Genomic DNA, 53,996 nt, shown 5'->3' with positions numbered 1-53,996 from the left:
AGAAACTGGGAGGTGCGTACGCACATTTCCAGTAAGTTAGTGTCAGCACTGGGCGCCCGCAGCCACGTGAGAAATACTTGGTTGAACAAGGGGATTGCAGGCTCTTGCCCAACAACCTGTGGTTCTGGTCTGTGTCTAATTCCTCATACCTTTTCCTCTTTCTGCCACTTCATTTTAAGGCGAAGCACGCCCTTTTACTGTGATAAAAGGCAGTTCCACAATTCATCATAGCATCCTTTCTATCACTAGTCTTCCTTTGCCAAAGAAATAAATACTTACTGTTGCCACAGGAGGCAAAATAATACATGTTGTGAATCATGGAGGAGAGCTGCTATAGGAGGTCACAAAATAAAGCCCCAGTTCTCAGAAGTGTGCTTCACAAATACGGATCACGCTATGTGGCTTACGTGCTTACCAGGCAAAAGTCTGAAGTTTCCTGTTAAGGTAGGGGAAGGTAGCAGAACAAATGTATCACTAAATAGTAAGTTTAGTTTGAAGGCATTTCAATGAGAATTTAAGTATCAGGGCATGCTGGTAGTTCTAGCATCTTTTAGGTTAATTTATTAATGTTTAGGTGTATGTATTGAAAATGAAATCTAGAGTGGCCCTAAGGATTTCCCTCTGCTTTTCAGTGGAGCTTGTGGAAGACTAAAGGCAGTGTCTTAGGAGGAATCATGATAGAAGAAACTCAATAGCTGGAGATTGTTTTTCCTCATGATGGATGGTAATTTTGACTATAAAGTGGATCTTACACTGTCGGTTTTGCAGATTCTGTACAAGGGCATGCATGTTTTAGAACTGCAAGACTATTAATCACTATTGTAACATAAAGTTACTACTTCAGGATGAAGTTAACATTATAAGTGCGTAAAAGTGTATGTCTGTCTATTGGGATAGAAGGATGTATTAGTTTCCTAAGTTCCTAAATGACTTTCTTGAATTTAGCACTTGCATTTTCTAATTTTCTTTCTCTGTCACTTTTCAGTAATGAATTTCACCTGTATTTTCTCACTATGTTAATATTTCAAATGGTTTTGGAATAAATGAGCAGTAGATGACAAGATTGAACACTTCTACTCATTTCAGATTTCACTGGTTTGTTGTTACTCTGAGTGTCATCATCTTCCTAATGGGTTTCAGAAGAGATACTTGCATTTTAATAAGTAGATAAATATAAAGAAAAGATGGGAGGGAACAACTACATTTGGCTACTTTTAACAAAACACAGAAGATTTTGATTTAACAAAACACATAACATTTGAGGAATATATGCATCTTCTTCCAGTGATTGCACTGGTAAATTTGAGTGGTAAATATCAGGGCTAATGGCATGCAATTGATGGTAATATGCTTATTTTGCTGTTTAACATATGCTTTATCTATCTTTATGGTATACAGGCAGAACTGGAGAACTCAAACTATGCTGGTGGCCAGCTTATACTGTTGCTTAATTGAAGAGATACTCTTGAATAAGGGTCTCTAATTTACGGCAGTTATTACATGTTAACCAAACATACATCTGGTTCTGTATTCATTAGAGTAATAGGTAGGTTATATTCAAGGAGTTAAACTGTTATATTCTGAAACAAGAATGAATGTTTGGTAGAAGCAAGGTCTTACCTTAGGATTTTATCTCATCCTAAGGATGGATAGCAAAATCTTTCCAGCTAAGGGCAGACAATGGTGAAGTTTGTATGTAACAACATTGTAAGGTGTCATTTGGAAACCAGATGTGAATACTTTTGTCTGTATTGACAGAAATGGAGAAAGAATCATAGAGTACCACCATAAGGCTCATCGGCATAACAGTGGAGAATATGAATTGTCCATATTCTGTCGCTTACTACCTGTCCTATCTTTCCCTTCCTTTTTTGGATGATCTCTTTTCACTTGAAGCTGAGAAATGAAATACGATGTACAGAATAAGCTTTAAAATGAAAAAATAATTTTTAAGATTATTTCCTCTGCTTCCTGAATCACTGAAATGTTAAATCATGAATGCGTTATGGTCTGCTAACCCAGAAAGGTAGGTTGTAGTGTGGCTGTTCTGTATTTAGATCTCAGCTAAGATGGAACTTCTGACTAACATTATACAGAAATAAAGAGAGACTGTTTTATGTCTTTGCCAGGACAATAACCCAAGTGTTTGGGCATTCACTACCAAAGTTGCTGCTCTGTTTTAATTAAAAAAAAAAAGACTCCACCCACTATTTCCATGTCCACTATTTAACCCAATTACAACAGTGCTGGAGCAGAAGAGAGAGATTATTTTTCCATTCCCATTAAATGGAAATTAAAATAAGACAAAAAGTACTTTTATAAACCAGCCTTGATAAGAACTTGACAACTAAATTGGTATAGCTAAATGGAAAAAATTAATCAGAATAATGCATATAGACTTAGATCATTATTAAGGTCAGAGAGGAAGATGTTTGAATTTCAGTGTAAAACTTGCTCAAAAGAAGGACTTATTTTCATGTAAATTTGATGAAAACAGAAAGTTGGTAAAAAGATTGATTTTTTTTTCCCCTGCTTAATCTATTGCAAAGCATGAAAACACATAGTTCAGTAATAATTAAATAATGGGGAAATTACAGTAATGTTGTATGTGGAAAATACATCTGGAGAAAAGCAAATGCCATTTCATAAGCTGTCAGTAGATGGCACAAACATTTATATAAAAAATTTGGGCGTTCCTAAGTATTGTTACACAGGAGGATAGAGTTACAGGAAGTTTTCTTTTTGTCTTTTCCTGAGTACATTTTCTGCTTTTTCAGAGAGCAGGGATTTCGGGTGAGAAACTTTTCATTTTATTGATTTTATGCAGTTGCTAGTTAGCTAAAACTGTTTTATATTCTGCATCTTATTTGAAAATGAGCCATGTTTTCCATAGAGAGTTATTAGCAAGGGTATTATGTACTTTCATGTGTATGGGTAAGGAATAAGAGTAAAGTTGCTTATGTTCAGTAAATTTATCCAAAAAGCTGTCCAAATAGCAGTCTCTTTGTATTAGCACTTTGTATACGCCCATAGTTAAGGGGGGCACAGTGATTTAATGGAAATAGTTTTTCTACAGTTCAGAAATGGGTCTAACTTGGTGATATGTTTCATCCATGTGAAAGACATATTTTTGAGTTTTGTATTATGCTGATAACTTGCGAAGTGTGTGCCTTAATACTGAACCATCATAGCTCAATGCATTCTGTAAATTTCTTATACGAAAGTTTAGTCAGTTTATACCAAGTTTATATTGGAAAAACTCTTAAAACCTCAATTTTGATCTATTCTCTTGCTCTTTAAACAACAGGACAATTTCTTGCTATGCTTTTGGTTTGCTTACCCTACTGGATTGCTTCTCTGTGTATATCTTGATAATGCTCTTTTTGTCAAGTTTGAAGACTTGGGGATACTTCTGAATTAAAAGGGGTATGACTATAAAGGATAATTTCTCCAGTGTTAGCCCCTAAAGCTCAGGTCATGTGTTATAACAGTTGTTAATTTTGTTGCATCATAGGGTGTTCTGAAGAAAGTTTGAAGGTACTCGTAAATAATTTGACTGAATGCCAGGATATAGGAATGAGAAAGAAAATTAAGCACATATGGAAGAATCATATCCTTCTTTCACCAGGTCCCTGGATATTGCTGAAATTTTGTCCTAAGAAGAAAAACTGATTTGAAGGTAGATTTTTTTTTTTCAGATTTCTCTTGAAGCTACATATTTTGTTTGATTATATACACATTAGTAGTGTTGCTCAAACAATCGGAAGAACAGGATAGAGGATGCTGATTATCTTTTGTTCTCTGCACATGCCCAAATGCCTTTTGAGGGCTATGATGGTAAAACTGCATATAATTTTTCCAAATGAAAATCTGGAAAAAGGCTGGAAAAGTTTTGCCATGTTGCCCCACTATTTCTAGATGATTTCCAAGCCTAGTTAACTCAGTGGACTGTGTTTTCTGTTTTACTGTTGAGATTTCGTAATATAGGTTGTGTAAGATCAAGGAGAATGTACATTTTAGACCCTGTAATGTAATTCTAAGAAAGCTCGTGGAATGGTTAATGGTACAGAGGATGGAGTCCTCGAGGTTGTAGATTTAGTCCAACAAGTGACAGCTATTACTGTCTCATTGTAGAGTCACTAGAAATCATGTTTCAGTCCAGGTTTTATAGTTACAAGTCCATTTAAAAAAAAGTCTCTGAGTCTAGTTCATATCCTTCAAGAGAGAATCTGACAAGAGGATGACCATACCGACCTCAAATACCGTACTTTCTGATCAAAGTATATGATACAGTTGTGGGAAGCCTTCATAATACATTGGATCACAGCAGTAATTCTGTAGGTAAGCAGCAAATTTTAGTCACCTACGATATGAGACATGTTTTGTAAGAAACAGACTCATTATATATTAAATACAGCATATTTAGCAAATCGAAATTTCAGTGGTGTTCTCTTAATAAAGAATGCCTCTCATGAATGATAATAGGTGCCTTCATTGCTTTTTGAGTCAAAGGGAGAGATGAAAAATTGGAACTTTCAAAAAAAACAATCTCTGTGATGGCTCCTGCATAGCCACTTAATGATACAATCTGGTTTTTGTTTTTATTTGTTTGTTTTGCTACAGGATTAGAACAAAGATGGACAGATAAGAAAAATATTGAGCATCTCTCCTGGTTTCGTCAGGGATAGAGTTAATTTCCTTCCTAGTAGCTGGTACAGTGCTGTGTTTTGGATTTAGGATGAGAACAAAGTTGATAACGCACCGATGTTTTAGTCCTTGACACTAATCAAGGACTTTTTAGTTTCCCATGCTCTACCGACTGAGAAGGCTGCAGGTGCACAAGAAGCTGTGAGGGGACACAGCCGGGACAGCTGACCCCAACTGACCACAGGAATATTCCATGCCATATGACGTCATGCTCAGCATATAAAACTGGGGGAAGAAGAAGGAAGGGGGGGACGTTTGGAGTGATGGCGTTTGTCTTCCCAAGTAACCGTTACGCGTGACGGAGCCCTGCTTTCCTGGAGATGGCTGAACACCTGCCTGCCGATGGGAAGGCGTGAATGAATTCCTTGTTTTGCTTTGCTTGCGTGCATGGCTTTTGCTTTACTTCTTAAACTGTCTTTATCTCAACCCACAAATTTTCTCTTTTACCCTTCTGATTCTCTCCCCCATCCCACTGGGGAGGAGTGAGCGAGCGGCTGTGTGGGGCTTAGTTGACAGCTGAGGTTAAACCACGACAGCATCTCCAAGGAACTGGAAACCAATATAACAGAAAATATGAGATCTCTCAGAAACTTTTTTCTTTACAAATGTCTGTTTGCATTAACTTTTTTGAACTATATCAGCCTGTCTATGGCAAATGAACTCTTTAAATCTGTTTCTAACGATTTTCCGGAAGATGGTTCTGACAAAAAAATCAAGAGCCTGCCACTCCTGTATACAAATAGTCATCAGTCCAAAGCTAATTTTGACTGGGTTGTGATACAAAATACTACAGAAAGCCTGTCATTGTCAGAAATCACAAATGACAATGTAAAAAAATTAGTAGCTTTATTATCTAATTTCAGACAAGGCTCCAGGTTACAAAATCTGACACTGACAAATATGTCAGTGGACTGGAATGCTCTTACTGAAGTTTTTCAGACTGTATGGCACTCATCCATTGAATACTTCAGTATTAGCAGTCTAACACAATTGTCGGACATCAAAAGCTGTGACTTTGACTATTCAGGTACCTCTATGAAAGCATTGACAATAAAGAAAGTTTTAATCACAGATCTGTACTTCTCACAGGATGACCTATACAAAATATTTGCAGACATGAATATCGCAGCCTTGACAATAGCTGAATCAGAGATGTTACATATGCTGTGTCCTTTGTCTAACAGTCCCTTTAAATACTTAAATTTTTCAAAGAATGATTTAACAGATCTTCTTTTTCAAAATTGTGACAAATTAATTCAACTGGAGACATTAATCTTGCAGAAGAATAAATTTGAGAGCCTTTCCAAGGTAAGCTTCATGACCAGCCGTATGAAATTGCTGAAATATTTGGACATGAGCAACAACTTGCTGAGTCACGATGCAGCTGACGTGCAATGCCGGTGGGCTGAGTCTCTGACAGAGTTGGACCTGTCCTCAAATCAGTTGACGGATTCCGTGTTTGAGTGCTTGCCAGTCAACATCAAAAAACTCAACCTACAAAACAATCAGATCACCAGTGTCGCCAAGGGGATGGCTGAGCTGAAATCGCTGGAGGAGCTGAACCTGGCATCGAACAGGCTGGCTGACCTGCCGGGGTGCAGTGGCTTTATGTCCCTGGAGTTCCTGAACACAGAGATGAATTTGATCCTCACCCCATCTGCCGACTTCTTCCAGAGCTGCCCAAGGGTCAAGGAGCTACAAGCCGGGCACAACCCGTTCAAGTGTTCCTGTGAACTGCAAGACTTTATTCGTCTGGCGAGGCAGTCTGGGGGGAAGCTGTTTGAATGGCCGGCGGCATACGTGTGCGAGTACCCGGAAGACTTGCGAGGAACGCAGCTGAAGGACTTCCACTTGACTGAACTGGCTTGCAACACGACGCTCTTGCTCGTGACAGCTCTGCTGCTGACGCTGGTGCTGGTGGCTGTCGTGGCCTTTCTGTGCATCTACCTGGATGTGCCGTGGTACGTGCAGATGACGTGGCAGTGGACGCAGACAAAGCGGAGAGCTTGGCACAACCACCCCGAAGAGCAGGAGACCGTTCTGCAGTTTCATGCGTTCATTTCCTACAGCGAGCGCGATTCATTGTGGGTGAAGAACGAGCTGATCCCGAACCTGGAGAAGGGGGAGGGCTGCGTACAACTGTGCCAGCACGAGAGAAACTTTATCCCTGGCAAGAGCATTGTGGAGAACATCATTAACTGCATTGAGAAGAGCTACAAGTCGATCTTTGTGTTGTCTCCCAACTTTGTGCAGAGCGAGTGGTGTCACTATGAGCTGTACTTTGCCCATCACAAATTATTCAGTGAGAATTCCAACAGCTTAATCCTCATTTTACTGGAGCCGATCCCTCCGCATATTGTCCCCGCGAGGTATCATAAGCTGAAGGCTCTCATGGCAAAGCGAACCTACCTGGAGTGGCCGAAGGAGAGGAGCAAGCGTGCCCTTTTCTGGGCTAACCTGAGGGCAGCTATTAGTATTAACCTGCCAATGGCTGATGGACAGTGGTGTGGGGAAACGGATTAAGAATCTTTCTAATGGTTTTTCTTCTGTTTTTTTTCTTGGTGAAGCAATAAATACTTTATGATTTCTATTGGTTGTCAATGTATTTAACTTTTTGTTACAGAGTCTTGTTTCTACATAGTTGTCTATGCTGCATCCTAACTGTAGGCAAAATTCAACTCACCTTACTGGAAGTCTTTTGAGGTTGATACAGAGGCAGCAAATCACAAATGAGTTTGGATGTGGATTTTGAAATACAGCTTGAAATACTGTAGTGAATTTTTCTCAGCAGAATAAAATCTGGAGCAGTTGGTATAGTCATGTGGAAGAGTGCTTGAGTTGCTGGAGAGTTTGCAGAGCTGCATTAATCACAAGACTTAGGCAGCTTGGTCACGGAACCTCTTTTGCTAAAATTAGTTTGCAGGAAAGAAAATTACGCATCCTGAGAAGACGTCTAGAAGTCCAGAGCTTGAGATGGTTCCTGGGTAGTGTTCTCAGATTCAGTGAAGCTTAAAGGGATAGGACCCAGATACAGGACTCTCTGAACATCCAGCACAGGTGGACAAAAATGGCCATGCCACAAAAGAGGACTGAGTGAGGAAGAAAGGTTTTGGGTTTTTTTCTTAAAAAAAAGAAAATAATAATAAAAAGGAAGGACGAGCTACTTCACCTTTTGGCGCTTACGGTTTGGCACTGCTGCAAGGGAGAAGCAGTGAATTGACAGTCAGAGCTCTAATTCCCATCCTCTGACAGAGTCCTGGTACCACTTTGATCCTGAGAGATACCCTGACAGGAGTGACTGAGGGGGTATCTGCAGTAACATAACTGCCTTCATTATCATTGGCTATATCTTGAGAAACTCTTGACTTCTCTACATCCTGCTTTTTTTTTTAGCTTCCTACTTTTTTTTTTCCTCACCCATATATCTTACTTTATGCTTATTATTAAAAGAATCTGTCCTTTTCAGCCAAAACAGTATCTTTTGCAGCGCAGCACGAGTTCTGATCAGAAAGGCAATAACCAGTCAGAGGCTGAAAAAATACGCCAGGTCTTGGGACAGCAGGTAAGACCCCCTATTCACAGAGTCAGAAAGACAAGCTACCTTTACAATATTGGCTGGCCTTTATAGAAATACAGCAGGCCCCGTTACCTGTACTTGTGCTGTTTTGCCTTCAAGAAAACATGGCTGGGCTCCGACAAATATTCACAACTGCTGAAGATGATCACAGCAAACTTCCTCTTTGCCCCCAGAAGGGCAGGTGTTTGCCGTCTGGAACACCAGACTTAAATGGCCAGCAAGCAGGAAGTTTTCCTTTCAAAAATGCGTTTCAACATGAAGATGAGGGAAGAAGGGATGTTAAGAGGAAATCCTCATTTAGTATAGAATGTTTGCATTTTATCTCATTCTTGTCTTCCATTATTATTAAAAAAAGATTTTAATTTTGATTTTTTTTTGCTTGAGGTCTAAGCAGGCTGAGGTCTCTTGACTTGAAGTCTTGAACTGTCAGTGGCTGTTTAATGATTTGTAGGGGAAAGGTCAAATTTAACACCTTTAGCTCTCTCATCCCACTTAGCCTCAAAATTAATATAACACACCTATTACCAAATTGCAGGCATTTAATTCAGGACTGCAGAAAGAAATCTTTTTCCTCCTTCCCCTCCAACTAATGCTTCGGTATATGACTCATTTAACCCTTAGAAAACTGAAGATGAACAGACTTAACTTGGTTTGCCTATCCCTTTCACACAACCAGGGATGGCTGGATACTTATACAGTGGCTTGCTTGAAAATTTTCTTTGAAAGCCTCAGAGTTTTAGGTCAGCAGCCCTTGAAACTTCTGTAATACAGTTAACATCCCCTGTTGTGTGTGAAGCTTTAAGAACTCATATGACTTCTTCTGTTGGCTGGAGGACAGAGAAACCGTCTGAAAGAGAGTGCACCAGGAACTCTTCCTGTTACTCACGTGGGAGCACACATCTGTTGCCAGAAATTATTTCAGGAGTGGAAGGTTTTAGCAGGGTTTAGACCATGTCAGCCACTTTACCTGCACATTTTGGAAAGTAGCTACCACCTCTAGAAAGTAGCTATCAGCTCACATCACCCTGGTGATGTGAGTCTGCAACCGGTTCTGCACTGGAAGCTGTAACTGCTAATGCACTCCAGGTATCAGGAGAAGGGAGTATGTAAATATATTCTGATGTCAGATACTGTATCAGAGCAGATTCCTGGCATTTGACTAGTCATCTTGGTGACTAGCAGGAATGCTATTTTTACATACCTAATAATAACAACATGGAAAACTGATAACATGGGGGTTAAACACCCTCCAAAACCTAGAAAATATGCAGAATGAAGTGAAAGTGTAAATGTGTTTATGTGTATTTCAGTAGTGTGTAGTATAAAGGAAACTGAACTGCGACAGCCTGGGAGTCCTGATGCAATGTGGGTTGCCCTGCTGAGAGCTCAGCTCTTTTTTAGCTTTGGAAATGTTACAAAGCATCAGCACTGAAGCTCAACTGCAGAGGGTTAGAGCAGGGAAAGGCACTTGAGGGAAAAGAATGGGACTCCATGGGAAATGAGGCATTCTGCTGAGGGGAAAGGTTCAAAACCTCTGTGAAACCCATGTTTTTACTCAGGGCTTCAGTTTGGCTGTTTTTTCTTTCAGAAACATTTACTGAGATTGACTATAATGCTCATTTGTAGTCACTGTTCAGTCAAGAGGAAGCAGTATTGATAAACCAATAAATGAGAAAGTTCTGTATTCTGCAGGGTGGCTCTGTGTTACCAGTTCGATTTCTGCAGCTTTGATCCTTGTGTCTATTTATGTCCAAGCAAAATAGGCTTGGTCATAAATGCGATACAATCTCTGCTCATTTTGACTTGTGGTGGCATTTAGCCCTTGTTTCACCTACCTGACCCACAGGGTTAAGTTGTGACAATGAGAGTTGCAGCTGAAGATAAGGTCCTCGTTATGACCACACTGGCTTTGCAACTTTTAATAATTGTATTAACTTTTTATGAGTGCTTGGATGAGTCCCTCTGCTCTGGCTGTGTTTTAACTCGGTGTTTTGCACATGTAAGTTCCCTTCTGCAGTTCCAGTTGGAGAGATTCTTCACACCTTTGGGCATAGTGCTGGCCCTAAAATAGCTTCTGGTACCCAGCCAAGTGTAGCTGCAGTTCCTCTCTGGGTGAGTAATCGCAACATACTGGCAGAAGTGTGAAATGTACCTTGAGGAAAGGCTGTTTGTGAAGATAGGTGCTCATTGATAGAATCAGCTACAAAAACCCCCAGCAATATGAACTTCAGAAATGGAACAAGGTATCTGCGTGAGCATACACACATGCTGACTATGGAAAGGATGGTATTTAGCTGGTACATTTCAGGATGCGTGAACAGAAATACACTGCTTTTTAGTTTTTGTGTATCATGCAAAACGACTTAATCAGTAAACTGAAACCAGCCCCAAACACAGCTTTGCTAAACTGGTTAGTAAAAATAACATTATGCAATGTTCCTAAGGATGTTACAGAGGTATTCATGAGTATCAGTTTTATTTTAACTAGTTGCAGATTTTTCTTTATGACAAACTGTTTATTTTTATAAAGTCTCATAAAGAAGGGTGGTAAGGAAATGAAACATACTACAACTAAAGGTGTAGATGCTTTTGCTCTTTACAGCTCTGTGTGCACTGGAGTCAGTTCTGATGAAAGCTGATGGTGTATTTGATTTTGCCCATGCAACAAAGCTTTTTCAGGGATTATATGGACCTGTGTGGACCTGTGAAGGCCAAGTGCAAGGTCCTGCACCTGGGTCGGGGCAACCCCCGGTATCAATACAGGCTGGGGGATGAAGGGATTGAGAGCAGCCCTGCCGGGAAGGACTTGGGGGTACTGGTGGATGAAAAGCTGGACATGAGCCAGCAATGTGCTCTCACAGCCCAGAAGGCCAATCATATCCTGGGCTGCATCAACAGAAGCGTGGCCAGCAGTTCGAGGGAGGTGATTCTGCCCCTCTACTCTGCTCTGGTGAGACCCCACCTGGAGTACTGCGTCCAGCTCTGGAGCCCTCAGCAGAAGAAAGACACGGACCTGTTGGAGCGGGTCCAGAGGAGGGTCACAAAAATGACCAGAGGGATGGAACACGTCTCCTCTGAAGAAAGGCTGAGAGAGTTGGGGTTGTTCAGGCTGGAGAAGAGAAGGCTTTGGGGAGACCTTATTGCAGCCTATCAGTACTTAAAGGGGGCTTATGAAAAAGATGACGGCAGACTTTTGAGCAGGGCCTGTTGCGACAGGGCAAGGGGGAATGGCTTTAAACTAAAGGGGGGTAGATATAGACTAGACAGAAGGAAGAGAGTTTTTATGCTGAGGGTGGTGAAACACTGGCACAGGTTGCCCAGAGAGGTGGTGGATGCCCCATCCCTGGAAACATTCAAGGTGGGGTTGGATGGGGCTCTGAGCAACCTGATTTAGCTGAAGATGTCCCTGCCCACGGCAGGGGGGTTGGACTAGATGACCTTTAGAGGTCCCTTCCAACCCAAACTATTCTATGATTCTATATTGGAAGTAAAACTGCCACTGGTTTGCATAATTTAGTTCTCAATTTGATTGTGATATTATTGTTCTGTCAACAAGTGCCTTAGTCTATTCATTTTCATGGATTAATGCCCAGCAACAGGAAATTCTCCTTTAACTTGAAGACAAGACAGTGTCAGCTGACAAGCAGACTCTTGCTGCTTATTGCGAAACGTTCATGATCCCTGGTCTTGTCTTGGGTCAAAGATGTCTCAGAGTTTTCTGTAATGTGTTACTCAGATTCACTGCACCGAGGAAGGGAGAATGGTTTCAGTTCAGCTTCAGTTCAGACTATCTTACTCATCAATCTCAAAATGAAAAACAGACATTTTCTTTCAGCCAAGCAAAGGGTTAAATTCTTCTTTACAAAATTAAAAAGGTAATTGCAAAAGAAAAGTTTAAAAAGGAATCTAATGCAAGCTTGAAATATAGCTGGCACCACTGTCTAGAATAAATTTTCATACTTCTCAGCTTTCTTTAGCTGAATCCCTTCTTGCCTCCAGCTCTCCTCCAAGGTGCTGTTTTATGGGGTGGAGTAAGCTGTAGACTGAGTCCAGAATAGGCCAAGGTGCCCCCTCTCCCCTAGTTTGCTCATACCTGAAGAATTCATTACATACTTCATGAATTTGGTCTTAAAATTCATTAAGATTAAATAAATCTTAATTCATTTATTCATCTCTGCTTCTTTCTTCCTTGCTAATTAATCTTACTGAAGCATGTTGTATTAGTTCGGAGGCTTATGGCAGTGAGGTGTTGGTTTTGATTATTTACATCTGCCTTTGCAATGCACTCACGCTCTGCTCTGTTGATTTGCCCGCTAGGCTCATGTCCCTGTTCAAGACGTTAATTGAATGGCTGCTTTATTGGATTCCTCCATCCCCAGATTGCTCTATATTGCTGTGTTCTTCATGGCTTCTTTACAGCTTTCATATCATAGCAAATATTCTCTATAGTTCATTTTTTATAATTTTTTGAAGAAAGCTACAATGTGGGGCATCCCTGATAGCCACAGGCGGCATCTCTAGTGTAAAGATGACTGACCTGTAAAGGCTTTGAACGGTGCCAGTTTGCCCCTGTTACTAGCTTTTGAGATCTAAGCTTTTGCCATCTGTCAGTGTGCTACATTAATTAGTCTGCTTGCTGAGGAAAATAACTCAGTGGGGTAGAGCTCTGCAAGAGATTTTGATGTGAAGAGAAGTTGGTGGTGAGGGTTCTGCTTCCTCTTTTCTGTGTGTGCAAAAGAGGAGATGCAGTTGACGGATTTCTAGAACATCTGTGTAACCATCAGAAGCAGGCATGAAATTAGAAATGCGGAATTATTTAAACAGTCTTGCCTTCGTGAATATTCTGTACCACAGAAAGGTTTATTTCCTCCTAAACCATACAGTTATGTAAATATTACAGAAGTAAATGTATTTCGAGTCTGGACTGTTAAAAATTTACTTTCATTGTGCTCTTAATACCTGCATTGTAGGGAAATTTGATTAATTCTTAGAATTATATAGCCTATATAAGAAAACCCTGTTCTTTCTACTTCCTGAGGTAGTAATTATTAAGGAATTAGCATCTCATGTGAGATTCCCCAGCTTGAAGATTACATATGTTTGAAATTCTGTTTTGAGGATGTTAACCAAGTATGCAGAGATCTTTTGCTGGTTCTTCAATCAGAGGTGAATTCCACGCACAAAAGGTGGGTTATATTTGCTCCATTATTTAACATTTTCTTTTCTTTTTGTTATCTGTATATTGGACTCCATCAGATCTCAGGTGCTGGTGTTTCTTCACTGTTGGAAGATATTCTTGCATTTTGAAATTTCAGTGAAAATGCTCGTCTGTATGTTGAATTTCAACAAAGAAGAAAGGGAAAAAATGTTTGGTATGGCAATTTTCATTCTCAGCCAACTCTAATTTAATACCATAATAAAATAGTGCTGGAGGGGTAAGTGTTGATCCTTAATATTGCTTTGCTACACATACCTGCTTTATTCTTTGACTGTGACACTCTTCAGTGCTATACAGCATGGATCATCCCTTCTTGTAGTGTATAGCATAGCATGAACAGTAAATGAAAACTCATCTGGTATTGGAGCACGGACCATTTTTTCTTTCTCTCTTCAGAACATTTCTTGCTTTGTTTCTGATGTCCCTTTTGCCCAGGGGGAAGTTCCTCCAGATAGTTCCAGATCAAAGTTTATTTGATTCAAGAGGTTCTTTACCAGCCTGGACTCTGAAGAACAGGGTTAGCTGCTCTTTGAAGGAAGCTGGGTCAGATTTCCTTGTCTTGTGAGTGATATTTTACTTTGACCAACCATCCCAGCTTCATTTCTATTCTGTACTCAGATACCCTAGCACAACTTTTCGAAGACAGAATTTGACCTCTCAATTGGATTCTACTGAGGTAGAAATTTACACTTTACTGATTATTCTTTTATTGCTTTTGGTGATGTTAATTACACATACTTTTGCTTTACCTGTTTGAAAGAAAACTTGATTAAGCTTGGTAGGAGACTTGAAGGGGAAGGGATGAGTTTTGATATCAGTCAATCAAATTATTGGGGATGAACACACGTTATAACCTAGAACTGAAAAAATAGGCATTTGATTTTTATTTAACAAAAGATTATACAGGGGCAGAATTTTAAAATTTTGGGTTTTTTTCAAACAAAATCGGCACAGGAAAAAAACTGGGGCTTTTTGTCTCCTGAAACAGTTTACGAGTTGCTCATTCTTCAGGATGTCTGTCTGTTTTGTTAAGTGCTTGATGACGAGAGTAATGCCCAGGTCATGCTTTTTCATGATAGGACTGATGCCTCTCCAAATCTAGGAGATGTAGGCTATTGATAGACATGACCATAACCATATATTAATTCTACTGGACCATTTTCCGTATCCACAAAATCTTTCCATCCCTGGGCTTTTTGATCCTTAAAACTAGACTCATTGTCCCTCACCGTTTCTAGAGAGGTTCTTTGTCAAGTTGCAACTGTGGGGTAGTTTGGAAAATGTAGGAAATTTCCTAGGACACCTAGGAAATCCTGAGGTCTTTGGAAGTGTCAAGTGTTTTCTTTCAGATTTTGTGTACCACTGCTTCATACGTAGTGTCTGATTATGCTGTGGTTTTTCTGTTAGTACACTTCTGGACAGACTGGCATTACAATATTCATGAGACAGTATAGTTCTTCCTCAAGCTCCTTGGCTTACTGGGAAAATGGACCCCTATGTCTTTGTCCTATAGCAAAGACAAAGCTGATCAGCTTCTCTGATTGCCTGACCCTGAGGGGGTGCATGGCTGTGTCCTGGGTCTTTGGGGTGTGAAAAGGAATATCCTTTGGCTTTTCTGACTGAAGAGGCTGCTTTTGCACCGGTTCCTGTGACGGTCCATGGGGCTTTTGGAGTCCTGTCCCCAAATGTGTCTGGACATGGGGTGTAGGGAAAGAGCAGATGGGAGGCTTGTTGTATTCTCCTTTACTCCTAAATGCATTGATGTCTGTTTGTTCCGGTTTTGAATTTTTGAAGATTGTTGAGAAATTTGTATTTCTTAACATCTTTGTGTTTTTTTAACTTACCACTGATTGTATTCCTCCCATTATAAAGGAATTAGTTTCTACTTAACTGAGAAAATCAGTAATTGGAATTAAAGAATGGGATGAGGAGGATTGATAAGAACTTAGAACAAGAGTATGTAAAAATAAAATTTTTATTACATAAATTTTGTATTGAATTTTATTTTAGCAATAAAAAGCAAATTCAGCAGTTCAACAATTTCAGCAAATTCCATGTGTTTTCTTTTCCTAGGGCTGGACTCATCACTGAGACATATTAGACAGCAACCAAAGATATGCTTCTATGTTTTTGTAAGAAACCAAGATAAACCTGGAAGGCATAATGGGACCCCTTCCAAATATCTATCCAAATGTCTTTGCTTGTGTCTTTACATTCACACTATGGAATAATATCCAGCCAACTGTGGAAAATGAATTTATTTCAAATTATTCAAGCAGTTTGCTAACTAATGTTCCAAAAAACATTCCAGTCCATACTCATGTGTTAGATTTATCACATAATAGGATCTCTGGACTTAGTATCTCAGAATTTATTTCTCTTTCTGACCTTCAAGTATTAAATCTTTCTCATAATCTAATTACGGAGCTTGACTTCAGTGTCTTCATTTTTAATGAAGATTTAGAATACTTAGATTTATCTCATAATAACATTTTGAAAGTTTACTGTCAAACTCTTGCATATCTTAGACATTTAGATCTTTCTTTCAATAAGTTTACTGCCCTGCCCATCTGTCAGGAATTCGGGAACATGTTTCAGTTGGAGTACTTAGGATTAAGTGCCACGATGATACGAAGGTCAGACTTCAGGTATATCATACGTTTGCAGCTACACACTGTCTTCCTAACCTTAGAAGACTTTTCTCTGTATGAGCCTCGGAGTCTGACAGCCTTGAATACAAGGAGCCTCCATATTGTTTTTGCAGCAAACCAAAACTTCAGTTTTTCCCTCTTGTATGATGGAATGAGCACTTCAGAAAGCTTAAAAATAGTTAACTTAAGATATAACTTGAGCAACAAAGATTTCCCCTCTCCTCCTTTAACGCTTCTGAAGAAAATCAAGACAACAGCTCTGATGCTTGACACTGTGGACTTACAATGGGCTATCATTTTGCAAATTTTCCTGTTTATTTGGTGTTCACCTGTGGAGCATTTGACTGTGAGAAATTTGACTTTTCGGGGACCACTGGGGGAGCTGACTGAGTATGAATTTCTACCCTTATTAAGCTCTCTGGAACAACTGATATCTTTGGGTGGCTCCATGAAAGTGCTAACTTTGGAGCACGTTCGTAATAAAGTTTTTTATTTCAACCAGGAGATTCTATACCGACAGTTTTCAGAGATGAATATTGCCAGTTTGACAATATATGATGCATATATGCCACACATGCTTTGCCCCAATAGAACAAGCTCATTTCAGTATTTAAATTTTTCTCACAATGCCCTGACAGATGAATTGTTCCAGAATTGTGGTACTCTGACAGATCTGAAATTACTTATTTTGGAGAGGAATAAATTTGAGAGCCTTTCCAAGGTAAGCTTCATGACCAGCCGTATGAAATTGCTGAAATATTTGGACATGAGCAACAACTTGCTGAGTCACGATGCAGCTGACGTGCAATGCCGGTGGGCTGAGTCTCTGACAGAGTTGGACCTGTCCTCAAATCAGTTGACGGATTCCGTGTTTGAGTGCTTGCCAGTCAACATCAAAAAACTCAACCTACAAAACAATCAGATCACCAGTGTCGCCAAGGGGATGGCTGAGCTGAAATCGCTGGAGGAGCTGAACCTGGCATCGAACAGGCTGGCTGACCTGCCGGGGTGCAGTGGCTTTATGTCCCTGGAGTTCCTGAACACAGAGATGAATTTGATCCTCACCCCATCTGCCGACTTCTTCCAGAGCTGCCCAAGGGTCAAGGAGCTACAAGCCGGGCACAACCCGTTCAAGTGTTCCTGTGAACTGCAAGACTTTATCCGTCTGGAGAGGCAGTCTGGGGGGAAGCTGGCTGGCTGGCCGGCGGCATACGTGTGCGAGTACCCGGAAGACTTGCGAGGAACGCAGCTGAAGGACTTCCACCTGACTGAACTGGCTTGCAACACGACGCTCTTGCTCGTGACAGCTCTGCTGCTGACGCTGGTGCTGGTGGCTGTCGTGGCCTTTCTGTGCATCTACCTGGATGTGCCGTGGTACGTGCAGATGACGTGGCAGTGGACGCAGACGAAGCGGAGAGCTTGGCACAACCACCCCGAAGAGCAGGAGACCGTTCTGCAGTTTCATGCGTTCATTTCCTACAGCGAGCGCGATTCATTGTGGGTGAAGAACGAGCTGATCCCGAACCTGGAGAAGGGGGAGGGCTGCGTACAACTGTGCCAGCACGAGAGAAACTTTATCCCTGGCAAGAGCATTGTGGAGAACATCATTAACTGCATTGAGAAGAGCTACAAGTCGATCTTTGTGTTGTCTCCCAACTTTGTGCAGAGCGAGTGGTGTCACTATGAGCTGTACTTTGCCCATCACAAATTATTCAGTGAGAATTCCAACAGCTTAATCCTCATTTTACTGGAGCCGATCCCTCCGCATATTGTCCCCGCGAGGTATCACAAGCTGAAGGCTCTCATGGCAAAGCGAACCTACCTGGAGTGGCCGAAGGAGAGGAGCAAGCGTGCCCTTTTCTGGGCTAACCTGAGGGCAGCTATTAGCATTAACCTGCCAATATCCTTTGAAGAAAATGAGGAGCAGAGTGATGTTACTTCTACTAGTAGTGTAAGTGAGTATGTGAATAGCTGACTTGAGTGTCTTGCATTAAATTATGTTAATCAAACTTCTATAGTTTTTTAGAGAATTCCTTGTTTATAGTAAAATGTGATACATACAGAAATTGCTATTTCTTATTCTAGTCATGAAAGTAGTCAGAAGTCTCCTGTATTTGCCCATCATCAACAAAGGGAAGAAGAGAGAAATATTCATATTGATTACTCTGATTTTTCTAGGCTTGGGTTGCCTTTATTTTGGACTTTTCCCATTGATTCTAGCCATATTTGAAAGCAATAAAGGTTGTAGTTGGTTCAATGTCACCAGGACTGCCAAGGCATGCATTTAGTCTTTGTTCTGACACGGATGTTGTGTGGTTAAGGTGGAAGGGATCTGCTTCCTTGGATTTAATTAAATAAAGAAGAAGAAAACTCTTGTTTAAGTCCTTTCCTGTACTTTGGTGTAGTAGATGTCAAAGGTACAGTATCCCGACACCTTCAGACCTCGCTGGGACTTCTTATGAGTCTGTTTTCCCTTCCTGAAAGTCTTTCCCTTCATCACAGACAGAGACTTTTCTCGGTAAGAGCTCAAAGTTGGAGCCGTTAATCCCTGTTTAATATTCTTCCTTTGCTGTACTAAACTTGTACTAAACTAGTACTTGTACTACACTTGCCTAGATTTACCTACCAAGTCATGATTTCATAGAATTTGCTATTCGTTATCTTCAAAATAATAGTTAATAACTGAACTTATGAAATTTTTATAGTATTATAATATTGCTGCTTTCTGCTATGATCATATCAAGCTATATTAGGTTGCTTGTTTTTCCTATTTTCTAAAATGTAGTTATATATTTCAGGAAAATATTTTTCTTATTATGAACTCATAAGACAAATGAGATGCCTCAATCTATCACTGTTTCATTACAAAAATTTCCCTCAGTTGTGCCGCTGTAATTCTTCTGTTAAATTATAAAATATATTTTATTGCTATCTCTCTGCAGCAGCTAATAAGTAACCTACATGATAATGTATTCTTATAGGTATTTAGAATATGTTTTACCTGATAATAACGGGAAACTCCCTCGTATTTATAGAAAATTGGCAATGTTGCAAATGAACAGTAGGAAACAGAATTTGCACAACCATTGAGAAAGAGTGGTATTACCAGAACTGTCACTGAATTAGGTCATTTATGAAGTATTTAAACTCAGAAACTTGATGTTTGGAGGTAAATCCCCTTTTATCTCACGACTTTCACTGAACTGTTACCTTGCCCTTTTAGTAGCAGGTGCTGAGGGTCATCATGCAGGTTAAAAAGGAGCAATTTTCATTGGGAAGTAACTTCTCTGCTAAAATCAAACTGATTAAACTAATGGCATTTGTTGATAGGAGACATCTAATCATTTGCTGTGCTTGGATTTAATTTGACAAGCTAATAAACCTCTCATTTTTTATCTGTTACTAAATTTTCTGGTTGTGCTGGTTTTGCCTGGGATAGAGTTAATTTTCTTCATAGTAGCTAGTACGGAACTATGTGGATTTGTGCTGGAAACAGTGTTGATAACACAGGGATGTTTTAGTTACTGCTGAGCAGTGCTTACACGGAGTCAAGGCCTTTTCTGCCTCTCACACCACCCCACCAGCGAGCAGGCTGGGGGTGCACAAGAAGTTGGGAGGGGACACAGCCGGGACAGCTGACCCCAACTGACCACAGGGATATTCCATGCCGTATGATGTCATGCTCAGCATATAAAGCTGGGGGAAGAAGAAGGAAGGGGGGGACGTTCGGAGTGATGGCGTTTGTCTTCCCAAGTAACCGTTACGCGTGACGGAGCCCTGCTTTCCTGGAGGTGGCTGAACACCTGCCTGCCGATGGGAAGGCGTGAATGAATTCCTTGTTTTGCTTTGCTTGTGTGTACGGCTTTTGCTTTACCTATTAAACTGTCTTTACCTCAACCCAAGAGTTTTCTCACTTTTACCCTTCTGATTCTCTTCCCCATCCCACCGGGGGGGAGTGAGTGAGTGGCTGGGTGGTGCTTAGTTGCCGGCTGGGGTTAAACCACGACACTGGTGTAATTTCATTGGTGATGAGGAGTTGTGTAATTATACTTACCGCTTAATGGAAATGCAAAGCCCTCTGATCACAACCGTGAGCAGCACGTGAGGTGAGCAAGCCAGTAAGAGGATGTGATCCTTGACACTCACCAAGGCGGCTGACCAAGCGCCTGCCAGGCGTGTGTGGTGGTAGCCAGATGAAGCAGTGGACGGGCAGCTACAAGACAGCTTCCTGGTGTCCAGAGGTGCTGAGACGCCGCTGTACACCCACCTGCCAGCTCAGGTTAACTGGGTATTGCAGTAGGATGCTAGGTGCCTGGCTCTAAATGTAGACCTTTGGAAAGAAGGGCTAGAAGTCTCTATTAAGTCTTAATTTCAGGTGAAGGGGAGTTGGCTACTGACTTGTTTAATAATACATAGCTGAGATCTCCCTCTTCCCAAAGCCAGGACCAAGCTTTCTTTGTGTACCTTAAAAAGGGCTGCTAAACTCTCAGTACTTCAGTGGGAGCTGGTGGATGCAGCATGCTTGAAAAGCAGGTTATTTATGATGAGGAGAGATGTCCAAAGACACAGAGGAGCTTAGTGCTCTGCAGGAGGTCAAGTCAGGAAGGCTTTACCCTACCCTGAGAGTCACTCGTGCTTCATGGCAACCCAACATGGCAGCCAGGGGCATTGGGCACAGCGGGGTGCTGCCGAAAGTGCATCACAAACCTCGTGTGCCAGCCAGCCAGTTATGGCAGGCTGCGAGGCGCTTTCCACAGAAGTAGTGATGTTAAACCTGGGGCTGCAGCCTGAATGCACCGCTGGAGCTGTGATGTTTCCTTCTTAACAGGTTTTTCCCAACCATACAGCATCCCTCTGAGTGCAGGTTCTTTACTTCCTCTGGAACATCGCTGTCTGCTCTTAGGCAGTTGCCTGGCTAAGCTTTAGTGGCTTCTTTATTTCAGCTACAGCCAGAGTTACATCTGTCTGTAATTTAAGGCTTGTGTGCTATACGGCTCTCAGGTACTTAAGGAACTGTTCAGTCGCAGAGGCCGGTGCACATTAAGCTGGTTAGGAGTTCTGTCGCCTTTACCTCTCCAGGGCTCCTCTGCGCTTTACAGCAGAGAACGCTACCAGACAACCTGTGCCCCTCCTTCCCGAAAGACCTCCCCCTCCCAAGCGTTACAGTCTAAGGACATGATTAGCATTCAGACTTAGCGGTAACGTTTTAATGGGCACATATTGTGTCCTGTTTACTAGACGAGAAAAGAGGAAGTAAAATTTCTCAAATCAGGCTTTCCGGTCTTTGTAAATGTAATGCATCAGCACACTGGGTTTTATGTCCTAAATAATGTACAGGGTCTGGGCCGTGGAAGAGTCCCTCACCTTTAAGACTGTTCTGAAGCCTAAGTTGTAGGTAGGTGTGAAAGGAATAATTTGGTTTCTGAAGTCTGCCGAGTATATTGCTTTTGGATATTAACCCTGTAAAACCCCTTTATACTCTGTCCTTCCTACCTCACAAATCTTTCATGCACATGCCAAGTATTTAAATTATTTACATACTGTACCTTACCCTATAGCCACTTAAAATACACTTCTTAAACACGACTTCCTTTGATAAAGCAGATTCAGGTTTTGGTTTTTTTTTTTAAGTTAGCATTTGACAGTGTTTCTCATCACTTCTCTGTTGGAACTTCCATTTTCTTTTCCCTGAAACTCTGTTTCTGTTCAGAGGGTACATAAAGTATTGATTATTTTTTGTTTTGGCCCAATGTAGCAAATTCTTTTCTTCACAGGCTTTTATGAGGCAATGCGCTATTGAAGATTTTTTTTTTAAAATGTGTTCATAGAGGTGTTTCTTGAGGAGAAGTTTTCAAGACTTAAAGGACACGAGTATCTGGTTGAACTCTTGAAATACTGTCATGCTGATGTCCATATTTATAAAAATGATGTCAGGTGCTGCTCTCACTGAGCTCACAGGCCTGGAAGCACACATGAAAGCAACATCATTGTGTATTGACTTTGTCAGTGTTTGGCCAGTCCAGAGTTTTAATCGTAGAGAATATGTTAAATGTGGTTTTATGGCCAAAAATTGCAGTAGAGAAACAAAGATCAGTCTTGAATCCTTGAGCAGATTTCTGTGCATGACAGGGTCTGACTCAGTGATAGAAGGGAACAGTTTCATTTCTTAACTGTGAGAAAAGAAATATTTTCTTAAATTACAATCCTGTAAACTTGAATTTTGCCATTTTCTCAGATTAAGGGTGACACCCAGCGGCCAATTAAATTATCACTGAGTATTTCCTGAAAATGATCGCTCATGCTAGAATACATACGATGCATTTTGCCTCTTAGGAAAACTGAAATAAATAATCACATTGGCCCAGCAAATGCAGGAGCCTCTGGCATGTGTGTGTGGTCTCGAGAAGACAGCTCAGGATAAGCCCTTCCTCGTGGCAGCTCCTGTGCCAGATCAGTGGCTGTGACTCAGTCCCCTGCACCGTCAGTCCCTCCTGCCGAGTAGGCTGTGGAGTGCAGATACCGACTGGTTCGCTAACAAATGAACCTTATAAATCAACAGCATGATGTAAGCACTGACTCTTGCTTTATAATGAGCAATCCTTATTTTCAAGCAGGACGCCAAGATACACAAGCCGGTCATTTTTGCACATTTTGCTTGCTGTTTGCAGGGTTTTATTTTTATGCCTCATTTCTGCTGTACCTGCTTTCCCTTCTGTACGTCACCATGGCATAGCGTAGGTGCTCAACAGGCTGATCTGCTGTGTCCCAGGCAGCAATAGACCAACATCCCGATGCAATTACCTCAGCAGGAATGGAAAGTAAGAGATGCATAGTGAATTCAACCGGGCTCACTCTTTTTAGGCATCTGAAAAGGTGTGAAGAAATAAAAAACATTCTTCGTCAGCTCTACACATCATCATCTCTCAGCAAAGCCTGCGAGCGTGCCCAGAGGTGAGCAGGATTCGTGCCCATCGATGTGTTGGCAGTCTGCATCTGCACTGTCTGCTCTGGCACCCTGGCCTGGGAAAGGGCTGTGGGGAAGAGCATGGCTAAAGGAGCGGGCCCAGACAGCTGTTTTGCGAGTGATAACAAATGCAGGCTCGGATGTTTGGTGCTCCAGACTTGCCAATGGACTAATCAGAATGCCCTAATTAGAAGCGAGTAAACTATTTTTGTGAGTTTGCCTCGAAGTGCACTGCTGGGCACAGCTCCTCCACAGCACAGGAGCTAGAAGTAGTGCAGGTGCTTACAGGCAGCGCCTGCAATGCCTGCCCTGCCTGCTCCTGCCCTGCCTGCTCCCGCCTGCCTGCCTCTGCCCTCGCTCGTGTGCGGGGCAGGTACGGATGGGAGGTGTGCACGGGCACTGCAGAAGGGCCATCCGAAAACCCAGGGGCTCCTGCGAGCTGCCTGGAGCCAGCAGGGACCCCTGGGCATACCCCTGACCCCTGTACCTGTGCCACTGCTCTTTGTCGCACAGCATATGACGACGTGACCACAGACAATATTCTGAGGGTTTTATTAACAAGTATAATCCATATGCATTGTATACTAAATATAGTATGAGGACTGTACAGTACAAATTTATGTTCACAGTTTGACATGACAAAATGTCATTACTGAATTCCCATTGGACTACCAAAGTAGAAACAGTGAAAGTACATTAAACATTCACATCTTTAGTAAGAAAAGATTACCAAAATGTCTCCATATTTGCAAGTTATAGTAATACACGCTAGAAACCTTTAATTACCCATTCAGTCTTATTAGCTTATAAAATATATTACATTTTATTAAAAAAATTCTGCATAGTTTATACAAGTATTAAATATAATATACCTGCTATATTTGCAGGTGAGAGATGCTAAGCAGAAAGATTATTTTGACCCTCTAATATTTAAAGTACATTGGAAAAAGTGCTATTATCTGTAAAATATAATGAAAACTGGTGTAGCCCTCTTAAGATATGTAAAATGCTTTGTAATTTTTTATAGAAAGGATTTGTATTCATCTACATGTTGCTAACCTTGAGAGAGACAACAACGTATTTGGACAAGTTGTGGCATTGGAAATACCACTGCAGAACAGCAGTGTATATTTAAATAAAACCACACACAGCAATACCTGCTTAGCTTTTTGTGATTGTCTTAGAAACTAGTAATTCATTATAATCAAATGGCTTAAACAGGCACATTTTAGTAAATCAGTATTACCTGTTACACACTGCACAGTGCAATACTGCTAGTGAAAAAGTTTTTTTTTTAAATATACACGTTCTGCAGGATTAGGGTTTGGTATCTTTATGTCTAAACTGGCTTCTCTTTAGGGCAAAGATGGAAGGACTGGCTTTTTAAAAGTATTTAGCTGTGTATATTTAAAAATTACAAGATACCCCTCAAATCAAAGTTTGCTAAAATGAGTCAATGAGTCAGTTAAGATGTAAATTCACATTTTCAGCTGAAAGATGTAAGCATATTTGTTTGTGACTTTTTTGACATTCCACAAGACACCACAGACGTAAGTGAAAAATCCTATAAACAAGGCATTTGCATGAAATAATCTCAAGTATTTATATTTAATATTTAGATTTCTGTTGTCCTAAATCACAAGGCACATGGATAAAGATATTTAAAAGTTTTATTGCATCTTCACTGTATTTGTCCCCACCATTAGCATAAATATTTTCAGGAAAAAGGTACATAGGCTAATGAATGAACACGGTAAATAACCTAGATTAAATTCTCCAAAGTAACCCTTAGTTACAAAGAAATTCTGCTTTTAGGGTATTTGATTTTAGATTTCTAGTTTTTTTAAAAAAAAGAAAATATTAAAGAAAACATTTTGTGAAAGCCTTGAAAGAGAAACAGAGCATTGGAAAATGTTCCTTAAACATCCCAAATTTTATGCATTTGCATTTGTTAAGCTAAAATGGGATCAGTTGCCATTAAGCTGCTTATTTTTATAGGATCTCATCTGCTTTTTTCCCTAGAATATAATGGAGAATTGTTTTCATCCCAGGACACTAAGTATCTGTAGACTTGCGACTGATGCCACAGGGGTTTCACGCAGCCTCTCAGTCAGTGACGTGTCTGCATTTATGGAACTGCCATTAAAACCTAGAGCCTAATGAAGGAGGCCCATTCCGACCCCACGATACTGCTACTGCTGAAAATAAAAAAAAATCCAACAAAAATCCTCATTCTAGAACAGCTGCTCGTTAACATCATCCTCTTCCCTGCAAGTTCCTCAATGTTAGGAACAACCCGGCCAAATCAAAAAAAGACCAGTTCATCTCCCAGGTTTTTCAGCTCCGTAGATAAGCAATGAGGGTCAGTTACAAGATCTATCTGGCGTAACTTCCCTCAGCCCTAGCGAAGCGGTGAGGATGTAACAGAGCATACGGATCTTCCTCACAAAAGCTTTGCAGCAACGTTCCCAGCCCCACTCTGCAAATCCCCGTTCTCCCCTTTGCAGAGCACACGTTCAGGGCTCTATTCCTTAAATGAAATTGCCGGTTCCATATTCCCACATGTAAGATTTGTTACACAACTGGAACAGTACTTTGCATTTCACAGCAATCGCTGTAGGAGCATTTTCCTCCAAGAGGTACAGATCCTCTCCTTCTCTAATTCTATGGGTATGCGGATGTCAGCAGAACAGCTGGTAAACTCTGTCACCAAGGGAAGGCTTTTTGCACTCAAACTCTCCCATCTGCAAGATTATTTCAGTTTGCCGTTGGACTCCATGGGATGTAGAAGCACAGCCTACCTGCTCCATAAGCTCAAATATACCCACCTGCAGATGGACACTCCACCTGCCTCCTCCTGGACAGTTTTATGAAACTCCTCCTCCCCTCACCCCTCCATTTTCCAGTGGGTTTTCCCCAAAGAAATGAAAACCCGACTTCAGTATGTTTAATTTGCAGGGAATTGTGTTTACCTCACGTAGGGGAACGAAGAAAAACGCACCGGTGCGTGAGAGCCTAGAGAAATACAGCCTGTTTCCTTGCAGTGCCATAAAGTCTGCCAGCTAATAAAGACAGAAACCTTCCTTTCAGCGAGCTTCCAGAGACAGGAACATTTCTAGGGTCAACTGCAGGTTGCTTGAATTCAGTTTATTTTATCTATGGAGTTGTGTATGCTAACTGACATGGGAGTTAAGCCTTGCTGATGTGGTATTTTAATGCAATAGACACGTCCACAGGAAAGCTTCGTCTACCTACCGTTGAGAGACTACCAGAGTCACAAATCAGAGTTATCAAATGGATGATTTGGCGTAATTATCCACAACAGACATGTGACTCAATTTATCATCAGAAGTGCTTCGTATCTGATGCCATCTTCTCATAAAAATATTGTGGATTAATAATTTTAAATACTGTAGTGTATTAAAGTGGCACTCACTCGCAACAATACAGTTCGGAGCATTTTTAACATAACAATTGCTATTTTCTGAGGCACAGCAAAGAGAAGAACTATTTAGAGGAAATGTAGGGGAGTGATTACAGAGGGATACTCTGTATCCCTGACACGAGGTGTGGTGGGTTTCTGTGAATATCATTTAATGCCATGTCATAGGAGAGTACCGTGCGTGTTCCATCCATACACTTGCACAGAAACCAGACATACAGTGTCACACAAGGTCTTCATTTAACAAATCCACCAGGGCATTATGCAATAAAAACAAGGATATATACTACACTATAATACAGAGGAGAGCTGACATTGGTTTAGATGCACAATATTACGTGTAGACCAATTCCTGCGAATTTTTCTTCTTGACTGGGGTAAATGATACTGTGACTCAATCTTTCTGTAAAGTAATTATATTGCTTAGATTTGTTTCTACAGTGCTATTCACTGTTTGGGCAGAGGGGATTTCTGAATCAGGTGCCTTTCTAAAACTGTTGTATTAACCATCAAGACGGGTGGGAGAGTCCATTCATTGCATTGTTGAGCATAAACTGAGAGTGTATCCCTTACAGGGCACATAAATAAAAGTCTCTGGCAAGGACTAGCATTTTGGATATTCAGTAACATTTACTACTTTATCAGTATATGCTGGGTTGATTATATGAAGAAACCAACAAAAGCTGTTAGTTTACAAATTCCCTTATTCACAATGGAATACATTAAACATACTGTCTGCAGAAAGGGTTTGCTTAGCATCCCCAGGAGAAAAAAAAAAAGTGTTCACATTCTTTAGGTCTGACCCGTGGCAAAGACATAGAAGGGTTAGATAACATCTGTTACTGACCATATGTAAGCTTTTAATGGTATAAACTCAGAGATTCAGACCAGCTGAATCCAAATTAAAATGCATGTGTGAGGAAAAAAAAAAAAAGTGTGACAGGAGTCGGGGACAGAAGACATTCAGACTAGCATGTGGCGTTTTCTGTGAAGAGCCAGATGGTCCGAACGTGAAAAGCTACGGTCACAGTCTGGGCACTGAAAAGGTTTGATTCCTGTATGCTTGCGGAAATGCCGCGTTAGTTCATCAGAACGAGCAAACTTCCACGTGCATCCCTCCCAAGTGCATTTGTACGGTTTTTCACCTGGAAAAAGAAACACAGAAGTGGGGATTTAAGACACAAACACATCAGTTAAATATTTGACAGATTTATCCTCTTGCCTTGTCAAATTTCAGCAAGTACTTTAATGCTTACTCAAAAAGCCTCCAAACAGCACTGGGCTAGAACTAGCACTCCGTGCTAGAAACTGTGTAGTCGAAGCTAACAGATCAAAAAATTGTTTCCTGCCACAACTTTTTTTTTTATTGTCTCTCTGTTCCTCCCTCTGCCATATTAGCACTTGTTTTGTCTCATCAAGCCCATAAGTGTGAAGGTTTAAGCATTTGTTCAAGTATTTTCAAAACCAGGACCTCATATTCTAGATTAGCTGGGGGAAAGGACTGGTGTTACCACTCAGCACAGCAGGCAGAAATCTTCTTGTGACCTCCTGAAGTTACTGCAGTCTAAACAACTGGCACCACTGTCACAAGTAGCTCAGCTTAAAATCTCTCTCAATCATTACTTTCTAATATGTGATCTTCCTTCTCCTGCCCAACAGGTACAGGGCTGGCTTGTGTAGAGATGTAAGACAGACATGAACTGGGCTCCATTTTACCTAAAAGCATCCCCTATCTTTGTAAAAATCTTGGATGTACATATTATTCATTCAGCATGCCAAGATGAACATTTCTGCAGAGAACAGAGATGGGGCTATGTTTATTGGAACACCCACTCAGAGAAGAGCACTGCCGGACCACTGGTTAGCATGTCCACATGAAGCAGATGTGTTTGTATTTGGCACACAGTCCAGACTTTTGCAAATGGGCTACTCCCATGGAAGTCTCAGTCAAATTTAACAGTGATGTAAGAGGTGAGGTAGTGCAATTTGAACTGATCTGGTGTTTACAGGGTGTGCAGACTGAGTAATCTGCAAGCAACTGGACAGAAAATGAGCAAAGAGCCAGTGAATGTAAAGCATACCAGCATACACCGTGATCCTGCTTTGGCTTACAGTCTTTTGTCGTGGGTTTTTCCTGCTACATCCTCTGTCTTTTGCTCTGCCTATAATTATATTCAGAACAATGCCAGATCTAACTTCTGTCATTTTGTTATTTACACCTGTGGTCATCCGGCTATTAGCACAAACTAAAAGTTTAGTCTACTATTTTACCATAGACTCGATGAAAGAAAAGCATAGCAATGCTCAAACCTGTATGGGTTCTTCTGTGAGCTTTCAGATGGGAGCTTTTAGTGTAGACTTTGTTGCAGCCTTCATAATCACATCGATGTATTCTGCGTTTTCTTTGCGTGTCCGGAGATTCCACAGGTAAAGGTCTCTTTCCTGGCTGAACTATAACTGAAGGGTGATTCCTGCAAAGTCAAATTGAATGGCAAAAATGAAAAACATTTAGCACAGCAAACCTCAGCTAATAGGATTCACGACAGAGCCCTTTATTCACTACCACTCTGTCTCTTGGAAGAAAGAACAACATTACATGCATGTTGAAAAATTCAAGAGGGTTTAGCAAATTTCGTGTATTCTAGCAGTAATATTTTTAAATGTTTACTCACTTTGTGGCATGATGTAGCCATTTTTACTACTCCCTAGCTTCTTTTAAACTTACAAAGGAAAAACCCCCTTCAAATTCCTGTTTTTCAGTCAAAGCCAGATTTCTCAAACTGTGAGTTCATAGTGAACTTTTCTTGGATTTGTTCACAATTTTTCTTCTTCCTTCAAATGTAACTAATTTGCTTGTAATTGGAAACAGCTATTCCATATTATTAAAGAAATTGTATCTTTAGGGTTTCGAAGCAGAACTCAATCTTTATTGTTCCAGCCACTCCTTTAGAGAGCAATTAAGAATTTCCTGTTTGGTGCTGGCAGGAGGGTGCGGCCTCCCTATACCACTGACGTCAATTCCTAAAAGTAGAGTTTAGCCTGTGTGGCACACCCACAGGATGTCTGAAGTTGTCCCTCCACTTTCATAAACATCATTTTTTGCTTTTGAAGCCCACAGGTACAGTGCAGGTAAGACACGTACTAACTACATATGGACTTCTGTAACAAACAAAAACATAAACATTCACGTGTGTGAAAACACATAGAGCTGCTTAAAAGGTGGCACTGACTGTGGATATTTAGGTATGAACAACACCCCTACTGCAGAATTGGGGACAACCTTGATTCTTTCTTCCACGTCCTTCCTTCCACTTCCTTAGAAAAGGAAGTAAGTATGTTCATCAAAAAGGTTAAGTGGTGTTATAAATCTTGCAACCTCACAAAGTTGCATTTTTCAACCCATTAGCAGATCTATATCACTGCTTTTAATATATTTTTTAGATTTTAACTGAAACTTAGTATGTAATGTGCAGGTATTAGCATTCCTTGTTGCAAAACCAGCTCCTCCGTGTGACAGAAATAAGCTTTCTAGAACTCCTGCCTTTTCTCAGTTACTGTATTTCACACTTCTTTACTGATCAAATTACGTTTTATAACACTAGGTTATATTAGTTACTTAAACCAAGTTCCTTTAGGGCCTAATTTTCAGAAACACTGAATACCTACTTCTCTCAGCGAAATAAAAGTGCATGTGCTAAAGGTCCTTCGGTTAAAACCACATAAAAAAAAGACTTATCAGGCACAGCAACGAAAATCTTGTGCGTGGTTTAACAAGAAAAAAAGTTTCTACTACTCTCCACAGCAGCAGGATGGGAATTACCAATGTGGGAAAAGTTTAATTCTGTTATTAATTGTTTTATTAGAGTTACAAGCTTGAAACTGGGAACCAAATTCTCTTTCTTGGGTGTTTCTGTGACTGTTGAGTGATGTACTCTTCAAGTACACATTAAATCTAGCTAAAAATATTGTAATGGCAGGAAACCCCAGATGGTGATGTTAGACACAGATGTACACCCTCTCAAACAAGAAAGGCAGGCTTTTAGCTTCCAACGAAATGCTTCTCTAAAGCAATGCTCAGTTTTAACGCTGTTGCATACTAGTCTTTTTGGAGAAGCTCTGGCTTAGGACAGCAAGCAAACTTGGTTTAAATTCCTATGTGTGGAGGCTAGTCCTGGACATGGTAACATCTGGAAAAAGAGAGAAAAAGGATATTGGCTGTACACCGTTTGTGATGGTTTTCAATCTAAGATCGTGTAAATAAAGCACTGAGAATTCGTCTCTGTCTCATTTTCCCTTTAGAGGAAAGGAGGCCGGCAAGACTACAGAATGTTATCAATAATCAGATAGGGTGTGGCAGTTTTAAAAAATGATTAAGGCGGTGTCAAACATCAGAGGTAAATATTAAGTAAGTGCCAATAATAAAAGCACAGCCCTAATTCTTTCATTCCCTCTTACGCAACCAGATACAAATTCATGTAAGTCTAACCATTTAAGCATCATTCTTTAACAGAGAAGAGCATCTTCCAAAAATCATGTTACAATTTCAACAGCTTTTTCTCCTCCTTTACCAACAGACCACACTATGTTGAGAGCGTGAGTTACACTTTGACACTTGCACTCGCAAGAAAATACAACATTAATGAGGCTTCTTATATTTGGTCAGAGATTATTACCTCAAGTTTGATTTTAGAAATAACTGCACAGTTATGACAATTATCAGACATACTAGAAAGTCCAGCAATCCCTACAGAAATGCCACCAACATTATATATATGTAAAGTGTATGACAAAAACAAACACTAAAGCAAAATTGATCACTTAAAAGTGAGACCAAAGGTTTCCTATGCCCCTTTAATGTAGCTTGTGTCTGAATAGTACACTTTGGGCAGTTGGAACCTATGAAAAATGATAAAAAATCACTGCCTACCTAAAGCTCATAATGCAGAGAGAGAGGCTGATGAAGCTGTGAGACAACAGGAAATTTTATAAAGGTCTAGGTCTCTCATCTTGTAACTTGTGTGATTTATCTATGTATTTTTTTAAACGATAGAAAGATAAAAACTACCGTTCACAAACTTCTTGTTGCGGATACAGCAGAACGCGAACTTGAAAGGGCTGGCTTTAGGAACAAGCAAGAACTGCAGCTCTGCAGGACAGCTAGGAAGCAATTTAAGCCATTATAATGTGAGGACAGGGTCTGCATAAATATAATGCTCTGCGTGGGCAAGCAGAGGAGATGCTTTGGAAACATGGACTATTCAAATGTGTTTTGTAACAATGCTACCTACACATTATACCAAATTTTATATTCTTTGCTCAGCGGATGGGTTTCCTGTGGAAACTGGACTCATTGGGAAATAATTAATGCAATCACAAATGCAGGTGACAAGTCTGCAGAAGTCTCAGCCCTGGAGGAAGGGCGTGGTATCAGCCAGGAACAGCACTTACTGGTTTGCTCTTGTTAAAGAGGCCTAACAAAGACCAAAAGTAAACTGAACCATTTGATAGTCCTGACCCAGCAGAAGTCAGTTCCAAGTACATACAGACCTGACTCCCTTGTGTGGCAGGTCCATTATGGAAGATAAGTAACCACCTAGTAAACATGGATGTTTACTATTTTATTATATGTTTATTATAATAAAACATATGAGGTTATTTTAAAATAAACAGCATATAGCTTATAAAAGCTAGCTGGCAACTAGTTAATTGCAAAGAGCCTGCAGTCTAGAAGCTGCACCTAAGCTGGTTAGAGACTTGAAAACGAGGAGGGGTGCCCACAGGACGGCTGTGCAGAATGTAGTTAGCCCTGGAGCCATGGTGTGCCTTCTAACCTGGGAACGGTCATGAGCAGGAGGAAGAGGCTGCCTTATGAAGGAAATGCAGAAGACAGCCTGTCCCATGCTTCCTCTCTTGTTCTGAAGCACCCTGCACTCACACACTGGTTTTGGGAGTCTGGCTTGGAGCCCTTCTTTGCCACCCTAGGAGGTGAGGACTCGTACAACCGCTCCAAGGGTGATGGCGAGCAGGAAGAAAGGGCAGAAATGGATTCTGAGGTCATGTACCATGAGCCCAGCTCAGTTCCCAACTTCAGCTCCTGCCAGAGCCATGCCGGCAGCCTGCATGCCTGCCCAGATCACTGCCTGCTGAACGATGAGCCGGGCTCCGGCCCATTCCATGATTTTGTTAAGTTGACAGAATTTTCCCTGGGAAAACGGGAAATGGAAGAGTGCCTATAGCTCCTCAGGTACTTCCTGAAAAATTTTTAATATTTCCAATTAAAAAGTTTCTGTGCCAGAGCTCACTTCTTCTTTCTAGCCCTTGCTCTGCCTTCTGCAGACAGGACTGTTTTAAAAGCAATTAGATCTGTGATCCAGTTCATGCAGTGGCCCCAGTAACAGTTGTACCAGCACAATGAGTTGGTAGTGGGGTGGAAACAAGTGGCTGGGAGGAGAGTGAGCTTCAGGAACTACTTAAGCTGCCAAAAAAACCACCCACGGAACAACGGCCTCAGGTAAACACGGAATTTCACTGGATATATACCGAACTTGTAGGCCTCAGGGGGTTCCTTCCACCAAGTAGCCAAAATTTTTTAAAAGACAAAAAGGTCCTCCAAGAAAAGAAAGTCACAAGAATCTTTTTAAAGAAAGATATTTTAGGTAACAAATAGAGAGATCAGTACGAAATGTCTTCACAGTATCTTTCCAGTTTGCTGCTGGTTTTACGTAAACAGGTATCACTGGCTTACTGGGAGTCCTACTTTCAGTAAATTGTAGGATTGGGACTAGCATTACTTTAGAAATGCATTATGTAAATGCCAGATCTATGTGGTTGCGATGTATAAATACGTATCAACTCCTACATTGCTGAAGAGGGGAAAAAAAAAGTTGAAATCACATTTCACAGTGGCAGTTGGGGGGCAGGATATTTGTCTGTATTTTATCACAAGTTCTAAAGCACAGCAATACGCCCTCCCGCTCCTCAAAATTGGTAACTGCTGCAGTGAACTGCTTTTCATTCTTCTGCTGATCTTGGGACTACTGTTAGCTACTTACTCTTGCAACATTACTTGCTGGGGAGACAATGGGGTCATCACTGGAGGTGACATTTGTTCAGGATAGAAGTCAGTCTTCGATGGTTCACTTCCTGGCTCTACTTTGATTGTTTTCTTCAGTGTAGGCTTCTCGTAAGACTCAATGACAGGCACTGTATGGGGGAGGGTAGGAGAGGGAACACATCAAAAATATGGAGAGTTATGGAAATAAAAAATATATGTAAAAATCTATAGTTAAAACAAAAGAAATCCCCCAGCTCTGTATTTAGTGCAACAATTTATGCTAAAATACAAAATCTTCCAGTTTTACTCTACCTCCTGACGAACTATGATTCAAAACAATTCTATGCATCTTCATCAGTCCAAAATTTTTATCAGTCCAAAGCTCAGTAGATAAACAGCTTTATGCAGGTATAAATCAGAACAGAGTATGACCTTGGTAAGTTTGGTAAAGTATTTACACAGTAAATTCTATGCCTGCGTATTTTAGAAGAACAGGAATTATGTTCCATTTCCTAAAATGCGAAAAACACACAAAAAAGTGTTTGGATATACAGTTATCTTCCCAGGATGAGACGGCGTAAAAAAGAAACTCTGACAACACCAACCTTGCATGCTACTTGGAGTTTCCATCTCATCTGCAAGAACTGTGGACACCATGATGGGCTGCTGAAGATGGGGAGCATACATAAAAGGAACCGGCTGGACCACAACAGGCTGTATAACCGGGAGTATTCCAGGGCTTCTCAGTCCGTGGCGTGAAAGAGCAGCAGCCATTACAGGTGGGATTGTTATTGGCATGGAGATAGGCTGTACCCCTGGGGGTGACGGCGTGAATTTACTGAGAGGTGAGCTGGGTGAGGACATAGTCAATCCAGGTGAAGTTCTCCTATGCACAGTCTGAAATTTTAGGGGGGAAGGAGAACTTCCAGTTGAAGGTGGTGAGCTCCGTTTGTTCACTGTAAGGTCTACTGGCTCCATCTGGATTCCATTTGATAGTCCTTCGGGGTTTGAGTAGAATTTATTGTGCAACATACTTGGTGTAGAATAAATGACGCTGTATTTGTTTGGCTTCATTTGGTCCATGTAATTGGACGGGTATGACTGTCGGAAGGAGTGGGAAAAAAATAAAGAAAATCAAATAATAAATCAACACACACACAATTACTGCTGAAAAAGAAAGGCGGCTAATAAAACTGAGGCAAAATGAAAAAGTTTCAAGAAAGCACTTTAATGTACTTTCTAAATAAAAGTGAATTAAATAAAGCCTAAGATTTCACACAAAGGAAGTTATTCAAGTACTGATTCACTAACTGTTTCAGAAGCAATGTAAAACAGATGATGAAAACAAATCCTCAAGGCTTATTCAACTCCTTTTCTCCCTTAAAAACTGCTTTTCATATACTAAGCTGCACATTACTTAACTGACCTGGGAGATTCATGGTGCTGTGCCCAGCATGTAACTATATACTGAGGAACATGAAGTCAAGCAAGAGGGGAGTTGAAATGGACTTAGAATTGCAAGTAATGGGTCCCAATCAACTGCTTAAGTAGTTGGAAAACAATCATCACTAAAGCAAGAAATTATGTATCTGAACCCTACAAGCAATAAAAAATACACAGCTGAACTATATAAGCAATGGGTGAGAAACTCAAGAGTGCAAAACCTTTTTTTTTTGAGAAATAAAGCAGCTAACTAGCCAGTCTGATTTTGGAAAACTAGTACAGGGATAAACATTTGGCATGTTGGAAGAATATTCCTGTTAGCGGTAGCTAGCAGTTCTCATTACAAGATCACATAAACCCCAAAGCTAACCTTGACCTACGTGACGATCTCCACATTTTAGTGGAAATAATTTCTGTAAACCAAGAAGTATTAACATTCATTGCAGAGTATAGTGCTATTAAACAACTACCCAGATCAATTTTGCATTTAAAAAGTGTTGAAAACTGAGGTTATTTACTAACAGATAACTTAAAATGGAAACTGATGTGATGTTTAACATAGCAGATAGACATAGAAAATGCAATCCACACAGTTGTTTAGCTTTTTACAACATCTTTAGATGTTGTAAATTTTTTGAAATCAAATGCTATCTTTGCATTCTAGGTAAGTAAAGCTTCACATTAAGGCTAAGCAGTTTCACACTAATATTAAAAAACTGCTGAATTCTTTGGCACCAAAAAGACTTTGATGAGTGGGATTAAAAAAAAATGTTCAAAATGGTAGAAAGTGAAACAGATTAGAAGTATAAAACTACTGTATTTTTATACAATCATTTCCATGACATTTCAATCTTTTTTTTCTTGGGGTGAGAACTTCTAGCAATACATGTTCCTGGTTTCTTATCTCTGTCTTCCCTGTGAGGGACAGTTAGTTGATTTCAAATGTCAATGTTAACTAAAAGTATTTTTGCAAAATGACACAAATGTATTTTTCTTCTTTTCAGTTACTGTTTGAAACAGTGACTTTAGAAAATATTGAATTTTCCTGCTGCATTCATAGCACTGTGATAAAACAACAAAGCTGGGTCACCTGTTCCATAAAATACTCCAATAAAGCAGCATACACAATGGTGATTAATCTTCAAACAGTACATATTACATTAAAACCTCTGAAACTTTATTTATTCTCTTTATGACTATTCTTACAAATTCGATCTATAAAAACGTTCATCTTCGATGGTAATTGGTTCCTCAGAATTCTATTAAAATGCCATTATTGCAAGCAGTGCTGACTAAAACAAGTTCTATAGATTTGCCACCACTGTTCAGCCAAGCAACGAAATTATTAGCATTCTAAGTGAAGGCCACTGAATATTGATACAGTTTAATATTTAACAGTATTTAGTATCTACTAAAATTGATCAAGTTATGGGCATAAGCAAAAATTCAAAATTTAAACACGTAAGAGATATTAAGTACTTCTGTTAAAATTGCTGTTATTGGTTTACAGTACGAAGTCTACTCAGTTTCAACAAACTGTAAACGTTCCACCACTAAGCATCAGTGCATTTACAGTGCTGCAGGTTTGTCAGGGATGATCACAAGGTCACTACCTACGAACATTTCTTCCATTGCAAGAATACTAGAAAGGAAAAAGACTACGCAATTTAAATCTTGGGGAATGTTTTTGGTGAGTGAGTCTATTAAAGAACGAAGCATCTCCAAGCTGTAACCTTTTTATATAAACAGTTATCCTCTTTCAACTCTTCAAGTAACAGCAGGTGTGTGTGTTGAAAAAATACCAAACTATTAAAACGTTGCGCAGAGAACTGCAAACTGGAAAACTTAAGTAAACTATATTTAGACAAGCAAGAAATACTTTCCAAGAATTAGGAAGAAAATAATGATGTTTTTAAGAAGCGATCTTGGTATCTTACCCCATATGCCTTGCATTTCTTTGCATAGAAGGTTTTCATTGTTGTAAATAAGCTGGCACAGATTTAACATCAGCTATTTTTTCTGGCAGTTTGGGGAAGCTGAATAATTTTTCTAAACTTTTCTTCCTCCTGTGATTTCAACTGCTATGTTTCTATCTGAACTGCAGATAAAGTTGTGGTAGAAAAATGTGGTGTGAAAAATTATTTGTGTTGGGAAGGAAAAGGGTGAAAAAGTTGAGAAGGATGCTAGAACAATGAAAAGGAGGTATCTGCTGTCAATCAGACACTGTTTGGTGGAAAACAGTTTTGCTTCACTATCAATGAAGTGTGGCTGAAACCCTGTTTGTTTGGAGTAAGTCACACTCAGATCTATCTCCCAGTTCTGAAGTTAAGCTTCCTGTATCTTTTAGCATAGCAAAGTTTCAGTTTCTAGCACCCTGGGACACAGCAATTGCTATTAGGTTGATATGAACCACTGCTTTCAAATTTGGTAAGTCACTTCCCCTTTCTTTGCCAGGGAAGTGGACAGTACCCCTTGGGGGATATGGGATGGGAGAGTAAGGAAGGCTTCACACTCTCTCTCTGTAAATCGGGAGCGTTAACAATAGCAAACAAATAAAAAGCCCAACTACCGCTGTTTGGCTTTCTAAATGCCACCAACTGCAGGAAGCAGGAGTGTACTTCATAGCCTCCAAGAGCAGTCTTTTCTCACCTGTCCTAGAACTTATGCGAAGTATTCTGGTGGCACAATGGAAAATTAGGTATCATTGCTCTGTTTGCCTAAAATATTTAAGCTGATACATTTTCCTTGGATTTCTACCATTGGAATTAACAGCGTATGTAGGAATTTGGTCTCACTTGGACTGAAAAAAACCCAACAAATACCCACTTTTCTGTAAATTCTGCTTTCCTAAACATCCCTGTGCAGAATGGTATGTCACTACAGTAGATCACTATAAAGATACAGGATTGTATTTCAACATATATTCCTTTACAGTCTCCATCTAGCTCTGTTTTATGTTCGATATCATCACTTTCCCTCTTTGGGCCTTACAAAGCAATTAATTTACCTTTCCTTACTGTTTGTCCATAATAAAACCCAGAGCACTGAAGCCACAAAGAAACTGGAAAATATATCAAAGGAACTTCTAATATTTTTGAGTCATATCCATGTGGCTCATACAATTAAATCAATAAATCCAAAAGGAGAATCACCATACTTTTCCTCTTGACAATCTATCAAGAATAAAGACTGGGCAAATATGTCACAAGCACACCTATCACCACCCAGAAGACTGCTGCTTCCACAAGGGGACATTATCAAGCACTAGTCTGATATAATTTGCTAAATTCTGTTATACTGCCACAGTGAAACGTCTTCTTTGTTGTACAGGCAAACAGATTTTGAAGCAATTCACCAAGTCTTTTATAATAACCCTATGAATTTAACTTAAAAATTTAGCCAGCCTGTTGGAAAAACAGAAACAGGTGAAAAACCTGCTTACCTACTTACACTATTTGTCAAATCCCTATCATGTAAGAGGATGAATAGGATTTAATCCAAATAGTAGCTAATACACGAAAAAGCATTCTCACCACATGAAATTTGTATTCCAGTACACTACTTAAGACCTCAACCCCTCATGCAGCATATAGCTATCTTTAAAAACAGGTGAAACAAGTAGTTTTGGGACTGATGGAAAGGCAGAGAAAAACTGTTTATTTCAATTCAAAGTTACATGGTAACACATGAAAAAGCAACTTCTTTCACTAAATGGTCACTGGTATTTGTCCAAATGTTTAAAAAGTTCTCACAGCAAATATTTAGGTAGGACTCAGATGACTTTGTCACCAGTTCTTAAGAACTATCACAAAATGTGTTCAGTAATTCAATTCATTAAATAGCATGAGCTGTTGGTAGAGTGATGAAATACTGTGGGTGCGAGTTTCACGTCATCTGCGAAGTATAGTTAATCCTTTCAGCCGCACACCCTGAAATACAGTGGTGTCAAAACCATAGTTTGTTTCCTTCTCCCACCCCAACTAGGGGATTTTTTAAAGACAGACTTCATACCTATGGACAGTGTATGTTCAGGTAAAATAACGAATAATTCCTAAGGGGCTTCATTTAGTTTGGCCTCTAATGGTACTATCAGAATGACAGGTACAATACAAACAAATCCTGATTTAAGAATTCTGAGTTATGTCAGCCCACAGTGAACTGATTGCTATGCTCAGCACCTCCAAAACATCACACTAACAGTTTCTCTTTCCTTCCACCTTCTCAAAAGAAGGTCAAGAAAACTAACACACTCAGTGGCTGCTGTCTTTTCCTATGTTCTCTCCATACCATGATTCCTCCCTTTAGAGGTGTCTCCAGAGCAGTTTCTGCTGGGGGGCTGTGGCAGCAGGGCTCCAAGGAAGCCGCAAGACCAAGAAGCGCTGGGGAAGCCAGGACCTCAAAGGCTTGGGGCTAAATAGCCTGTGTGTGTACAGGAGCTGAAACATACACACTCCTCAGCCCGAGGGAAACCAGAGTAATCTCCATAAGGGGAACCTCACTCAAAAAATGTCCTTTCCTCTGGACTTTCTGCTTTTCCTTTCCTGCTTTCTTTTTTCATTATGCAATAATGAAAAGGAAAGCATACAGATTTGGTAAAATGCTCTGAATAGTCTCTAACGGCTGGTCAGAGTGATGACACCGAGTTCTAAGAACACCCAAGATGACTCCAGAGGTCCAACGCATGGAAGGTACCACACCTCTGCAAGGAGCATGTGGTATAGAATAAGCAACATTTCGAACTACAGTCTTGAAATGCACTTGGCTCAGAAATGCTCCCTTGTTCTTCCCATTGCAGTTTTTCCTTCATGTGCCGATCTGGGGAAGACTGCTCACTCCTCTCCGGGTCAGCCTGCTGAGGGACCGACCCTGTCCATCTTGCAGAAGCACACAGCTGTCTGGGGCAGGATCTTGTGTCTCTCATGCGCATCATCCCAAGCCACTGCAGAACCTTCCTTGGGAGATGAAGGCAGATGTGTACAAAAGACAGCCCACAGCGTCTCTATAGTGATTTTCTGTTATTTGTGTAATGACACTCTTATTGTACAACTGGCCCATTTTCTGCTTTTGATGGACACTATTAGATATCCTTAGATAATCGTAGATAATCACCACTAATCTTAATAAGGTTATGCAGTAATTATGATTGAAGTGACAGACAGACTGGCCAATACTCATGTTCTTTCTTGACCCAAATATTGGAATTTGTCATACTTACACTCTCAGTGATAGATCAGTTATTTTTCTATCATTGCTCTCAAGTAAATAAACCCCATGAAGGTCAAACTGTAATTTTAAAATGCATATAAACTTAACTCTTAAAAAGTGTTATTAATACACTGAAGAAAGCAGACTGCTTGCAGATGCATTTAAATTGATGACAATTATTCTACATCTTAAATAAAACAGGAAGCAAACTTCTCACTGGAAGATGCCATTCAGAGCCTGAGTTTAATGCACTCTAATTTATGCACACTGACTTCACCCTTTTAATTGATCAGCCTTTCTAAGGGTGCGGTTTCATGTTACACTTAAGCTGATCTTATTGCAGGCTACTGCTGAAAGGGGAGGTGCCGTTCCCTTGTCCTCGCCCTTCCCCTTGCTCTAGCATTGAGCAGCTGCAGAATGAGTCAGATCAGCTTCCCGATCTGACCAAAAAATAAGGGTGTTTTTGGTTAGCAATTCTGACCATTCAATGAGCTGATCCAAAGGATCCAAATCATTCTGTGGCCACACAATTGCTTCATGTCATACAAAGGAGACACAAAGCTGGAAAGGAGGGAGAAAAGCCTGAACCTTCCCTTTCAGCAGCAGCCTGCAGTTGAATAGGTGAAGTATACATGAAACTGCTTCCTAAGGCCGTGCTGCCCTGGCAGCCTAAATCATCACAATTCCCATTGTCCCCCTCCCAGCTATATGTTCCTGCTGCTCTTGCTTTTAAGACTCTTCTCTGAGATGATCCTATACACCAAGCTGACAGAAAATTAACCCAATTGAAGTGTCTCCCCTTCCCCTTTTTTCCCCATTCCTCCTCCAGTGCCCCGGTTCTCATCTGTTCACATGGTAAGGTAATGCACCCGGCTTACCCAACAAAAAGCCATTACTTCTTTTGTCAGGATTAATTTTCTGCTGTTTAGAGCATAGAGTTAGCCCCAGGCACATGTTTTCAAGACCAAGAGAGAAACAGAAAAGGGGATGGTGAGCAGCTGTTTATTTAGTTCAGAGGTGTAACATCGAAACCACAGGCTCTTGCCACTTCACTGTGAAGTCTGGCAACTTAATTTCAACGCACCTCCATCAGCAGCATGAGCTACAGAGATCGTATTTCCACTGCAGAGGCTGAGGAGTACTTGGATGTTCTCTCCTCTGCTCTGGGGATGGGAGCACCAGCAGAGGTAATGGGGCAGGTCATTTAAGGGCAATAAATTCATAAGCTACAGAAAAAGTTTTGCTAGAATGTAAATTTGATTGCCCTAAAACCAAAACATAACTTCACAGCCTTTCCTAGGCTAGTCCAAAGCTAGGAGAAAACTTGGTATGAATTTAAAGATGGAAAAACTATAGAGTCATCACAAAGGCTAAAATATTTTAGAAGTCTTACCACTGAAACAGGCTCCATGGCTTCTTGCTTGATAGGGACTGGGTCAAACATTAGCATCTTTTTTTATTGACCTGTTCTGATGCCTCTGATGTCCTGGCCTGCAGGGGAAAGACAAGGTGTTAGAAAGCCGCAGGAAACCCTCTAATCAACTTTCTGAACTGTAAAGACTTACTATTTTGTCAGATTAATGTAAATATTTATCCATCTCCATCTTAAATATTTGACTGGCCTTCATATAAATATTTCAGTTATTGTAAGTTTATTCTTTCCCAATTGCTATTGAAACAAAGGGACATCTGCTCACTTTAATGAAAGTTAACTTGAATTTTTATTGTGCATGCCAGCATACCAAATCACAGAAGTGTCACTTTCATTAGCTGTCATTAGTGTGTAAACACATCACAGTTTAGACTATGCATTTCTCATCAGCATTATAACTTCATAATAATCTTGTTTAGCTGATAATACAGTGAACTGATTCTGTAGAGGGTATCTCTTGTCCTGATAGAAAAGTTGAAACTTTCACATACGCTGATATTGAAATCAGTGCAAAAGAAAGATTAAAATCCATGACTACTTTGGAGAGGTACATTCAACATGCTGCAATGACTTAACATAAATACATCAGTTACTTCCCTGAGATAATAGATTTAGTGACAGTTCAGTAACAATTTGTGCTGTGTTTTCAAAAAATCTGGTTGTATTCTATGCAGCTTCAGTTGTTTTTTCTACAGAGCGTTCAACCTCACTTGTCCAATTCTAACTTATCTCAAACTGCCTGAAATAGAAGTATTTAGCATAAAGGATGTCATAACTTAACTATCATACTACACATCTGCCATGGTCAACTTGGAAAGATGCTGTGAAGGAACAGAGGAGATACCTCTTCTGGGGTAAGCCATAAGGGTACAGAGTGAGAACCAAGAGAAGCAAAGGAAAGTTGTTCTCAATGACATTTAGATGTTGGCAAGCTTTTATAAATCACTTGAGGTTATATATTATATGACTGAGAAGCAAGTTCTGACCATACACTGTACAGTGCACAGCCCTGCCTGGAAGCGCTATGACCTCTATGAAGATGCGAGGTCAAAAAAAAATTACACAAATTCCATTTTGACCAGTAGATGGCACTGGAAAGAAACGAATACAGCCAGACTACACCATCCAGCCAATTTCACCCTGCAGAAGTAGGCTAAAGGCTCAACAACAGATTTGTAGTTGGGGCTGGAAAATTCTCCCAGAAATTTAAATGAAAATTTTAAGATGTACCTGCTCAAATTAAAACAATTCTAATAAGCCTACACTAATGAACAATCTTGCAATTAACTATCACGTGTGTTTATAGATAAAGATTCGTTAAGAGCTTTCAGAGAAAGATGGCATGAGTTGTTACAAGTCTATCATTAATTATTCAGGGATATGAATAAAGTTTAAAGACTTCTGGAAATATATTACAACAGTGTATATTTTGAATAATGGAAACAAACAAGTATCAAAAGTAAATTAAAGTATCGTCATAATTCTTCTTACAAAAGTCAAAGGACTGACAAAACCAAATTGCAAAAAAGAAAAGTGAAACAAATAGAGCAGCTCAATGCAATTTCCAGTTTAAACTCAACATGTAGTTGTATTTTAGAAGCAGTTGTGTAAGATGGCACTATTTGCTAAAAGTTGTGATAATTTTGTAAATACTTTTAAGTATGTTTGTGAGAGGGTTATTAACTATACTGTTTTTCTTTGAATGGTTATCTTTTTAAGGTTTTTAACATTTCACATAGCTAGAACTAACATTTCAGAAGACTGTCTTCCCAGAAATATATCCACATAGCTATGGATTAAATATATATATGTGTATCTATGCATCACTCACACAAGTTCCCACACATATATATGCATTGTGAAAACAGAAAAAAGGTTATACTTTTAGATATAAAAAATGTTTACAGTAAAATGTAGGATCTCAGACCTCATATATAAGAATTTGGAACTACTTGCTTCCACATTTCCAGAAACTTTCAATTTTTAGTTTATATGTGCATAGGTAAAGTGACACACCAATTCGTACTTTAGTAAAGGAAGCGGGGGGGGGGGGGAGAGGGAGTGAGGGCGGCAGAGGGAGAAAGTCGGGGGGGGGGGGGGAGAGTGAGGGGAAGAGAGAGAGGAAGAGAGAGAGAGAGAGAGAGAGAGAGAGAGAGAGAGAGAGAGAGAGAGAGAGAACGAGATAGAGAAAGAAGGAAGGAGAATAAAAAGAAAGAGAAGAAAGAGAAGAAGGAAGGGGAAGGAAGGGAAGGGAAGGGAAGGGAAGGGAAGGGAAGGGAAGGAAGGGAAGGGAAGGGAAGGGAAGGGAAGGGAAGGGAAGGGAAGGGAAGGGAAGGGAAGGGAAGGGAAGGGAAGGGAAGGGAAGGGAAGGGAAGGGAAGGGAAGGGAAGGGAAGGGAAGGGAAGGGAAGGGAAGGGAAGGGAAGGGAAGGGAAGGGAAGGGAAGGGAAGGGAAGGGAAGGGAAAGAAAGGGAAAGGGAAAGAAAGGGAAAGAAAGGGAAAGGGAAAGAAAGGGAAAGAAAGGGAAAGAAAGGGAGAAAAGAGAGAAAGAGAAGGAAGAGGAGAAAGGGGAGGAAGGAAGGGGGGAGAGAGAGGAGGGGAGGGAGATTGGAAGAAAGAGTTTGTTCTAAGCAAGCAGTCATGCTCCCAGGCTATCCTTTTTGTAATTTTTGTTGGTTAAAACTAGATTGTCTTCAGTTTAAGAGTTACTCTTTTTCACCTTTTACTTTCAAGAAAGTGTGTGAAAGACACTCAATACACATTTCACATGTCATGCTACACATTTGAGTGTTTCCTGAGAGGGCTCTAAATTACTGTGCAGGAATCAGACGGACATAGGCAACAGAAAGTGTAATGCCCTGAATAAAAGTGAAAAGTAATTCTCAATCTTTCTCAGGTGCAGTCATCTAAGAACAGCAAAGGAAAATGTCACTTTTATTGCTGCATCATAGTACAGAAATTGAGTACTTCTTTATCACACATTACTCTTAAGCGGTACTCTTCCCCATTTGATAGTGACTGGAAACCAGTTTTCAAGAAAGGAAAATTAATTAATATATAACGCTTGGTCCTGTCGGTCCAGATCAGAGGGTCAGATTCTTATTTGGTGGAAACTGATAGAGCTGCTATAGAGTCAATATAAACCATCTTTGGGTCTAGCATTTAAAATTTAGCTCAGAAGGACACTTTCCTAAGGCTGCAAATAAACTCACAAAACAATTCTCTTTGTATTTAAAAATAATGCTCCAAATTGATTGCTTGGACCACATTCACGAACAAAATACATGCATGCACACTGATACACAAATAGAGCATGCTACTTCTAGTAAGAAGTCAGTAGTTTTTTCTGTCTATTTGTAAAATCATGCCTACTAACTCAAAACCTCCCAATCTCTCCCAAACATTTGAGAAGGGGGCAATAGGGAAGGTAAACGGCCTTATCTGTTTCTATTACAGAGGAATGAAAAACAGTTGGGTTCTACTTTACACACTGATTTCATAATGTACTTGTTTGAAAGCCCACAAATTGTTTAGTAAATACAACTAATTTCTGGAAAATCAAATTACTGTCTCTCATTCCTGAGGTACCCTGGAAAAAACAGTGAGGAGACAACAATATATTCATATTAAGTGTATTAAAAAATAAGGGCCTTTGTCTTTCACATTATTAGATAAACTATTTTGGGTTTTTTTCATGTGGGTTAAAAGAATTTAAAATGCATGTAATCTGAAACTAAATAATTAACTACAATCTGGTAGGCAAACATTCCACCCTCTCTTTTTTTTGCTCTCTCTCTCTCTTTTTCTGCTAACAAGCCACCCAGTTTTACTTTCTTGCCTCCTCCCATTCACTCCACCCTGTGGGTCTCTGCCAAGTCAGTCCAACTTGTCCAAACAGGACATGGCTTTTGATAAGATTTTGCTCACACCCTGTACTTCAGAAAGCAAATGAAGCAATTGGGTTTTGTATGCAAATAAGGACAGGTGCAAGGTAAAGTCCAGGCAAAGTCCCTCAGTATTTTCCTATCCGAAGTCCAGTGAAGACACCAAGCCAGAAAAAACACAAACTCTGCCCTTATGATCCAATCTGCAGCGAAGTATCCCTTCCAGAAGGGAAGTTCATCATTGGTAGAGCTCACCGCCTTGTCAGGATTCAAGACTTCTCGGTATTAACTTCCTGACAGGTATGGTTTACTGTTTCAGAGACATAATTAAGAGTAAATGAAAGCTTAAAGGTACTTAACACGTATTCTGACAACAAGGACTTGTACAGATTATTTACCCTGGATGAAACTAGCAAAGTGCTTAAAGAATGCACCCAGACTACACATCTGCACTGCAGAGCAGCTGGAGAAGAGCAACTGCATTGCTGCTACTCCCAGCAGCTCTATACATCTACCTTCAAGGTCCACCAACTCTGTAGACCTGTTACGAAAGGAAAGGGTGGGGTGGAGGGCCAGTTTTGACTGTGCACATACAACAACTACAAAGCCTGCCTCTAACACAGAGCCTTTGCTCTCATTAAATACCTGGAAGAGCAGTCAGTGACCTGACGATACCCTTGTTGTGGACACGGGGGTGGTGACCATAAATTCTGCCTCTCTTCACCCTGCATGAAAGCATGCACAGGGTTTGCTTTCTCAATCTTTGTGCCTGGGGGAAGCAAGGAATGCTGCCCTGTGGTACAGTGAGGCTTTGTCTAGAAGCTTCAAGGTATGATTGTTATTGTTGGTATAATTACAGAATAATGTAATGATATCTGCTAAATTAGCACTGCATGAGTGCCCTCCGCAAAGACACTGCAGCTCTTGCAGCACTGTTGGTATCTAGCAGCCAATGTAAGTCATGTGGCCAAAGCTCTTCAGTCCAAGCCCTCTGGGACTTACGCTGTTGCTCTGAAACCATTACTTCTTCTGTGAGCCTCGAGTCAAACTTCCCCTGGTACGAAGGAGAAGTGATAATGTCAGAAGACTCTCCACTGATGAAATCCAAAGGGTAGGGAGGTTTTCTGAACCTGGGTGAGAAGTCTTCTTCAGTGGAACCTTGAAAGAGAGCTTGACAGAGAAAAACCAGTTTCTGAGAGCAGGATTCCCTGGAAAGGGAAGAAAGAGTTTTCCAGGGCTAGTAACAAGATGTGTTTGCACTTACTGTACCATTTGCTCATCAAGACCTGAGTCAGCAAAAAAGTGTTTCTAAAGTTCCATTAACTTTAATGGGAAGTAAGCAAGCGCTTAAATGCACTGAGCCCCAAAATAGCAGCAGGCAAAGAAACTCTCCAGCTCAGCACAGCAGTCAGACTCAGTCAAAGCAAGCAAGAGCAGGGGAAGCAACAAAGGCCCAGACACGGTGCCAGGGGAAGGGACCGGAGCAGCCACTCCCTGAAGAACAGAGTAGGGGGAAAATCATGAAGAACTAGTACACCAAGAAAACATTTTACTGATTGACAGCCTTCTGTGTTCGTTTGTTCACTGGACTGCCACTGGGAAACAGTAATAACTGTTGAAAAAGTTAGGATATCATGTAAAACGAAAATTGTACCTGGGCAAAAATTTTCTGCTGAAAGTTTTACTTGATAGGCACGAAGAAAAAGAGTATTTCTATAGTATTCTGTTATTTAGTATTTCAGACTATTTTTGCTTTTTATTGACTTGAAAATATTTTACCTTCCTCCTTTCAGAACTGCAAGCAGGCTGAAAAATCTGGTTTTCTGCACAACTTGTGCACCCTAACTTTGCTGACATCACTTTGTTTGACTTAGAAATGCTTTGACATAGTAATTTATCAGCTGTGTAGCAGACTAATCAGTATTTCCTTTAAATTTACCATAATACTATTGGAAGCTCTTTGAAGCCACATGCCTGGAAATGGCTTTCTTGTATGTAAAAATTTGGGGCAAAAAAGTTCTTGCAGTGCTCATTAAGAAAATGTCTTCTCTAGCAAGGAAAAATGGAGCCCATGTAAATCCTGTTCAACCTTCAGTTCTACATTTACTGAACCTAAGGGAGAGAGAAAGAAAAGCTCTTGAGGCACCTCCATTAGACAATATTCGCCCTTATCAGGGCAGACTGCTGTCTGGTTTCCTGTCTCATGCTACTTCTTAGAAGGAGAAACAGTCTAGTAAGGATAAAAGATAGACTTTTGAAAACAAGTGAAGTATGTGGAATGGTATGATAATCTTTCCCTTCCAAACTGAACTTTATTTTTTTGTTGTGTTTTTCTTAAGAGGTTAATTTTGAAGATAATTTAAAAGGAGAAATAGAAATCCTATCTTTTTATTACGAGGGAAGAATGACAGAAAATACCGTTCTCTTACATAAAGGGTTCTGCTATTTCACGAAACGTATGAAACAGATTCAACCTTTTTGATAGTATGGGGGAGAAGAAAAGAAATCTAATTCTAAAGAAAGGAAGCGTACATTTATGAATAATAGCCTAAATGATTAGTTTGAATGAGGATTTGAATACAGGGCAAATGTCAACAAACTTCTGTGTACCTACGGAAATGGAAAAAAAAAAAAACAGGGAGAAGAGCTGGATAGTGTAGTGGGTACAAATGAGACAGTGATCAAAGCAGCTTAAGACTCTTTAAAAGTGGAAAGTCTGTCATGCCTTCATGGATCAAGTTAGTTTGTTGGTAACACACACTGACTGCATGATAGGCAGACCACGCGTTTGGGTCTTTTTCCATTCTGACTTAGTTTACTATTAAAAACCTGTTAGAGCTTTATCTTTCCATTTGGCTGATCTACACTTACACTTCCTTCCCCTTGGAGATATCCACTATGGCTACAAAATCCTCAAAGGAAGCCTCGGCATCAAGTGAGTGCTTAACAGGGAAGGGTTAAATCTCTCCTAAAACCAACTCTGCCAAACTTCATATTCCGGATTGGAAGCAACTAGCCTCGGAATGAAAACACAAAGCTTCAATGCTGACAGCATGAAAGAACTCTAAAAGACCTCCTGTTAGCGGTGTTAATTAATATTAAAAAGTTGGTTTACAAAACTATTATAATTTTAATTTCAGTCCCTGATTTGGTAGAACTTCTGGCTACAAAAAGGTGTGAACCACAAAATTTACTGCATTTATTATACACCAGTTTCCAATATTAAATGCCGTTAAATGCAACACTTTTCCTCTGTCATGGGAAAAAAGATTAAATATGTTTTAAATCCTGTGCAAATTAACAGTACCAGAATTAAGATATTTAATCGGGTTCTAATGGACAAACTCATCCACGGTATTCTAAAATTAACAGAAAAACAACTAAGTAAAACCAACTGAGAGTAACAAAACAATCAATAAATAACTTACCAAAACTGTGTGGCCAAATACTTCTTGTTATCTGGGTTTCTGGATAGACAAGAAACAAGTTGATGTAAGGGTGTGCACATGATTCAGTAAAAAATATTTTTCACATACAATTAAGCCCTGAAAGAGGAAGTTTAAAGCATGTCTTTCGGATACTTCTTAAAAGATACCTGCAATGATCACTAACAGCTAACTTTTAGCATCCAAAAAAGAAACAGCAGGAACTAGAATAATACTTAAAAAATGAGTGAAGTAAAATGAAAAGGTGGAAGTATTTCTCTGTGTACAGAAACCATGCATATAGCAGCCCGTAAGTGACAGAGAAGAATAAACACTCCATCTTGCATTTTCATCCAGGGCCTGATTCAAAGCCCACTGAAGTTAATGCAAGTCTTTCTCTTGATTTCAGTGAGCTTTGGCTTGGGTCCTTTAGCTCTTCTTCTGTCAGATCCAGAGCAACAGAAAAATTTATGTTCTCTTTCTGAATTTCCTCTTTATGTTTATCTATGTCTGCCTGCAACAGGGTGGGGGGGAGAAGACAAATATAAAAACAGGAGTAAAAAATTCATTTTTATGCCTTCAAAAATGCAAAATGTGGGACAGCCATACCTATTTATTCCAAAGAAAAGTTAGCCAGCAGTGCCTCATTTTCTGTATTACATCTGGAAGACAGTGGATCTTCTAGTTTGTGTAAGGAGAAAATATCTATTCCTTTTGAGATCTGGAAATACGAAGTGCTTACGGTGGGCCATTCAGGTTGGGTAAGGGCAGAAGCCAAAACCCTCTTGCAAGTATGAGCCTACAGATGTGGATTCTCTTCTCACTTACACTCTTTTTACACTAGTGTAACTCCGTGACTTTAATGGAGCTATTCCAGATCGGCTGATGAGCAAGCGAGCACAGAAAACTGGCTCACAACTTTCTGGAGACTCGAGTACAAGTTTTCAGCAAAGGGAGCGAAGCTCTCCAGTTCACCCCCATAAATATATTTGGAGTTGAGGGCGTGTGTTAAAGGTTAACTTGGAAACCTCATTATGACATAACACAGGCATCTTAAGCAATCGTGAGTGTGTAGAGACATGATAACTCATTGGGTGGGGATTGGGAGTTGAGGGGCAGTGACAAGGGGCCTGGACGAGGCTACCGATCTGCCAGAAAACAGCCCGAAACAGGAAAGAGCACCACATATGCCACTTGGAATGTGTGACGCAAACCCCAGCCTTGAAACAAAGAACAGGAAACAGCTCTGCTGGCTGCGCTGGGGAGAAAGCACAGAGAAACATTTAGGCGGCCCTCCCTGACCCTATATTCATGAGCAGCTGGAGTCTTTTAAAACAACAACAGTGGGTGGAGGTGTTTGTTCATTGGGTGTGAATAAAAACACTGTCCTTATGTAGGGGACCTGCCCTATTTACAAAGAGGCTCCCTTAACATAAGGGAGCAGGAGATTTTTAGACACCACGGGTCATGACGATTAGCTGAAACCTCCCTTAGGACCAGTTGGTTTATTACTGTATTTACAGAATGCCAGTAGCTAAACAGAGCTACGGCTTCACGACATCAAACAGGCAGCGCCCAGCCTGACAGTAAGCACCTTCTTTGTAGGCAGAGCTAGGGGGATCGGACCATTGCAGGAGTTATTTGTAAAGCTAGGGGTTGCTCCTGGACAGTGTCTCACTTTTGTTCAGTACTGCTCAATAGCTGAGGACCAACATCACTCAGTGCACCCAAGAATATTTTTCTAAGCCAGCACATCCTTAGCCTTCTACACTCGTTTCATATGCACTCAGACTTCATCTCAGGACCTGATTTTCCGTGGATATAATGCTTTTATTTTTGAAGCACCCAAATATACAGCTGAATAAATGAAATAAGCTGATGACGTGGGGCAGAGGAAAGGCACATCTTGTCTGTATGTCATGCAACAGAATAACTTCAACATTTGTTTTCCTTCAAAGCTGTGGTTTCAAATACTCTCTCTTCTCTTACATACTTTGCATCGGTTATTTATATACCACAGGTGGGACATCTAATATTATCCAATGTGAGAATGTGTTACAGCAAATTTTGTGGACAAGTACCACAGCAACACTAATAATTGCTGTGGGGTTTCACGGCTCAAGTTTAACAACGCACATGCGGTGACAACCAGCTAGTACAGCATCTACACAGCAGCGTGTAGGTATAGGTTTTATGCCGATAGTATCAGTTCCTTACTTTCTTCACATTGAATCTGGAAATGTAAGTAATCTGGTGGTTGTATAACTTCCATCTCTATTATCACAGAGCCTTCGACTAATCTCACTCACATTTACATCATTATTTATCTGAAGACTTTTGCTTTTGGCTAAACAGGTGTTGCCTGGGTCAAATCCTCACAGTACCTAAGGGCTCCCTCGCAGCTCTCCTACTTAGAAGAAATTTTGCTCGGTTTCTCAGGGAAGTGAGAGACCATTTAGTATCTTTTTTTCTTCCTTGCCCTTACCCCCAGCCTCCCTTGTGGTCTATAACATATCTGTAACAGGGTGTGCAGGGGAAAAAAAAAGTATTTGCCTGCTTGGGAAAAAATAAAAGAGACCACTCAAGTCAGCTTCTGTTTTTTTGTATTTTGATACTAGACAAAATATTCTTAAAAATACAAGAAGAAAGTTAGTTTGAAATAAATCTCTTCTGGGTCAGGCAGGATTATCAAATCCAGATGTAATTCCTCTCACACAAGAAGCAGCTCCTCATGCGATTATCAAGACAGCGTATCTTAAAAGTATTGTATGGAAAAATCATTAGTGGTCAGCTGTGTAATCCTTTGTTTTCAATACAGGTAATGAACATCTATGGATATTAGCTTAAATGAAGTCAAGTCTTCAAAGCTCTCCTATCAGCCACCCAAATTCAGCTTTTCCCAACAATAAAACCTTCAGAGTTCAGCTCCACAAATAGTGACACTTCCTGAATTTTCAAAGGCAAGGAAGCAAATAAAATACAGCACAGTGCAGGTATAGTACCCGAATCACCAGGGGAGTACACAAAGCAACTTTAATGCATTTTTTTCATATAACTCTTGAATGACCACTTGAGCTGTTCTGAATTAAGTCTTTCTCCCAACCTCCGGTTAGGTGTTGTGATCTCCCAGCACGGGCTCCTGTCGCTGAACCTTCCTTTTCCAGGGCTCCCCTAGCTGTGCCAGGTGCTCACCTGACAAAGGTCCAAAGCAAATAACTCCTATTCCCATTTCGGCTTTTTAAAAGAAAAAAAAAAAAGCATCCAGAAAAGGGAAGCTAATTACGGTCGTTACTTGTAACTCCACACTCGGCTGCCGTGCTGTCCTAGGCGCTACGCGTTTTAACTTCGCCTACATCATAGCTAAGTGGTGCTAAGGTTAGATGACAATGCGAGGGATAAATCCGGTCTCATCCTTGACTTCACCAGGAGTTAAACCGGGGGACACGGCGCTGCCGATCAGCTTCGCGCTACTGGTGGGACACTGCCAAGAGGCGAGCTCCTACCCTGGTATTTCCCCCACCGCCCTCAGAACCAAGGGAACCCGCTATACTTTTCACCTCACTTTCGTCCGGCACCATATCCCGTGGGGGATCCGATGACACTTCAGTCTCTAACCGAAGAACAGCCTGTCACGCCCCGGCGGGCGGCCGGGGGCAGCGGCCCCGCTCGGCGGGAGGGCGGCCCTGAGGGGCGGGCGGCCCGGAGGCCCCCCCGCCAGGGGCGGGCGGGCGGGAGGCCCGAGGCCCCCCCCGCCAGGGAGCGCGCCCGGCGGGGGAGGGCGCCGCGGGGGAGGCGGCCCCGGCCCCGAGCGGCGCCGTCGGCCACACAGGTGCGCTGCCCGCCCGGGCGGGCGCGACGGGCAGCGGCAGCCCCCGCCTTGCTCCCGCCGCCTCACCGCGCCAGCGGCCACGCAGGAAGTTTCACAGGCCCGCGGAGGGAGCCCTGTTGTAAGCCCCCGCTCCCCCCTCCCCGCAGCGGCGGCCGGAGGGAGACCGTGTCCCCGCCGCGGCTCCCGCTCCCCGGGTTGCCGGCGGCGTCCCACCCTCTCCCGCCTCGGGCTCCGCGCCGCTCGCAGCGCCTGGAAACTTTCCTCCCCCGGCACCTCCATCCCGCAGCCGGCACAGCCCGGCCCGGCCCGGCCCCCCCCGCCCTCGCACTTACGCTCGGCGGGCGGTGCGGAAGGTGCCGGGTCTCCGTCGGCTCCCGCAGTGCCGGGGGTCGCGCTAGGTGGCGGGGGGGCTGGAGGCGCTCCGGTGCCACCGAGGCGCGAGGCCGGCGTGTCCCGCGTCCCCGCGGCTGAGGCGCCTTCGCGGTGGCTCCGGGTCTGTGTGCGAGGAGGAGCTGCCCGCCCGCCGCCCTGCCTCCCGCCCTCCGCCCGCCCGCTCGCCTTCCCCCCCGGGCTCCTGGCACCGGGCCGCGCTGTCACATGACGCCGGCGCCGCTCGCCCTGCCAGGCTCCCCGGGCCGGCGGGGTGAGTGGCGGTGGGAGGGTCACGGCGGGGAGTGCGGCCGGGCGGGCCGGGCGGTTCCCCGCCCGCGGGGTGGAGGCTCCGCCGAGGGGCCGAGGCGAGTCACCGCGCATAAACAGCCGGGCACGCACTGACTCCGCACCGCCCGCCCTGCCTCCCGGGGGCAGACAGACTCGCACAGACACTAATTATCCCCAGCAGCCCGGGGAGGGGAGGGGGGCCGCCGCCGCCCCGCTGACAAACCTGCCCGTCCAGCTCCTCCTCCCCGCCCGTGTGTCAGGCAGAGGCGTGCGCCTGGCACCCGGCCCCGCAGCGCACCCCTTCCCCTCCCTCCCTCCCTGCGCGCCCACCCCGGCCGACCTGCGGTAGCGGCACCAAAACAACAGCAACACCCAGCGCCCGGGGGGAAGGAAGGGAGGTGCACGCTCTGGGGCGCTGCCGCCGAGCTGGCTTCGCCGGCGGGGGCTGGGAAAGGGAGCGGGGCGGCGTGGAGCCGGGCGGCGGTTCCCCCGGCCGTGCCGCCGCG

General features: G+C 41.4%; 3 protein-coding genes across 7 annotated transcripts; 2 read left to right on the top strand and 1 right to left on the bottom strand.

Annotated features, from left to right (window-relative positions):
• The first annotated feature begins 1,528 nt into the window (after positions 1-1,528).
• On the top strand, positions 1,529-7,291 carry LOC143159379 (toll-like receptor 1). 4 transcript variants are annotated; one of them, XM_076336092.1, is made up of 4 exons: positions 1,529-1,546; positions 3,629-3,679; positions 4,223-4,341; positions 4,624-7,291. In XM_076336092.1, exon 4 carries the CDS (start codon positions 5,281-5,283, stop codon positions 7,228-7,230), a length of 1,950 nt encoding a protein of 649 aa, XP_076192207.1. In that variant the 5' UTR covers positions 1,529-1,546; positions 3,629-3,679; positions 4,223-4,341; positions 4,624-5,280; the 3' UTR covers positions 7,231-7,291. The 4 variants fall into 4 exon arrangements, with proteins under 4 accessions (XP_076192207.1, XP_076192205.1, XP_076192204.1 ...); XM_076336090.1 differs by lacking the exon at positions 1,529-1,546 and adding an exon at positions 2,725-2,793; XM_076336089.1 differs by lacking the exon at positions 1,529-1,546 and adding an exon at positions 2,725-2,793 and having other exon boundaries at positions 3,515-3,679.
• Positions 7,292-15,650: 8,359 nt separating this feature from the next.
• Positions 15,651-18,128, top strand: LOC143160033 (toll-like receptor 6). Its single transcript, XM_076337587.1, has one exon. The coding sequence runs from the start codon at positions 15,666-15,668 to the stop codon at positions 18,126-18,128; it is 2,463 nt and encodes an 820-aa protein (XP_076193702.1). The 5' UTR covers positions 15,651-15,665.
• Positions 18,129-24,769: 6,641 nt separating this feature from the next.
• KLF3 (KLF transcription factor 3) lies at positions 24,770-53,306 on the bottom strand. 2 transcript variants are annotated; one of them, XM_076336088.1, is made up of 8 exons: positions 53,163-53,306; positions 49,005-49,043; positions 46,579-46,746; positions 41,655-41,752; positions 34,219-34,714; positions 33,612-33,762; positions 28,870-29,030; positions 24,770-27,704 (listed from the first exon to the last, which is right to left on the bottom strand). In XM_076336088.1, exons 4-8 carry the CDS (start codon positions 41,709-41,711, stop codon positions 27,523-27,525), a joined length of 1,047 nt encoding a protein of 348 aa, XP_076192203.1. In that variant the 5' UTR covers positions 41,712-41,752; positions 46,579-46,746; positions 49,005-49,043; positions 53,163-53,306; the 3' UTR covers positions 24,770-27,522. The 2 variants fall into 2 exon arrangements, with proteins under 2 accessions (XP_076192203.1, XP_076192202.1); XM_076336087.1 differs by lacking the exon at positions 46,579-46,746.
• Between the last annotated feature and the right edge of the window lie 690 nt (positions 53,307-53,996).

The sequence above is a fragment of the Aptenodytes patagonicus genome, chromosome 4, assembly GCF_965638725.1.
Source record: "Aptenodytes patagonicus chromosome 4, bAptPat1.pri.cur, whole genome shotgun sequence".
NCBI classification, from domain to species: Eukaryota; Metazoa; Chordata; class Aves; order Sphenisciformes; family Spheniscidae; genus Aptenodytes; species Aptenodytes patagonicus.
The sequence above is the reverse complement of the archived record's forward strand: the minus strand, read 5'-3'. Positions and strand labels throughout refer to the sequence as shown.

Coding starts and splice junctions, on each gene's coding strand:
- LOC143159379 (XM_076336092.1), top strand. CDS start 5,281: ATGAGATCTCTCAGAAACTTTTTTCTTTACAAATGTCTGTTTGCATTA.
- LOC143160033 (XM_076337587.1), top strand. CDS start 15,666: ATGGGACCCCTTCCAAATATCTATCCAAATGTCTTTGCTTGTGTCTTT.
- KLF3 (XM_076336088.1), bottom strand. CDS start 41,711: ATGCTAATGTTTGACCCAGTCCCTATCAAGCAAGAAGCCATGGAGCCT. Junction 34,715..41,654: donor CCATGGAGCCTGTTTCAGTG/GTAAGACTTCTA, acceptor TCCTTCCGACAG/TCATACCCGTCCAATTACAT. Junction 33,763..34,218: donor AACTCCAAGTAGCATGCAAG/GTTGGTGTTGTC, acceptor TCCCCCATACAG/TGCCTGTCATTGAGTCTTAC.